Source organism: Carcharodon carcharias, chromosome 8 (assembly GCF_017639515.1).
Source record: "Carcharodon carcharias isolate sCarCar2 chromosome 8, sCarCar2.pri, whole genome shotgun sequence".
Classification (NCBI taxonomy): Eukaryota; Metazoa; Chordata; class Chondrichthyes; order Lamniformes; family Lamnidae; genus Carcharodon; species Carcharodon carcharias.
The window spans coordinates 42,048,725-42,120,813 of record NC_054474.1 but is presented as its reverse complement, the minus strand read 5'-3'; the positions used below and the strand labels follow the sequence as shown (position 1 = coordinate 42,120,813).

Here is a 72,089-nt window from a genome sequence, read left to right as displayed (position 1 = left end):
AGCACCTTCCAAAATCACCTTATCCCATTTGTGACCACTATCGCCATGGCCTAACATGCCATGGCATCACTGCTGCACATCCAAAGATGTTTTGCTTCTTAGGAGGGTTTGTACCTCCACCATCCTTTGAGCCAGTGTGTCCCACATTACTCTGTCCAAAAGGTCCTCAGCACCTCACCTGTCAACCTCATGGCACTCAACTTAAATAAATGACACCACGTTAGTCATCCCTGCGCCAATGAGAAATGTTGCCTTGTGTCCAACCGTTCTATGCCCCTCATAACAGTATGAAGGTCAATAATGTGACCTGTCAATCTTCGACCTTGTTAAACGCCTTATGTTCTGCTACCTTAACGGGTCTGCCCAGCAAGGTCCCTGTAATCATCATGACTTCCCACAGTCCTATCATTACTCATGTATTCCCATACCTTGCTTGTCCTGCCCAAGTGCTTATCTACATAACATGCCATGTGACATTCCTTAGGCCATCTAACCAGCCTGTCTATATGCGTGTGTAATGTTTGGGCCTCCACTTGACTATTTATCACCCCACCAATGTTCGTCTCCTTAGGTTCTTGAAAGGTGAGCGACTTATGAGGCTGGGGAGGAAAGGGATGAAAGGTGTTACTGACTGAATGCTAACTGATGCACTGTCCTTGTTGTTAATTTCAGCATCACCACCGCATGACCGTGCCCATAGACACAGCAGCACCCCCTCCACACCTGAGGGCCAAGACTTCCAATTTGCAGCACATCAGTTCAGCCAGCCAGGCACCAGCGCAGCAAAAACACCTCAATAGGGAATATAACGTCGGCTAGTGTACCAGGGCACAGTGGAGAGGGCACTTCACAATCACTGGAGGAGATGGCACGGACAGAGAGTGCCGATAGCACCAGCAGCTGGAGGACTGCAGGAGACCAGGCACATGCTGAGTCCAGCAGTGATGATGTGCCTCTGGAGATGTCACCAATGCAGCAGCTGCAAGACAAGCAGCAGGATGCATGGGAGCATCTGGCAGGGTTGCATGAGGGTGTGCTTCAGTTGGTCTCTGTGGTGAAGGAGTCCAGGCAGGGTGTCAGTGAAGGCATGAACCTCAGGACAGAGCTTCAGGCTTCCTCCATTGAGAGATTGGCGACTCTCATGGAGAGGGGCTTCAGTCGGACTGAGACTTCATTAGATGAGGAATAGAATGTAGGAAAAGGGAGGTCATGTTGCAAGTGCAGAAAACACTGTTGAGCCCACATCTGCACTTTTGCATCCAGTTGTGACCTGTGCTTCATGGGAGGGATGGCATTGGAGTGGGGAGAGTGCAGAGGTTCCTGACCTGGATGCATGCTAGCCTGGAGAGTTGGAGTGATGAGGAAACATTGCATACACTTGCGACATTTGCCGTGGAGATTAACAAAGACTCTTCTGATTGGGTTACGCTCTGACCTGCAAGTACTCACAGTGCTAATGGTCACAAGTGGTCATTCCCAATGTGGGAGATGTTCTGGGCAGCAGGTGTCACCGCTCAGTGCCCATGCATCTGTGGTGAGAAGGGAGGTCTAATGTGACCTCACGTCGGCACTGCAGCTGCCTGCCATCACTGCAAGCTCCACTCAGGGTGCTCCGGATGAGGGCAGCAGTTCCTCCTCTGCCTCTGCCAGTGACCATTGCATCCGTTGAGGTTATGACAACTGGGGAGGTGCCAGTTCTGGAACTGGCCACTCCCTCCCTTCCTCCTCAGAGGACCTGCCTCCAGTGGAGATGTCAGAACCCATACCCAGGCTAAATGGAGGCCTCCAGAAAGCTGCAGGCCTGATAAAGATTATTGTCTGCAGACTGGTGAGCTGAAGCTTCAAAGTACAAAGAAAGCTATTGGAAATCGATCTGAACTGGTAACAATAACACAGGCAAGTTTAAAACACTTTCTGCATTAAATACTTCAGAAAAAACATGAACAACCCCTCTGAGCCCATATATCCCGCCAGTGGATGAGGTTTGTTAAAAAATCACTTACCTGCTTGCCCGTTGCGCCCGTGCACCAAGCCGAAGTTCACACGGGCTCCACAAAATCGGTGTCAATTGCCGAGTTAAGGGCCTTAACAAGGCCTTTAATTAAGGACGCTCATGCGACGTCAGCGGGCGACATTTTAAGTGTTGACGTGTAGGCTCCGCCACCTGCGCGTCAGCCAGAAAATTCTGCCCTACGTGTTTGTGAAAGTTTTAAGTTTTATTGATTGATGTTATTTAGTGAATATGAAATTTAAGCCCGTCAACATATTTTATGTGGCATACGAATCTCAGATACCTTATCACACATATGATTATTAGGGCATGTGCCAGTGACAAAACTTTTAATTATGCAAATAGGGTAGAGAATGTAATCTTATTCTATGCAATAAAAAGAGTTACATAATTTGTTTTACGGATACTAAATGTTAATTTATTGTTAATTATACTGTTACATTAATATTCTATTTTGTCAAGAAAATGTCATGGGCATCATTTTAATGACATTATTTTGATATGATAATAAATAGATTCATAATTCTGATCAGTTTTATTATATCCTTAATTTGTTTTAAAAGATTTATTGTATACGTTTATATTTTTTCAAGATATTGTGTTACAGTAAGATATGTTTGATAATATTAACTTAATAATAAAATATGTAAAATATGAATGTATCTATAGTGGTTTTATTTATTTTAAAATTGTATTCAGCACAAGGACGTCAATTATGTAAAAAGTAAACTGCTTTCATCTTTTGTCTAGTGACAATGACAAGTTCTTCCAGGTCAAGTATAGCATGGGTTAGATTCAGCCAGGCACACAACAGATTGGATGCAAAGTAAAGTTCGCCCGTACCATTTTATTAAAGATTCCTTGTTCAAGCATAATATTGGTTAGATATGCAATAAAATTTTCTTGACACTACTCCATTATTTTAGTTACAGGGCATATGTTCAGTGCAAGGAAAAGCTCTTGCTATTCCATCCCAACATTATGCTTTAAACTAACTTTAGAAAAGCACCTTCTACTGCACCAATGCTAACTTTTAATTTACTGTGTAATTTGTTGTTAATGAGAATTCATACTGAAAAATGAATACGTTTATGCCGTGCATCCATTGGGCAGAATTTCCCCAGACTTTTGGAGATGGATTCTGGGGCTGTGCTGAGTGGGAAAGTCTTGGAAAATGTTGTTGGGCCTAGATCCTGTTTTCTTGTGGCTTTCCTGGGAGTCCAGCAAGGAAGCCACTTAGGCCTATATAAGCATGGAATTCCTCTTTGCCAACAGCACATGGGTTATATGTTGTGTCTGCAACCTGTCAGATTATACAAGGTGAGTGCACAGCTGGAACAGCACAAATGCCTGAGGCATCATGGCACTCAGGTGAGAGATGGACTCTTCCATTTCCTGTGCAAGGGTCTGTACTGCCTTTAGAAATACTGACAGATGCACACTCATTTTCATTACCACTCCGCAATTATCCATTTACTGAGACTCAGCATCTGTGTCCATCTGAGCAAAGCCTGGAGTGTTCCACAACCCCTGACAGGGAGTCTCCACTGCTCTCCCTGTCTCCAGCAACCATTCCTGTTCACATGTGATGTGGGCCTCAGTATGTACTACTGTATCTAACCGAGAGGCTGGGCACACTGAAGTGTACCTGCGCTGGTGGAGCGTGTGCAAGAGTCATGTGATGGTGCATCCTCAGAGGACTGGTCCTTTTCTGAGGAATCTATGGGCTTCTCCCAAATCTCCTGCCCCTGCTCCAGCAAAACACCTGTGGAAGATGAAAGATATGAGTTAGTGCTGAACATGAGTGATGTAGGTAAAAGCAAAATACTGCGGATGCTAGAAATCTGAAACAAAAACAAAAATAGCTGGAAAAACTCAGCAGGTCTGACAGCATCTGTGGAGAGGAATACAGTTAACGTTTCAAGTCCGTATGACTCTTTATCAGAACTGGGTGATATAGGATTGGAAATTGACATTGTGCAGATCATAACAGTTAATATATTGGTGACATCAGTTAAATATGAGTGACTCTGAAGTGCCAAGTAGTGTTGCGATATCTAATGCAGTCACCAGGTCTCTGTGCCAGTATCATCTCTCCATTAACAACCACCTGTAGAGGTGCCACCCTGCCAATCTCCAGAGCTTCCTCCTCCATCAATGTCATGGCGGCGACGGCTGAAGCTCTAACCTGGTTCCCTGCCTTTCCCTGGAGCTGTGGGCTCTCTTCTCATGTAGAATTGTTGGGAATGTGGAGGTTCATTGATTGTTGAGAATGGAGGGTAGACACTTGAGGACAATTCCTGTGAGGACTGGGAACAAGAAGACAAAAGGTTGAGGTGAGTGTGAGCGTTGTCTGTTGTGGTAGAGATTTGAGAAGGAAGTTGAAGAGATAGAAGCATATATGACAGCAAAGTCTGCCAGTCAGAGGAGTGCTGTGGAGAAGATTGCCAGGGGGGATGCGAGAGTGATGGCTCCCAGCTGACAGCTGTAGGACATTCATCTTGCTGGACATCAGGGTGTCATTGAGACTTTGCCAGCACTGTATTTAGGTTCTCGTCACCACATTCCTGCTGCTCATACCTTGGCATTACGAAGCCTTGCCTGGTTGGTGCAGCTGACTGGTCTCCCTCTGCCATCTCCCCGTTCTTTCACTGCTTGAATCATAACCTCCAGGGATGAGTCCCTGAACCGGGGGTCAACCTTTCCATGTCTGGCATCCGTTCTGCAGCCTTTTCCTCACTCACAGTGGATTTATCCCTCCAACTACTGCTATCATTGTAAGCCCTGCAGGGATGCCTTTAAATAGAGATTCCTTATTGTTGCTTTTGGCACCTTATTCCACCCGCCTTTCAGGTTGAACAGGGAACCCAGAGGTGCACTGTTAATTGTTTTGCTCTGGGAAAGAAGAGCTACAGGATATGAAAATTGGATATTCACCTCCCTGGCCTGAAAATGGTCCCATCCTCCCGGCCGAACTAAGGAAGTAAGATTTTAACCATCAATTTGATACTATCTCACATTCATTTTATAGAGTACAGGCACCTTAAAACCAGCAGAGAAAGGATACTTCTTTCCATTAACCTTAATTTAAACCCAAGTCCCAGGGATGAATGAATAACATGTTAACATCAGGCCCCTCTCTGTGTTATATTTTTAATGGTGTATGCTTAATTTGTGAATAATTGCATGCGCATGTCATAACTATTGTGAAACAACTTTGAATATTGTGGAATGTATCAATTATTCCCCCTATTGTTTTAATGTTTCACTAACATCCTTTAGGGAAGGAAATCTGTCGCCTTTATCTAGTCTGACCAACATATGACCCCAGATCTGCAGCAATGTAGCTGACTCTAAAATGCCCTCTAAAATGGCTTAGCAACCCACTCAGTTGTATGAAACCACTAAGAAGTCAATAATAAGGAATGACACCAGACAGACCACCTGGCATCGACCTAGGCACCGGGAATGACAACAGCAAACTCAGTACCGTCGACCTGCAAAGTCCTCCTTACTCACATTGGGGCTAGTGCCAAAATTCGAAGAGCTATCTCACAGACTAGTCAAGCAACAGCCTGACATAGTCATACTCATGGAATCATACCTTACAGATAATATCCCAGAAACCACCATCATCATCCCTGGGTATGTCCTGTCACAGCGACAGGACAGGCCTAGCAGAGGGGACGGAACAGTGGTATGCATTTGGGAGGGAGTTGCCCTAAGAGTCCTCAACATCTCCTCCAGACCGCAAGAAGTCTCATGGCTTCAGGTCAAAGATTGGAAGGAAACCTCCTGCTGATTACCTACCACACATCCTCAGCTGATGAATCAGTACTCCTCCATGTTGGACACTACTTGGAAGAACTAAGGGTGGCAAGGGTGCTGAATGAGCTCTGACTGGGGGATTTCAATGTGCATCACCAGGAGTGATTTGGTAGCACCACCACAGACCGAGCTGGCCAAGTCCTAAAGGACATAGCTGCTAGACTGGGTCTGCGGCAGGCTGCGAGGGAACCAACAAGAGGGAAAAACATACTTGATCTCATCCTCACCAAACTATCTGCCGCAGGTGCATCTGTCTTCGATAGCATCAGTAGGAGTGACCACCGCATAGTCTTTGTGGAGACATAGTCTTGTCTTCACATTGAGGATGCCTCCACAGTGTTGTGTGGCACTACCATCGGGCTAAATGAGATAGATTTAGAACAGATCTAGCAACAGAAGACTGGGCAACCATGAGGTGCTGTGGGCCATCAGCAACAGCAGAATTGTATTCAACCACAATCTGTAATCTCCCCCAGCATATCCCACACTCGACCATTACCATCCAATCGAGGGATCAACCCTAGTTCAATGGAGAGTGCAGGAGGGCATGCCAGGAGCAGCACCAGGAAAATGTAAAAATGGGGTGTCAACCTGGAGAAGCTACAACACAGGACTACTTGCATGCCAAACAGCATAAGCAGCAAGTGATAGGCAGAGCTCAGCAATTTCACAAACAACGGATCTGATCTAAGCTCTGCAGTCATGTCACATCCAGTCGTGAATGGTGGTGGACAATTAAATAACTCACTGGAGGAGGAGGCTCCACAAATATCCCCATCCTCAATGATGGGGGAGCCCAACACATCAGTGGAAAAGATAAGGCTGAAGTATTTGCAACAGTCTTTAGCCAGTAGTGCCATGTGGATGATCTATATCGGCCTCCTCCGGGGGTCCCCAGCATCACAGACACCAATCTTCAGCCAATTTGATTCGTTCCACGTGATATCAAGAAACGGGTGGAGGCTCTGGATACTGCAAGGGCTATGGGCCCTGACAATATTCTGTAAATAGTACTGAAGATTTGTGCTACAGGACTTGCCGCGCCCCTAGCAAAGCTATTTCAGTACAGCTGCAGCAAAGGCAACTACCAGGCAATGTGGAAAATTGCCCAGGTATGCCCTGTAAACAAAAAGCAGGACAAATCCAACCCGGCCAATTACTGCCCCATCAGTCTACTCTCCATCATCAGTAAAGAGATGGAAGGGATCATCAACAGTGCAATCAAGCGGGACTTGCTTAGCAATAACCTGCTCACTGACACCCAGTTTGGGTTCTGCCAGGATCACTCAGCTTCTGACCTCATTACAGTCTTGATTCAAACATGGACAAAAGAGCTGAACTCCAGAAGTGAGGTGAGAGTGGCTGCCCTTGACATCAAGGCAGCATTTGACCAAGTATGGCATCAAGGAGCCCTAGCAAAACTGAAGCCATTGGGAATCGGGGAAAACTCTCACTGATTCGAGTCACGCCTAGCGCAAAGAAAGATGGGCCAGAATTTTGAGGGCTGCGGGTGGGTGCAGTCGGTGGGCCCAGGAGCAGCTGGGAAATGTCCGCCACCTGCGATCAGTCCCCGATCGTGATTTCATGTGGTGGGCCAGTTAAGGCCCACTGAGCGTGAATGGCAGCTCCCCATTAGTCGGGAAGGGGTGGGCAGGGGTCTGTTGGCCGGCGGGTCCAATGGCACCCCAGCAGCCGTTTAAAACCGACACAGTCAAGCCCTGAAAGGCTGCCGGCGACAAAGACATCTTCGATGTTGTCACCAGGAGATTAAAAATTAGGGATACAAATGCGGCTGCAGACGCCCGGCAGGAGGGCAGGTCAGGTGGGCACTTGGCCCCCCATTTTTCTGATGAGTGCCTTGCGGTCCTCCAGGAAGAGGTGGCTGCCAGGAGGGACACCCTTGTCCCCAGGGATGGAAGGAGGCGGCCACTGCAAAAAGAGCTTGAGAGAAGGTGGCAGTGCTGTTCAGCAGCCGTGATGTGGTGCGACACACTTGGGTCCATTGCTGCAAGAGGCTTAACGACCTTCTGCACTCAAGAAGGACGAGTACCATGTTGGCATGGGTCAGTGTCGTGAAGTGTTAAGGTGTGGCTGTCCCTCCATGGAGCTCAGGGCTGTTAGAGTCTGAGTGCCAATTGTCGATGATGCTGGAGCTGGCCAAGGGTGTGAGCCCTGGTTGCTTGGATTGAGTGCTGCGACTCAGATATGCCCTGCAAGGTGCCCCTCAGGTGGGGTTGGCCAGGCTGCAATGGCACAGCAGGTAGAGAGTGGACAAATCAATGCTCCTCTGTTCTTTCAGGAGAAGGCGGCCCAAACAGCATTGAAAGTTCACGGACAGGCCCCCAAACCTCCTAATCCTAACTAGATACGAGCAGGACGCCCTTGAGCTGGAGCTCAACCAGCCGTGGGGAGGCTGGGGTGTCAGGCAAAAGTAAGAGCGCAGTGCACAGAGGTGGGAGTTTCTGATGGTGCAAACATTCTTGTGTAATCTCGTTATTGATGGGAGCCTCAAAACTGCATTCCCCATTGATCATTGAACCATGATGATGCAGATCAGTGAAGGTGATCCAGATCCATTGTCTCACCAAGGTGCCTGGCATGCACAGTGACAGTGTGATGACCTAGACTAATGACATGTCGTTGTTCTCCCTTAGGTTTGCCACTACGCACCAAATCAAAGGATCCTGAAGAGCCGCCCTGCTGCCAGAGGACCGCCAGGCTCCAGGTGCACCTCACATGCCCTCTCTGAACCAGGCACCAGCGCAGATACCACCATCTCGGAGGGTGTTAGATCTTCAGCTGGAATGTCAGTGCACAGCAGTGAGAGCACTTCACGCTTACTTGAGGTGCAGGTGGAAACAGAGAGTGCCCAGGGCACCGGCAATGGGAGGACTGCTGGAGACCAGGACGATGCTTAGTCGAAGGCAGATGCTGAGCCTCTGGAGTCGTCCATTAGACGGCAGATGTTGAATGCCCAATGGGGTGTGTGGGAGGATCTGGTTGAGATCCTTGAGGGTATGCGTGCCATGGTCTCTGTTGTGGAGGAGCGCGTGCAGAACATGAGCACAGTGGTGACATGCATGGTTGAGCGAACTGCCTCCTCCATGGAGAGAGTGGCAACTCTCTTGGAGAGGCAGCTCCAGGGACAGAATCAGGAGATCCTGGGGTTGTACTTGGACCTGCAAGCCCTCACATAGGTACTGAGCTCAGGTGGCCAGTGCCAGTGTGGGGTATAGATGAGACACATAGTATCCCAGTTAGGTGCCCGTCCATCATTGGTGTGCAGGGAGGTCCAGAGCGACCTCATGTTGGCGCATAAGCTGCCTGTTGTCTCTGTGGGCTCCTCTCAGGGGACTTTGAATGATGGCAACAGCTCCTCTGCCCCTCTACCAGTGACCATGGCATCTAATGAAGCTGCGATTTGGGAGATGCCAGCCATGGCACTGGCCGCTCCCTCCCAAGCAGGGCCAGCACAGTCTCCACTGGCCAGAGGACAATCTCCAAGGCCATCAAGGCCAACTAGCAGAGTCTGCAGTCTGTCTCCAATGCCTGTGCCAGCAAGGGGGGAGCACCAAGGCCTAGCACTCGCAAACATAAGTTTAAGACACCATGAGCATGAGGGGAACTGGTCATGGGTGATCTTCTGCTGTGCAATGTTTTGTTTAGTTTAACTAGTCTGGAATTGAAGACCAGAGAAGGTTCTGTTAAGTTATTTTGAATGTCAACATGAGATAAATTTTCTTTTGTCATAATGGCCTGAGTATGCTTCACCTTTTTTATTTAATGTGGTGCAGGGTATGCCAGTATGTAATGCTGGACGTGGGTGGCTCAAAACTTTATTGCACAGGAACTGAGTAGGCTTTGGGGTAAAAGGAAAGATCACATCAGACATCCAGGATGGAGGCTGCAGCCCTGGCATGAGGTGGTAACGTTTATTTGGTAGCCTAGCTGAAGGAGAGTTGGATCAAGTCACCCTGGTATCCCTACCTCCTTGGTGGTTATAGAAGTCTGCCTCCACGCCCTCAGCATCCTCCTCACCATACTCCTCTTCTGACTCACTACTGGATCCATCATCTGTGGCCTGTGCAGCTGCATCAAGATCCTCTCCCTCCAGTGGGTCCCCCCATACCAGTGCCAGATTGTGCAGCATGCAACCACCATCAGTGATGCCCGCTCTGGGAGGTATCGTAGTGCTCCCTCTTAACAGTCCAAGTATCCGAAGCAAGTCTTCAGAATACCTATGCTTCTCTCTAACACCGCCCTCGTGGAGGCATGACTCCTGTTATACCGCTGCAAAGCCTCTATCCTTGGGTGGCAGAGAGGCGTCGTGAGCCACCTTTTGAGGGGATAGCCCTTGTCACCCAGCAGCCATCCATTCAGTTGGGCTGGAGCATAGAAGAGCCTTGGCACCTGGGAGTGTCTCAGGATGTACGCGTCATGGGAGCTGCCTGGTTACCTTGCATACACTTGCAGAATCTGCATCCTATGGTCACACACTATCTGCACGTTCATGGAGTAGAATCCCTTCCTGTTGACAAAGGCACCCGGCTGACCCGTTGGCACCTAGATAACCACATCTGTGCAGTCTATTGCACCCTGGATGCAGGGGAACCCAGCAATCACGAAAAGCCTCTGGTTCACTCAGCCTAGCTGACCTCGTCCATACCTGAACAGAGCTTCTGTCACCAGCTTGACAACTGTGGGCAGCTGATTAGGAGACTCCACACAGACCCACCACTGACCACTGGAAAGAGCCGGAGGCATAGAAGTTGAGGGCCACTGTGACCTTACATAGAAACATAGAAATTAGGACCAGGAGTAGGCCATTCAGCCCTTTGAGCCTGCTCCGCCATTCATTATGATCATGGCTGAACATCCAACTCAATTGCCTGCTCCCGCTTTCTCCCCATACCCTTTGACCTCTTTTGCCCCAAGAGCTATATCTAACTCCTTCTTGAAAACATACAATGTTTTGGCCTCAACTAATTTCTGTGGTAGCGAATTCTGCAGGCTCACCACTCTCTGGGTGAAGAAATTTCTCCTCATCTCAGTCCTTCAGAGCCACTGGTATGGGGTGTCCACCCACACAGTTGGAGCTGATCTCAGGGCTGATCATCTGACAGATGGAGGTCACTATCTCCCTTGAGAGATGGAGCCTCCTTCACCATTGCACCTCGGACATATTGAGGTAGCTGCTTTGCCGCTTGTAAACCCTGGCAGCAGGATAGTGACGTCTTCAGCAACCCCTTCCACCTTGGACTTCCTGTTGACCTCATGGGGCTTGTGCTTGTGCCTCTCCTCCCACAGGTCACTCACCTGGAAGCTGCATAGGTATACTTAGCCCCCTCTCCCTTCTGCCCCTCTCTTCCTCGGAGGAGGAGAGCACAAGACCACAGGGGATCACAATCCCCATTATCAGGGTAACAGAAGGCTGTCTGGTGCTTGGAAGGGTCCACACAGTCTGAATTCTCCGGGGTCCTTGGAGACACCAAGGAGTCCTGAAATGAAGCCTGGAAATGCTAACAACTAAGCCCCGAACAGGGATGAAACTGCCATATACCAATAAGCCACCAGCAACAAACTATCTACAAAACTCCTCACTACTCATACTGGCAATGATGCTGTCCCTTTTTATCCCTGTCCATAGATGAGGCTTTTGAAATTGTCAGCTGGCCGCCTGCTCGTTTTGCCTGAGCAATGAGCGCAAAATCACATGGGAAAAGAAAAATCGATGCCAATTGACTTTTTAAAGGCCTTAACTGGACTCTTAATTAATGGTGGGCATGGCTCCAGTGCCCGTGTGTGCCCTTTGAGCGAAATATCTCACGAGTGCACGATGGCATTGGGTCACTCGGCCGACATCATCACACACTATTTTATGCTCGAGCATGTCGGGCGTGAACCTGCATGCCGAGCGAAAAATTCTGCCCATGGTTGTGGCTGTTGGAGGTAAATCATCTCAGTTCCAAGACATCACTGCAGGAGTTCCTCAGGTTAGTGTCCCAGGCCCAAGTATCTTCATGGTTCATCAATGACCTTCCTTCCAAGATAAGGTCATAAAAAGGGGTGTTCGTTGATGATTACATGATGTTCAGCACCATTTGCGACTTATCAGACACTGGAGCAGTCCATGTCCAAATGCAGCAAGACCTGGACAATATCCAGGCTTGGACTGACAAGTAGCAAGTTACTTTCACACCACACAAGTACCAGGCAATGACCATCTCCAACAAGAGAGAATCCAATCATCACCTCTTGAATCTCCTACTATCAACACCATGGGGATTAACATTGACCAGAAACTAAACTGGGCTAGCCTATAAATATTATGGTTACATGAGCAGGTCAGAGGCTGGGAATCCTGCAATGAGTATCTCACCTCCTGACTCCCCAAAGCCTATCCACAATCTACATGGCACAAGTCAGGAGTGTGATGGAATACTCTACATTTGCCTGGATGGGTGCAGCTCCAACAACACTTAAGAAGCTTGACACCAGCCAGGACAAAGCTGCCCGCTTAATTGGCATCCCATCCCCAAACATTCATTTCTCCACCACCGACTCCCAGTGGCAGCAGTGTGTACCATCGACAAGATGCACTGCAGGAGCTCACCAAGGCTCCTTAGACAGCACCTTCCAAACACACGGCCAGGACAAGGGTAGCAGGCACAAGGGAACACCACCACATGCAAGTTCCCCTCCAAGCCACTCACCATCTTGATTTGGAAATATATCACTGTTCCTTCAGATTTACTGGGTCAAAATCTTGGAACTCCCTCCCTAACAGCACTATGGGTGTACCTACACCACATGGACAGCAGCAGTTCAAGAATGCAGCTCACCACCACCTTCTCAAGGGCAATTAGGGATGGGCAATAAATGTTGCCTTAGCCAGCAATGCCCAAATCCTGTGAATTATTTTTTTAAAAATTCAGTTCCTTATAAGTTAATGTGAACAAGTCACTGCCACCCTGTCTGTGATCCTGCTGTACAGGACATTTTATGTGACTATACCATGGTGCACCATCCTTCCTCATTTTTCTCGACTGTTCTGTATAACCACACCTTCCTCCTCCAACACCTCTCCTCCTTCATCCATCTGGGTATGACTGCCCTCACCAGGTTCCATTCTCATCTACCTGGTTGTAGCCACAGAATCATTGCAATGTCTTCTCTTCTCTCTCTTACACCATTACTTCTGGAACCCCCTAAAGATCCATCCTTTGCTCACTCCTCTTTCTAATCTACATGCTGCCTCTCAGCAACATCATCAGGAAACAGGTCAAGATTCATGTGTAGTCTGACAACATCTGGGTCTACCTCTCTACCACCGCCTTTACTTTGTCACACTGCTAGTCTGACATTCAGTGTTGGATGAGTAGAAATTTCCTCTAATTAATATTGAGAAGACCAAATTCATTGCCTTGGGTTCCACCAACAATCCTCACTCCACTGTATTCATTCCTCTACCTGAGTCTGAACTTGAGCATTCACAAACTTTGTCTTGTTTTTGACCCAAGATGAGCTTCCGACCACAGATTTGCTCCATCACCCACCTGCCTACTTTCACCTCCATAATATCACCCAACTCCTCCCCGTCTAAACTCCAGAAACCCTCAACCATGCCTTTATTACTCTAGTGTTAGCTATTTCAATGGTCTGCTAGCTGGCCATGCATCTTCCACTTTATGTTAGCTTAAGCTCATCCAAAACTCTCTTGCCAATATCCTAACATGCACCAAGTCCTATTTAGCCATCACTACTTTGCTCACTAACCTACATTGACTTCCAGTCCAACAATGCTTTGATTTTAAGATTTTCATCCTTGTTTTCAATGGCTTCACTCCTCCCTATTTCTGTAACCTCCTCCACCCCTACAATCCTCCAAGATCTCTGTATTCCTCCAATTCTGGTCTCTTGTGCATCCCTGATTTTAATTGTTCCATCAATGACAACCATATTTTCAGCTTCCTGGGCCCTTTGTAGCTCCCTCCCTAAACCTCCCCTCCTTTAAAGTACTCCCTATACCTATTTGAGCAAGCTTTTGGTCATCTGTCCTAATATCTAACTATGTATTGATTGTTCTCATGTAGGGTAATGCAGGCAGCCAATTTACATTGCAAGTTCAGCTTGAGCAGAAAATCTTTTTGGGAGGTGATGTTTCTTCAAAGATATATGTGGATCAGGACACCATGAAATGTCCTCTACTCTTCTTCATATAGTGGCATGAGCAAGACCTCAGTTAAAACGTCTCACTGAAAGGTGGCACTCAAACCAGTGCAGCACTCCCTCAATACTCTACTGAAGTATCGGCCTGGATCATGTGTTCAAGCCTCTGGAGCGGAGCTTGAGCCCAGGACCTTCTAGCTCAGAGGCAAACTGCTATCACTGAGCCAAGGCTGACACCTAACTAGTGCTCTGCACCACACAGTGTATTTAGATATACATTTCATATAATTACATTTATACTCAAAGTAAAATGCTGTAATTAATTTTAATGTTTGTATGGTATGAATATAGCCATATGGTTATACAGTAACAGAGAAAACTGTTTAGTGTGCAGCTCAGTCAACAACATAACTTCTGCAACAGACTGAAAAATTGCACTCTGACCACTTTGGAGAGTGAGGTTCTGTGTATGTTTTCACATGTGCACAGAGCTCCATTCTCTCCACTAGTACAATCTTAAATTTTTACGAACTCAAGCAGAAATGTTCACTTCATAAAAACGAAATGCAGTGAACTTAGAAAATGTACTGGAGACCCAGTGGAATACTTGGGGCATATTGAAACCCACTTGCGTGACGGTGAAATTATATTTCGCTCAGGATCAAACCCAAGCCCTGCTGTTGAGCGTCTTATACTACTTGGTCTCCACATTTTTGCAGTCAAGTTAGGATCTGACCCTAGAAGTAAACTGTCACTTTTACCGAGTTAAAACTGTTGCATCAGTTGCAGCAAAACTACACGTTGAACTTGTTCAGTAGCTAATGGGATTTATTGTAAAATATTAAATTCATTAAGTACATATATTTATATAGCTGGCCAAAACAATAACAATGACGTAGTTAATGTTTATAAATAAAACTCAATTCACTGCTTTAAATATTATAACAGTGTACCTCACACACGCCCACGGGGCAAACAGCAATAAACAGTGCCAGGACTTGTGGGATGAATTTTACATCCAATGATGCGTCTCTTTCGCTGAGTTCCTTATTCCAGCGCGGCTGTTGTCTCAGTTGGAAGAGAAAGCGCCACCCCATTCGCCACCCCGTACCTCCAGATAGCGTCTCAATAACAGAGCCCGAGCAACAAGCTTACCGCAGTCTTCCCAAGGCGCTGTGTGGGGCAAGGTGAGACTATTAGGAAAGGGATGAAAGTATAATTACTTGAAAGGTGCAAAGGATGCACTTTACTCTTGGGAATTTTTACATAAATAAATAAAGTTAAGCCAAACAGCTGCCAGGACTGAGATTGCACCCAAGCGCATCTTCTGCCCCCCAATAAATAAAAGTAGTAATGTATCTAATCCGCTTGTTTACAATATCATCTCCTGGAAGATTATAAAAGCAACACTTCAGTTTATATTTCAACACAAACAGACGAAAGGTACTTATTCACATAGGATCAAAGTGGCGAAGGTCCTAACTGCTGTAATTCCTATTTTAGGGACTGGGAGGGAGTGCTGCCAAAACTCAGACTTTACCCAGCGATAGAGGGTGGCCGGCCCTTAAAGAAGCAGCTCCTTCGGTGTTTGCCAAACGTGTGAATTCTCTCTCGGTTCTAACCATTGCCGAGCACAGAAATCCAACATACTCGCTCCCCCAATTACAAAAAAAGACATCCAGCCCTCTTGCCTGAACTGTGCTGACTGCACACAGCCTGGTCCCAAGGGTGGGGAGGCCTGACGTCATATGTCAGGCACGGAGACAGCTGCCGACCCAGAGCCTGCCGAACCAAACTCCGATTCCCGAGTCAACACGAACTTCATGCTGCTGCGATACCGAGGGGCATGCGTTCGGCTGCTACTTTAATTAATGTGGAATAGCTCGTATCCAGGATATCAGAACTTCAACCAGTGCAGATAAATGGTGAGTCCAAAGCTTAGTCCTAAGCATGTGAGAGACAGAATGGAGAAATGAAACACGTGCTTTTGTAAAAAAAAATGTTGCAATGTCTACCAAATTCAGATGAATCACTGTGTGATCCTGGAACGGTTGCCAACATTTCAAAGCCGATTCTTGCAAAGACTAGCTGGCACTCGGTGGGAATGTGAATAAAGGTCACGGTAAAAGCAGCGAGTCCGAGGTTTGATCCTTCACTATTTGATTTTAATTCTCTTCCGCCCCTTTATAACTTGATGTGCCACTCTTTTCGAAAGTATTGTGTTCGCTGCCTTTAAGAATAGGCATTAGGAAAGATTAATTTCTTGATTGTAACTCTGAAGTTAGGTTAGGGCTGCTCGCCTGTGGGGTTTGGTCGGATTTCACACCGTGTATAAATTACGTCGAAATTCTGTAGTTTGTCAGGTCTGCGACGGGCACTCCAGAAAGTTCGAAAATGTACTTTCAGGGGGTTTACCTCATGGAGAAGAAGCAAACACGGAATGTAAATCACTCTTTGCCTTGTTTTATTAATTATTTTAAAAGGCTTATATTTGTGTTCGGTTGTTCCCTACTTTACGGTACTTGTTTCAGACCAAAAGCATAACGTCCTGAAGCAATCGGGAGGGGGGTGGGGGGGGATCGAAGTGTTGATGTCAGTCTGTAGGAGAGAGAAAGGTTTCTCCCTAACAGCAATATCTCTCTCACACACACACACACACCAATTACAGCAGCTCAGAATGTACTTCGACTCAACCTGCGAAGCAATCGTCTTAGCGTGGTTCAACATGTTGCATGCCTATAATTTTTTTTGAAACATGCAAAATGTAAGATGTCAGTATAGGGTTAGAGCAGATTACAGACAGTTATAGATTCGCACTTGGAAACAAAACAAAACGCGCGATCCTAATTATAACTGGGGACAGACCCAGCTCGAGAATAGGTTCTGTTTAAATGACTGGAATGAGAGGCAGCCCAGTCCCAAGAATATACTCCGAGAGAGAAATGATATCTCCGTCAAAATCAAGAGGCGGTTCCCGCTTGTTCTTTAACCTAACCAAATGCTTTCTTGGTGTTGAGGTAGCTAAACTTTGCTTATAGATTTTACCAATAATGTAGGCCGGGCGTGTGTGCGTGGAGCAGCCGTTATCATGGAGTATTTGTGACTGACTTCACTTAGGTGGAAAGACATTTGGTTTGCAAGATTTGCGTCAAAATAGATGTTGAGTGATTTTCTTGTCGGCAAACCGAGTGCTCCAGGACTGACATTGAGATCTTAAAACGTTTTAAGTAATGTTTTTGACAATACTCTGTCATTCATTTTAGTTAAAGAATTCAGCGTTTTGCTGTGTTGTATAGCAACGCTCTCGAGATAGAGAGAATACCAAATAAAATCCAAAGCCCCGGTTAAAAGGTTGGCGATGAGGAGAGAATATTCCCTTTAATGTATTTTAAATTTGGCCCTATGAAATATATATCTATGAATAATCGATTGTTGTATTATTTTAAATGCGTTACCTGCTGGATTCGCTGTGAGCGTAATTACTTTTCATTTTAATGTATTATTATTGAATTCATTTAAATATTTCAGTTTAAGGTAGCAAATATCCGACCTCCATCACATAGCGAAAATGGTAAAATCTCCCTCACAGACTTTTAAAAATACCCCTTTAGTCAGGTTTTTTTTTAGTGAGCCGTCCAAAGGATTTCCATGAACGAGGGACAACTTTCAAGAAACATTGATCCTACCTCCATAAGTGTCTTAAAATAACCGTCAATAAATATATTGAGCAAAATGCAACGCGGGTAAACTAGCAATGGACAGCAATGATCAAACATTCCTGTAAAATGCTCCACGGCCAGTTCCCAAACACCAACTCTGTGACACCGATGGAAAACGCCTGAGAGAAGGCCTCACCGACATAAGTACGGCTGTAAATAAAGGAGATCAGTTTTTCACCGTGAAAACCTAAGATCATTTCCAACGCGAGATACTGTTCTTTTTAAATAATTTATAACAAACGGTTATTAAAAAAGATGTATATATTGAAGTCTGATCAATAATGGTTATAGACTGAAATATTTGGATGGAAATAGGCGTGGGTTCATTTCCAAAACCTAGAAACTGATATTTACAAATTAGCAAATGTCATCTCTCAACCTCTAATATTTTCTAAATGTTGAGTTGCATAATTTTTGTAATGTTGGTCAATTATTTAACACATTTTTAAACGACGTTACACATTCAATAACCGAAGTATCGGGCACAAACAATCACGTGCGAGCCTTGACGGAATATCTTCTAAAAAAAGGTTTATCCACTCTGCCCAAATAAACAGTCAAGTTCTGGCTGAGAATAAGCTGGCCTCTGCCAGCAGTCAGGTACTGTCTTGGTACCTACTCAGGGATGAAAAGATTGGGGGGCGGTTGGGTGGAGGAATCGGTTATAAGGAAAATGCTGAAATCTGGCAGTCAGTTCTTTGCAGAGAGTTCTGTTTTGATCGTAGCATTCAGTTGGAACGATTTGAATCTGGAGTCACAAGAGGGCCAGTGGATTTGTAATATTTCTGCTGTGGGGATAGATAAATACATTGGCGCTATCGCTGCTGTTTCTTGTCGACATTGCGGGCTGGGGGAATGGGGAAACAAGCGGATCTGTACAAATGAGTCAGCACAATCAAACAAGTAACGATATCGGTTGAAGGAAAGGATTTGCAACGCAAATTACCGATAACATTCGTTTGGTTCCTTGCGCGCGGGTCCGGTGTCTCGCCTGTCAATGGGAACTCGGGGGGGGGGGTGGGGGGGCAAATGTATAAGGGTCAAATGGCTTGACTGCTCGATTTGCTAATTAACCATCACATTTCATCTTAAGGAGCAAACTGTTTCGAATTTTTTTTAAGTTTATGCCACCTAAGTTCAGTAGGGAAAAGACTTTGTCACTTTTGGAACAGAGTATAGGAGGGGAAGGACATCTTTGCAAAATCGTGTCGAGAACCAGCAAGTGATGGAGTGTGCATTCGGTTTTAGATTTGTACGCGGAATGTGCCTTTCAAATATTGTCACAGCTTCTTTTAGCCGCCTGGAAAATAATAAACAGCAGCATGCAGTCATTTTGCTTCTCGAAACGAAAAGCTGATCATATCCACCTAAAAAAAAGTTTACTTGGAGCTTGTTTTTATTACGGCCGCCAAGTGCCCGCTTCCAAATCAAAAGTTATGTGTACTAATTAAAATAAATACCAGCAATGACATACACGAGGCTACTGCAATAATTGGAGGAATTTACTGAAACAACGCCAAAAGCGAACTCTTATAATTACAGCAAATAATCAGTGTGTTTGTCCCCTTAATTTACCATTTCTAAATAGTGAGTTGAACCGACTGAGGAAAGTGCTGATCCTACACAAGAGGCAATAATTACCCAGCATGTTAATAATTCTATACCTTTCTGTAAGGCGCCAAATGCTGACACTATTTCCAACAAATTTCTCCCGCCCATGTCTAATTATTTTGTTTGATTGCTTTAACAGAGGTCTAAATTCGGCACGAAACGGAAACATCACTAGAAGAGACTGCCTTTCTGCGCAGATTCAGGTAAGGGACGCTTCTTTTATTCGCCTGTCTGTATTTCTGCAGCGCGCGTGTTTCCGGAGTGGACATTCCTGATCGAGCTGCTTCGGAGCAAATGGAAAATCGGATCTGGATTGAGCTCTGTTTTTAAAAAAATGGGATTCTATGGAATTTAGTCAAGTCAATTGATCCCTTATAACCAGAGGCCAGAAAAAGGGGTTTCTGTTCAAACCATCCTCCTGAGTCGCTGTTATAGTTAATTAACTGCAGGTTAAATGAATTCTGCTTATTGGGATTTTTTTGGTCTAATTTTGTTCAAGATCCCGATGACATGGTTAGTCTGTGAGTTACCTTCACCGTTTGCATAACGTGTATTTTAAAGCATGTTTTAGACATGTACGAGCAGCTTCATTTGAGACTGGGCAGTTCATACTTGAAATTCAAAAGAATCGACCATTGGTTTCTCATCGGTGTGTGTGTTTTGAAACCTGATGTTGAAGAGTAAACATAATTCTTTTTGAGTTTTTTTTAAATGCTTTTGCTATGAAAAGATCATGTACAGTAATCGCAGATAAAACAGTCAGCGATTAACTCATGGTGTGCCATCCCCGTATAATAAAAGTTAACATTAACTTTGTCCAATTATCATTTTACAAAATAAAAATAAAAATAGTGACCAAATTAAATTATCAGAAATCACTGCCATATCTATAATTCGAGTTGGTATTTATCAATAATCTTACTGGTATTCGGAATAAACACTGAGGTTAGAGACTGATAACACTGTTAAAGTGCTGAACGGGCTCTGTCCGTAAGATTCATTATTTTTCTTTTTAAGAAGCTAAATTACTTAATTTTGCATTTGAACAATACAAAAAAGTGCTTTCTCAAACATCAAAACCTACAGAATAGAGGAATACATTTATAGTTGCACCCACTTGCCAATCCATACAGCCGGGGGAATCTAGATAACTAAGCAAAGCAGGTTGGAAATTGAAGTAGAAGAAAGATTAACACAGGAATTAACAGTAAAAGGGGAGTTTTTCATTCATTGCAGTTACGAACAAGTAATACAGTCCACACAAAATAGCTATAGCCTCTTGTGTTATACACGCTAAAGCTTTCAAATAATGAAATGCATTCTTATGTTCAATGATAACCATCTTTACCATGCACATGTCACTATAGTTGCAGCTATAAAAATGCTTGAGGATCAAAGAAAACAAACCGAATATCTGGAGGAATATACTCTTCCAACTCACAAACAGAGAAATCTAATGAAGCTTCAATAAGCAAAAGTAAATTGCCTAATAGTCATTTTTAAAGACCACATTTTGACTAAAAAGCCTATCATTTATAATTGGCTAGAATTGTGTGACCAAGTTTATTAAATCAGTGCAATTTAGAATTATTTTTTAAAAATATATAAAATTGAAAAACTCTCCCCAACAGTTGTGAAACATTCAAAATGCTGGCAGATGCCTATATCTTATTGGTGTACATATCTATTTTTTGGATTATCCTTAAGTCATGGATGTGTTTCCTAGTTTATGTTAAATTCCAGTTTCATCTTTCATTTTACATTTTCGAATTACATTTTATTTCAATGTCTCACATTGTAAATCTGGAATGTTAAAAAGGTGGCAAAGATCAGAATGTTATTTTCATGGATATTTCTTCCTTTTAGTCTTTTTTCTTGACATTCTGCCTTCTCAATTTAACAAAGGACTTCAAATGAACAAATATAGTACCAAAGGTGTGGTTGCTCTGTAACAAGATTGCTTCCCACCAGCTCTTGCTAGTACTAAATATAATAATCCCCTGGTCTTGTTCATTGACAACAAAATGTACTAGATACAATTAAGTGGTTTCAGCAACCTAGCTATATGTCCTGCGCTCCCTTTCATTCCTTTCCCCCCATTGTTTATGTTTTTTGAACTGCAGCTTTTTTTTCATATTTAACATGCAATAACTCACTTCAAATCACATGCTGCAGAGTTTATGTGAAGCTGGTATGTCATTAATGCATTTTGATGAAATGAGATAGGAAATTCAGTTTCCTGAGCATGCTTGTCACCCTGGGGAGGGAACCTTGCCATCAGTGCATCTTCTAAAGAAATCAAGAATTATGGTTAGCTTCAACATCCATTTTGTTTTTTTTCAGTTTGCCTACTTCTGTTTTAATAGCTTTGCTTAAGATGGAAGGGTGAGCTAAGTAGGAGGGGTTATTGAGCTGAACAGTGTGCGATAACAGATTATCATCAGGAGACACTGTTGTCAAAGCAGGGACATTCAGTTATGATATAATTTCAAATCCATATTACCTTGGCACCTTGTTGGATGCAATATTTCCTCCAAGCCAATTGACACATGTAATCTCTTTCACTTTATTCTGTCAAAAAGAGATATATCAATGTGCTTATTGATATCTTTCAATCGCCTTTGTTACTATGGCTTAATGCTTTGAAACTATTGGTTTTAGGCAGTCAAGAAGCTGACATTTGGCGTAGAACTCCCCTGATGTGACACCAGGATGTTTTTCCCTGATAACATGATGGGTGAGAACTCTGGACAGTACTTCACTATTTGAAAAGTTACAGATTGAAAACCTATAGTGACACATTTAAGGGATCTCTATACAAAATGTTTGCCCCCAAGCCATAATCTTAAAGCATGAAACACAGTAATAAGGGGCAACTGAGGTTGCATATATACTGACTTTTTGATGCCAAGTGGTTTTGGGTGGGTATCATTGCAAAAGTGTGGTTTAAAAGCAACCTCAGTTTCTGCTAATTCAGTAAAGCCCCGAATTACGAAGTCCCTATTAGGCTGCCTCACTCCATTTTGAGTTCACAAACAGTACAGTATAAATTCAGTCTGCAAGGTATCAATAAGTGTACCTTCCCTTTTGGGCATTTTGTATTATTTGACATGGGAGTGGAATGCACATCCTCTCTAAATGCATTAAGTAGATTTGCCACCACCAAAAAATATAGTTGTTGTTTAGTTAACATATTGATTGGCGCTGTCTCTAAGTGCACAAGATTGGAAAATGCCCTGGTTTAACAAACTGTAATATTTGTCATCCCACTTGGTAATTTAATGGTCACATTATTACTAACATAATGCAAGATGCAAACGAGATAAAAGAGAGAAGCTGGACCTTAGAAGCGTAGAGTTAGTATGCAATCCTTTCATCTATTGGCCTGGGTTCTATCCAGCTTAATCAATGGTATCCTTTTCTTTCTATAGCTCTCTTTCTGCTGTAAACATTTTGTTTGTGAACAAAATGAGTTTGGATATGATTCAATCCAGTTCCTAGTGAATATGAGTTCACTACAGATACTACCCACAATTTTACCGAAATTGTGATTAAATTGGCAAGTTCAATCACAGAGCTGCTTAATGTAAGAAATAGAAATGCTACACTGTATCAGTAGAAGGGAAGCCTTCTGAGGTTGAGTTTAAAGCACAATAAAGGGACAGTAGCTCTGGTTTCTATGTATACCAACCTTGTAAAGACATTCATGTTCAATGCATTTCTAATGTCACCATACGTAGCAACTATCTCTGTAGACATTGTTGGGACTTTATATATAACTGTCCTATAGGTGGCCTGGATGTGCTTGATGTTGACATTTGCTTGAGAAGTTTTTCATTCCCTTAAGCTAACATTCCATGCTTCAGTGAGTATAGAAAACCAATAAAACTACAAAGTTACAATAAAAAATAAGATGTGTGGTTCAAGGACTAAGGCACAGTCTTATCATGCAACAGAAATAGCATGAAAAATTAGGTTATAAAGTTAAAAAATCACTTGACTAGAAAGTAGATATGTATTTTTATGTTGGTATCCCATTGTACTAACCCAATGCAAGATGCAAACAAGATAAAAGAGAGAAGCTGGACCTTAGAAGCGTAGAGTTAGCATGCAATCCTTTCACCTGGGTTCTATCCAGCTTAATCAATTTTATCCTTTTCTTTCTATAGCTCTCTTTCTGCTGTAAACATTTTGTTTGTGAACCATCCTTGCTGTTCCAATTCATGCCCTTTAGATTTATTTTTATCTGTCGCTATTTTTATAGAATATTTTATTTCTCTCACTCTTTCTGCCATCTCCTGGTCAAAAGTATAGACATGCCTCTGATGATGCTACTGTCAAGCCACTTTCTAGGTGATATGTAAGTTTATTACCCCTTGCAGTAAATGTATATCGGAGAAAGGGCTTTGTCTTTTCTCAATTTACCTGTTACAAGAACAACTTGCATTAGTACCTTTAACATAGTAAAGTATCCCAAGATGCTTCACAGGAGCATTATCAAACAAAATTTGACTCAATATATAAGGAGATATTCAGACAGATGGCCAAAAGCTTGATTTTCAGGAGCTGCTTATAGGAAAGCTATAGAGGTGGAGAGGTTTAGGGAGGAAATTACAGAGATTAGGGTCTAGGCAACTGATGGCACAGCTGCCAATATTCTACTGATGAAAATTGGGTATGTGTAAGAAGGCAGAATTGGAGGAACACAAGAGATCTTGGATGATTGTAGGGGTAAAAGAGGTTACAGAGACAAGGATAAGAATTTTACAATCAAGTCATTAACAAAACAAGAGCTAATGTAAGTAATCAAATATAGGGGTGATGGCAAACAGTATTTGGTGCATATTAGAATATGGACAGCAGGGATTTGGGTGGCCTTAAGTTGACAGAGTGTGCAGGTAGAGAGGTCAGTCAGGAGTGCATTGGAATAGTCAAATCTAAAGGTAACGAAGGGAGGGATGAGATCCATAAGTTGCCATTGTAGAGGATCATGTGCATGAATTCAGATTCTGGCATCTGTAGCACAGTATATTAACATTCCAAATTGCTGCACTACTTCATCATACAGTTGTTGTTTCATCCTATTAATTTTAATAGCTTCCATGTGACTAATTCTAAAACTTCAAGAAATATGCTGTAATCAATAAAAGTTAATTGCATTAAGATAATTGATGCTTTACACAGAAACCTGTATGATTCTGCTTGTTAACAAGTAATACCTGAAATTATGTAGCTATTCATTTTGAAAAAGTTAGCCTTTTTAACAAGTTTATAACTAAAATGTTATTACTATTTATATAGCATGTCTGAGAACAGCATAAGTATTTTAACGCTATCTCCAAGTTTACTTCATTAAAAAGTAATTTCTAAAATATATGTCATTGCTAGATTGTGGCAAATATTTCACTCAGAGATAGATCCTAATATATTCCCACTTCCATTACTCACAAATCATCCAATCAGCCTCACTTGTACAGATTATTTATTGTATCCTCTGCACATATTTCAGGAATAAAAATTTAGCTAGAGAAGGTAATTGATAATAATTCAGCTGGGTTTGATCCAACATCTCTGTTTTATATTTAATACAGCCTAAAATAAACGTAGCATTGTCACAGACTATTCCAACCACCTATGACATAGTGCAGAAGATACCATGGTTACATTTGCATATGGTGAGTGCCCATTTGCAACCCTCCTGTCAAAAAGGTGTGACGGGAAAGGCAATAAAAAAAAAAGAATTTAATAACCCCCAAATTGCTTTCGCTCACCTTCTTGTACATAATGTAAGGACCACTAGCAGAAACTTGGAAGCACATAGCTTGCCAGTCTATCCTCTGGGAGAATCCAAAATTTAGGATCATAAACAGAGGATAATTTCTAATTATTCCAAAAGGCATTTTTTTTTAATTCAGAGACTAATAGAATGCTACAGGAATTAAATAAGATAAGAAGTTAAGATGCTTTCAAAAGGAAACTAGGTGAGTTAATAAGAAGAAAGAAAATAGAAATATAAGTTGAAACTGAGATGAGGCAGATGAAATGGGAGGATACTCATGGGGTATAAGCACCAGCACAAACTTGTTGGGCCCAATAGCCTGTTTCTTTACTGACTGCGTATTTTATGTAATTATGTGTCTAGCTTGCTAATATTTAAAGTGGAATGGGAAAATATATTTTAAAATTAAATATATATTAAACATTTCCAGCATTATTTGTAATCTATAATTTTCCATAATAAAGTGGTTGAGGTCTCATGAGCAATTAGATATTTTACTTTTCTAACAAATGGCACAGTAGAGTCAATGTAATAATAAAAGTTAAACAGTGAGATCTAAGATCTTTTCAATGCATTCTGTTTACATTCATTCTGTTCCACATTGATTGCTATTGCACTTTTAAGACATCTGGGATATATTCATTTGACCAAACAGCTTATCATGCAAATTAAATGATTACTGACATTGACCGTAATAACAGCTGACATGCTGAGAACCCAAGGACCACTAACATGAAAGTGAACTTTCTATCTCCTTACAGTATAATATTGCACAAGAACTCTGCAACCCACAACTGCTGCTGCAGGTTGTTATTTTAACCTCCAGTTCATTATCTGAATATACAGAAAACTTTTAAAGGTCAACCATCTTTCCAGTCTATTACCTTTACTACAGTTCTCTAAAAATTGATTAACAATCTAAGTTTCCCCAATATATTATTTTATAAAACACAAACTATGGTGTATAATTCATTTTCTATTTTCTGATTGCTGTCTCAATGCTCAAGTATTTTGTTGTTGACTATTTGTAGAATCTAAAACCATGAACAAAAGTGAAACTTATGTGCCAGATTTTATACAGCAGCCATTGAACACCTATTATTGTTTTGCTCTTTTAAAAATACTAGTAATTAAAAAGCGCACATTTCAAAAAAAAATCTAAGTATTTTTCATCATGTTGGAAATATTGGTTTATTAGAGCAAGGGAGGCTAATGGATAACGATGTCCCTTTCACTGAAACGCATAAATCTGATCTTGATTTATTAAGGCTCAAATTATCACTTTTCCATTTTTAAATCTATTTACCGTTAAAATACATTTAAAAAATATATGCATGCACTACACACATACATAAGGTATTCCACCACTCTAGCTGGTGGAGTTTGTTTTTGGGTCAGATTTGTTTTCAGGGTCCAGCTAGCTTAAATTAGTCAGCATTCAGTGTAACAACTTGTACCAACTTCAGGCAGGTTGTTCAGGCAGGTGCCTACTGAGTAAAATTAAGCCCCATGATCAGGCCAACTGGCTAGCAAATGTTTATTGGCTGAACACCCATTTGGCTGAAGCCATGGATTTAGTGGTTTCTCATCTCTTAGCATTCAGAAGGAGATTCATCCAGTTCTTGTAGTTAACAGAGTGGGCTAAAGTTTCTGCTTTGGCCATAATCATTGATCTGGACATAAATTACACCCAAAATTGCACAAGGTTTGCAAAGTGTTTTCTTTCTTCTAGCTTCTGCTCAAATTTGTTTTCATATCACCAAATATAAATTCTTCCGTAAACCAGTGCAATTGTGCAGTAGTTTGGAGCATTTTATTTTGCGTTTAAAAAATTATTCCTTGTTTTATTCATGATTAGTAACTTGGTGTAATTTGATGAATACAGCTGAAAATGGGCCTATCACAAAAAAGAAGCATTTTAGTCCACCACCTGTGAGTAACCTAATTTTAATTAAATGAAAATGACTTTAAGAAACTACAATACCATTTGCTGGGTATTTTGAAAGACAGTAGTCGGTCTCTTATATTTAAAATATAGATATTCAAAAGCTTTTAAAACATGCCTATTAGTGTCCGTGCACCCAAAAGAACCAGCTGAATTTTTAAAGTCTTCCCAAAGATGACCAAATTAACAAAATTAGTGGAAACTCATCTTGGTGATTAATTCACTCCGGCAACATGACCAGCTTTGTGCTCGAGGCCTGCTTCTAGCCTTATGTTTTTTAAACTAGTTCTATTTATCACAGAAACTCAATTTGCACCTATTATGTTCAACTACTTCTCCAGTCTTTTATGCTGGCTTTGCCAAACTTTGGGTGAATTGCAGAAACTCCAGAGCAGCGTTTCCTCTCAAAAGGAATTCAACCTTTCCACAAACCAAAGCAACTCCACAAATTGCTGTTTTCAAATGTTTTCACCCCTATCGATATAATTTTAAGGGAGGGAGGGCAAGTGTGGGTGATTCGGGGGGCAAGGTACGACAGGGGACCTCCCCATTAGGATTGCATTTAACAAGGCAATCCTACCATCAAGACTTCTTTGACATTGGCAATGTATTGATTATAAGTCTTTCTGTGAGGCTGGTTAATTTAGGCAGCTCGCATGTGGATCAGATTAATGCCAACAGCACAAGGTTCAACCCCCATTCCAGCTGGGGTGAACACCTCCTCACCGTACCCATGGTAAATTAATCTTGCTACTTTGCCATGGTCCAGCAAATAATAAAGGACCTGCCTTCAGACAGAGAACTCAAGAAAAAGATGTCTCTTTTAAAGAAAGAATATCTGCCATAACTGCCATTTGCAAGAAGATGCAGACGAGTGGATAAGGCTTATCTTGTTGAGGGGATGGTGAGTAATGGAATTCCACAAGGGTTTGTTCTGGCCGTTTGCTTTTTACACTACTCATAAACATATGGAGGTTGGTAGAGGAAACATAATATGTTATTGCACAGTTGATGGGTGTTCATTTCTAAGGTCAAAAAGGGGAGAAGAAAGAATATCACCATCCATTGAAAATATCTAGCTAATGTTAAGACTGTTATTAACCAAGTTAATGCTCAATTACATTTGCTTGTTGTATTCTTATGTAACTTATTGTTGAGGTTACATTTGAAATACCAAGTGCAATTCAAATTCCCTACATTTAAAAGGAATAAATTGATGCAATGGAATAGGTTTAGAGAATTGGATTTTGAATTCAACAAGAATTATTTGGGGGACTAAAACCTCTAAATTTTGAAAGGGAGCTGATCAAATAAACGTCCTTTTATTGAAGAAAAGAAGATTAAAAGAGGACATTGTCTAGATTTTATCATGCTGAAATACATAAATAAGATAATTGCATTTAGATTATCCAACTTAAAATAAGACCACAAATTTGGAAATCATGGATACATAATTAAGACTAAAGTGAAATGGAAAACAGGATTTTTTCCACAGTAGTAGTAGATTTATGGACTCCTGTTGGGATCAGTTATACAGTGCTTGTTACTTTCTTTGAATAACAGCTGGTTAACTGTTTGGTTAAGTTGAGATTAGAATGATAAATGCAAGGAGTAGTTATCAATTACTCTTTGGGACACTATGGTTCCAGTCCTACCAGAACTGTGGGAATGTTACTTGTGGAATGTAACTGGTCACAGTTGAATAATGTGGATTATAATGTATGAGTAATATCCCAGATATTTTCTTTATAATCTTCATAAACCTGGAAGAGTTTTATTTTCTTGATGATTTGGGAGATTATAATTGGAACAATCAGTAATATTACAAATTATAGATTTTGATTAATAATGTAGCATTTTGCTTGATTTTCTTTGAGCACCTTCCACAGACCCTCTATCATTCTAAAGGTTGCTCATGATTAGTTGGTTGCCTCAGGTAATTGGATAGTGACCACAACAGTGTAGTTCTACATCCATGGAGGGAACAAATGTCTCTACTTGTTCTATGCTTCATTAAAAGTTGTTGGAAGAATAGATCAAATGACATTTCTCATGTCACACTTTTTCATGTTATGAATGACATACTAATAGCAAGAAACTATCTTTTGACATCATACCAATGGAACTTCTTCTCTAAATGTGATAATGCAAGAACAAGCTTATATTCTTGGGTTCTGTTACCTCTTTTACATAAAACTGCATTGATCAGAAAAGACAAGATGCAGCATAATTTGTAAATAAATGTTTTAATCAAAATTAACCCCATTAAAACACAGATGTATAATCAAAAGGCTTTTTTGGCTCATTTAATATATTTAGCTTTGTTCAGCATTCCTACTCCTGAGTAGTGTTATGTCATTTTAACACTTGTGTGGTCTGACAGTCCTGCTGACTAGGAAAGATTTATTTAACACAATGGGATTATTATGTCTACACTTCCATTTAATGTGATTTTATGGATCTTATTAAAGAACAAAGTTATTAAATTTCTTCCTAAAAGCAGTCTTGTACATTTCTAATTACTGCAGACACATTTAAATTTCTGGGGATTTACATGTTCATGTTTTAAAAAATTGCTGCTGTAGTCATTAGATTTCAAAAATACAGTCACGCCATAAGGGGACCAGTTTTGACAGTATTAACCTTCCATTCCCTCCCTTCTATGTGCTCCCTATACAGGGTTCATCAGTTCATACTTACAGGGTCAAAATGACAAACAGGTTTTCTTACTGTTGTCTTCTGAAAAGCTTTATCCCTACTTTTGTACAAGAAATGTGCACTTAAAGCCTGTTTTCAAAAAGAGTGCATGCTAGAGTACACAAGTGGGAGCATGGTAGCATAGTGCTGACTTTACCAATGGCAGCCACATCCCATGAATAAAAAGCACACAACTCACACTTGCAGGCAAATGCAATGAAAATTATACAGTCATAAAGTGCTATACGTTAAGGTGAACAGCGCTAAGTGATAGATCTGGGGTCCTTCAGGGAAAAGTTGAAAGAACAGGTTCATTCAGTGTTGTGCAGGATCTTGTGAAGTGCCTCTTCAGCTTATTCCTGTGCTTGGTTGGTTGTGGCTGGGAATAAGCTTCCTATCCCTCAGTGTTTCTGCAGCTTTATGCTGTGGCTGGCAAGATTTCCACATATAACTTACAGTGTATTTGTTTTATGGTGTGTTTGAGGGTGTCACAATGGACTAATGTATCTTCGTACTGTCAGGAATGATATCTATGTGAGCTTAAGAATGGAAAACAGTGTTCCATGATTTCATAATGAATGCAAAAGTCTGACCCTTAAAAATAAGGCCAATTTGACAACACTGTGTTAGCAATGCAAACGAGATAATTCTTCAAAGAAACCTCCAGTTTAAGAAAGAAATGTATGAATGGCACTAAAAAAAAAGTGAAAACAAAATCAAAGAATGGGGGAAACTTGAATTCCATATTCCATCTGAATATTCCATGTCACCGTATATTAGTGTGTTACCATCTTGCATGAACACCCATAGCTTTTAAAAAGTTTGGTAACTACAAAGAACTTAGTAACAGCCTTTGGTTTGTTCTGTCCTTTGTTTTTTTTTTAAATATATTTGTTTCAATATAAGTGCTGATGATATCATTAAGATAATAACTTACTGAACCCAACGGTGTGAGGGAATTAAATAAACAAGTAGTCATGCATTCATAGACCCAGTGATGATCCAACAAGTGTTGATGATTCAGCTCAGTATGTGTAAACTGAGCTCCATTATTTTGAGCTCGGAACCCTTGAGCTCAGTAATTATTCCCTCAAAAATGTCATCAGCACCAATTTTTAAACAAATAGATCCAAAGACATTTGTTTCTGCATTAAAAAAAATTATTCATGTTAGTTATTTTTTTTTAATTATTCCACTGTGGTGAAATTCTTTAATCTTATCTAATACTACAAAGTGCATTTAAATTTGCTGGAATTTAATATTTGCTCACTTTATTTCATAATCTAATCAAATCAGAAAATTCATAAATCTCATGATTGGTTTGTAATGTTATATGTATCTGCATGCCACCAAGTTTATATTATAAAAAATATAACTTGACTTATAAACTACAAGTCAAATGCATGATACTACTAGAATGCATAATAGACAACAAGTGAGGGAAGGTAACAACTAATTACGCATGGAATAAGAAAAGTCATCAGACCCCATCATTTTGCAGACTGCAGCAAACTGCTGTAAATTAATTACCACTTAATGAATCTGATGAAATGTTATCAAATGTTCCTCTCTGATACCCCAAAATGGTGGGGCAAAATTCTACAAAATTGGTTGCTATTTAGTCCCTATTTGTACAGGTGACTTTCCCACAGAGCTAGCATTTATAGCACTTCTGTAGACACTTTGATTTAACTCTATATGTTTATCCATATCCACATCAATCACATCCATAACAATACACTCACCAAGTGGGAATGCATTGTGGAAGCTGCCTTAATCTCAGCAGAAGTGTACACATAAGTATTTACAGAGTTTTACCTAGCTTCCTTTCAGGAAAAGAGAACGTTACATAGATTTCTCTCAGCTGAATAAGGTAGGCAGAATTCTTGACAGGGAAAATTCTACACTGTCTATGGAAAGGGAAAGTTTGAAGGCTGAAATTGTTTGTGGTTTCATCATTTATCATATTCTTAATTGTTACTTCCCTTTTGCTATTTCTTGCCTTGCCTACTTTCTTCATTCCATCCCCTCTTTAAATTTCAAGCAGAAACAATCTATAGAACTGGAAGAATAAAAGCAAAATACTGCGGATGTTGGAAACTTGAAATAAAAACAAAAATTCTGTAAGAACTCAGCAGGTCTGGCGGCATCTGTGGAGAGAGAAACAGGTGAAGTTTCAAGTCCGTATGACTCTTCTTTAGAGCTGCTGTGGACCTGGAAGGCTGCCTTTCCCACCAACTGAAAGCTTTCAGATAAAGCGTTTTTTTTTCTGGTTGCTGTAACATATTCAGAACCTTTAGTATCTCTACCACAACCTCACGCTATCTGTTCAAGCATGGGGCTAGAATTTCTCTGCCGTCTTGTTTGAATTCAGGAGTACGTAAAATCCAGGGGGTGGCTGTCCTGCTGCCCACCGTCCACCCCAAACTTGTCTGAATTTTTACAAAAGTGAAGAAGGTGTTAGGCCGACTGCCTTCCCTTGGGCCTATTGAGGCCTAACTGATGGCTAATTAAGGGCCTCACTGAACCCCCAGCGCTATTTTACCCACTGTAGGAAACCCATGCAGGAAACCCAGCAGCTTTACTGCATGGGCCAGTGTCAGGCAAGGTGTGCTGAGCCCATCGGAGGCAACCCCCCCAAGATTATCCCCCTTTAACACTCTCCTGTCTCTTGAACCTGGATCCCACCCCCCTCACCAACCCTCATGGAGACCCCCATGCTCAGGCTTGCCTGGGCTCCTCTGCGTGGCGGGACCATTTGCAGTCCCACAGCAGTGACCCCACCCCCACCTGACACCTGCTGGGACAACAGCCTAAGCTGGGACTTCCTCCCAAGACAGGCAGGGAGGTCTCGCCTTAAAGCAATTGACAGGGTTCCCAGCGTTAAATTGCTGTGGGGCAGTTGTCAGGGTCACGTGGGTGGCACCCCCAACTTTTTAGCTGGGCTGAGGGACCACAGTATCCTGTAAAATTACTGCAGACAACAATTAAATTCAGTGAATCAGTTCACGTCAAAAGGTGGGAAGCTAGGGGATTGTTTGACACATTATCTTCATCTCTGGGATTAGATTCAAATCCAACTCACTTTATTAAATGAGGTCTTTCCATTCCCTTTAATGCCTCTATATGAATTACATTTGGACAGTTACAGCCTAGCTCTCATGGGATAGATGGGGTCAAATTTGACACATTGGTACAGAAGGAGGTGATCTCCTACAACTGGGCAAATTGTAGCTTGGCTACACTATGTTATAGGTGACCTGGGAATACCTAATGCTGTATCTGAAATAAGGAGTTCTCCATTACTCTCTCCTGATAGCCTTTGGTTTCATGAGCTTAGAAATTCACCACAAAAAATTAAATTTAGAAAAAAAGGATAGAAGGCTACTTTTGGAAGTAAAATATAAGGTGGAAAGTGGAGATTTTGAACGCTTGGTATGTAAGACATTCTCATTCTATCCATACCAAAGGAGGTAATGTTTTGTATTAGTCACATGGGCGCTGGCACTAAGTACCTTACCCAAGTGGCCATTCTTTATGTATGAATCTGAGTTCTAGACTGTAAGCTAACAATTCAATGATGGAGGTATTCAGAACTGGACCTAATGCTGTCCCCTCACCTGATAGTTACATCTATACATTATCTAGATAATGATCAGGAACCATTGCTTATGCTTGTCTCTAGTTCAGGAATATCAAGAGTAATTACAGACTGAGAACTGCTAAAACAAAGGTTAAAAATACAGACTTGAATTTACATAATGCCCTATTATCTTTTTTTCAAATTCATCCCAAAGCATATGCATGCAATTAATATCTTTGAAGAACAGTGACTTCTGCTATGTAGGCAATGCAGCAACCATTCTGCAGGTAGCAAGATGCCAAGCACCTGGAGCATTGTGTACAGTTTTGGTCTCCTTACCTAAGGAAGGATATACTTGTCATAGAGGGAGTGCCAGAGGTTCACCAGATTGATCCCTGGGATGGTGGAATTGTCCTGAGAGGAGAGATTGAGGAGGCTGGGTCTGTATTCTCTAGAGTTTAGAAGAATGAGAGGTGATCTCCTTGAAGCATACAAAATTCTTACAGGGCTCAACAAGGTAGATGCAGGATAGATGTCTCCCCTGGATGGGGGTGGGGGGTGGGGGGGGTCACGTCTGGAACCAGGGAACACAGTCTCAGAATAAGAGGTTGGTTATTTAGGGCTGAGATGAGGAGGAATTTCTTTACTCAGAGGGTAGTGAATCTTGCAATTTTCTACCCCTGAGCACTGTGGAAGCCCAATCATTGAGTATATTCAAGACAGAGATTGATAGATTTCTAGATAATAAAGATTTCAAGGGATATGGCGATAGTGCAGGAAAATTGGGTTGAGGTAAAAGATCAGCCAAGATCAAGTTGAATAATGGTGGAGCAGGCATGATGGGCCAAATGACCTACTCCTCCTATTTCCTATGTTCCAAGCAACAATGAGGTGAATGGGCAGTTAATTTGCTTTTGCTAGGGAAGTATTGGTTATGACATGACTAACTTCCTGTTTTTCTTTCGATAGTGAATAGCTTTTTAGTGGTACCTGAATGGAAAGAAAGGACTTTGTATTAACAAGCATTTAGAATGAACTTAAAACTGACCAAGAATCAAACTTGAGATCTTAATGGTTCATATACCATAATATTGCAGAACATAACCCTCTCATTGAGCTACCAGGAAGAAAGAATATGGAGTTTTCAGAGGATAGTCTGTTATTTGAAGAGTTAAAAGTGTATAGTGTTAAACTACAGCTTGATTTTTAAACACACAGTCGTTTGTTTTAGATGTGATTGTTAATGTAGTGGGCTGTGTTAATAACTACTGTAATACAATAAGCAAACGAGCAAAGCAACAATCTGTGTATAATATGGATTGAGCATTTCTTAGGCCTATTGTTTTGAAAAGTCAACAAGATAAGCAAAAGTAAAAATGCAGATACACACTGATCCATGCTGTGCAATCTGAAAATGTCTGCCTTTGCAACTGAACCTATGGAGACATAGGTCTATGCATTAAAGATATTCATAGGCACTATCGTTTATTACAAGCAGATTAAAAGAACATAAATTATGTCAGAATTAATCATACCATCACTTACAAGTGACAAAAATGCATGGCTATTTCCTACTAAACTATAAACAGGCTAGCCAGATTTGACCAATTCCAGTTAATGGATACATTAACACATAAGACCTTAGCCTAACTTCCTTTGATTTAACTGCTGTCCATTTCCAGCATTTTATGTTTTTACTTAAAATTCACTAAATACTTTTTCATGAGGATAATGCCACTGCAATTTATCCAACATAGCTGGATTATTCAAGAGCAGAAAGAAGCTCCATCGTAAAAGATCCTTTCTAACCCAGAGACAAACATTGGAATAATCTGTGTACAACATTATCAAAACATTAAAAACAGAACAAACAAGATATTACAAATTTACCAAAATTGCTTATTGAAAAAAAACCCTAGCCTTTATGGATGCCAATATTGCAACAGTACAGGGAAACAGGTGGGGTGATGCAGTGTAAATAGTTCTCAAGCCAGAGTCATTTATTACATTTGTTTTTTAATAACAATTCTTCGGTTCTTCATTCAATCAAGAGTGTAATTACTGTTATGGCACCTGCTGGAATCAAACAGCAACTTCATGTGTTCTCAGGTACTCTGTGATGAAACATTGTAATGGAAGCAATGTTTTTTTTCTTAATTTATGGGACCACATTTTCATGGAAATTGCTAAGATCTACACTGATGTTAACAGTGCACATTTAGAGACTCATTTCCTCAGGTTGTTAATGCTCTATGTTGAGAAAGAACGTATCATGTCCAATTAAGAAATCACTTGTTATTTATATTGACTGCTACTTAATTGTTAAAAATTAAAAAGCTAGATTAGTGCCAGGCTGCAATTAGGCTTGATTCTCCAGGTCCCATCTCTCTGTCTCTCTCTCTCTCTCTCTCTCTCTGTTATTATACCAATTTATTATTAAACTTACATCAGTATTCACATAAATTTGGCACTCAATTGATGGTGTATTAGCCCAGCAAACCATTTTCTTTTCATGCAAATGTCCATACAGCATCTCCAGTTAGAATGTCAAAAAGCAAAGTTCTCCTGTGCAATGATGTATTTGTTCTAGTGGAACAGTTAAAGCCAGCACCTTGCTCAGAAATCTGATCACAATGATAGTGGATTTGACTGAACATTGATGTTTTGCTTCCAATGGAACCATTCTACCCAATAGCATGCCATAAAATTTGGGGGGTTTAATTCAATAACCATGAAAATGAGTGCAGGGTTGCGATGCATGATTAATCCCACCATTGACTGCAATGCCGACAACATTCAACTTCGCACTACCTGCTGTTTAAATGATTTCAGTGCCAAGCTGTTAATTATGCTCTTGTTTGGCTGGACAACGGAGCAGGAGGCCAAAATCATAAGTGTCTAGCACCAGTTAAAACTAAAATAAAACTAAAAATTAAAAGAAAAACTGAAAATGCTGAAAAAGCACAGCTCTGTGGAGAGAGAAACAGGGTTAACAGTCAAATATGACCCTTCTTTGGAACCAGTTAAAACTACTCTGCAACTCCGAGAAGCAGAGTGCATTATGTCTAGAGCAGATGCTGGAAGTGAATCTGATCTGAGAAACATTGAATAGGCACAAAATGGGGAAGAACAGGCTCCAAGATTTTCAAATCCTACACTGAAGGCTTTACTGTAGGAGATGCAAAGGAAGAGAGACGCCCTGTAACTGCAGATGGCCAGGAGGCCCTCCTAGCAATTTCAAAAGGTAATGGGAGCAGTTAGCCGTGGAGGTCAATGCTGGGATGAAGCTGTTAGAACCTGGAGACAGTGCCGCAAGAAGTTCAATGACCTTACATCAGTGCCCAAGGTCAATGAATGCATCTTCAAATGCCATTCCCTTCTACCTGTAGTATAAGGGTCTGGTATACACAGGCTTAATGTCGGACTGAGTACTGTACTACCCACACAGTGATGTAAGAAGGCACATGACCCAGACCCAGGATCAATGTGGTGTTGAGCAGTGACATGTTGAGATGTAGACATGGAAATAGCTCCTTGCCTGTACCGTATACTGTATATATGTATATAGTTACAAGTAGTTAATAAAGACTTGCTGTTAACATATAGAAGACTATGAAGACTTCCTTAACATACGCGTTCTGTAGCCATTACAACAAACTATCTCGGACACTGCTCAATTCGCAACACCCACACCACCCACCTACTGACAATCTCTGTCAATCACAACTCATACTTTACATTCATTTGCTCCCCTGCACCCTCAGACACTGCTGAAAGCCTCATACCCAGATCTCACAATATTCAAACACTGTCAGCTATTTAACCATGACAGCAAAATCATCCAACTAGATTGCAGAACACCTATTGACACACTCCCTTTCTTGCGGTACAAGATAGCGCACAACTGAAAGCTGCAGAAACGAACCAGAGAGGGACAGGCATGCCTGAATATCCTCTTCCCCATGGAGGAGATGGTGCTGGCCATTACTGGAATGCCCATTGCTGTGGCCAGTGGCAGGACTGAAATCATGGAAGATGATGGTATTCTAATGCCTAATCCTTCTTTAAAATCCCACTGCATCCACATCCCACACTCTCTTCTGATTTACAAGCTGCAGATTGTGTAAGCATGCACTTCTTACTTGCCCCCATCCAAGCACAACCATTTTCTCCTTATGCCTTTCTCTTTTTAGATACCCAAGATGTGCATGCTGGGCAGGCAGTGGAGGTAAAACAAGATGACAATGATGATGAAGACACAGTACCCCCATTACTCGATTTCACACTTGCTGCCACCAACTCAGATACTAACACTGCATGTAATTTAGAGGAGAGTAAAGAAGTGGGATATGCATGTCATGAGACACCTGCAGCCAGGGCATGGGGCAAGGATAGTAAAGTGCCAGCTCATTGGGGCAAGGTGGCACACTATTTTGCTGCTAGAGGACTCAGTGATAACTTCAATGTGGCAGCCTGCAGAAGAATCCTGATGGGTTTGCACAATGGTACATTGAGAAGCCTGCCAGGAAACCAATAAATGTAAAGGAATATGAAGGAGTCCAGCCTCAGTTTGGCACAAGAATTTACACAGAGCTTGGAGCCCACCTTTCCAGCATTAAAATGGTGGCCAACTCCTCCAGCACACTTGTAGACCCAACCATGATGGCATCTGATGGCCAACGTCTCAGCTTCTGTTGCAGAATAAGCAACTTCCACTAGAAGTCACAGTGCTGCAGTGGAAACTCAGGCTAAAGTCATGCAAGCTCAGACTGCAGTCATCAAGACTGTAGACTGCAATGTAGTGCAGGGGGAATTATAAGATGTCACACCAGTCCAGCAAACTGTCTTCCAACTGATTCCTGGGTGTGCTGAGTTGTTACCCCAGCAGAGCAGCAATGGCTTCATGGAGCGCAACCCCATTGTGCTCCCTTAAAAAGATAGCATTCTTCCTCCAAACCCTGCCACTCTGCCAGTGGCCTTGCCTGTCAGACAGTCAGCTCAGGTTGCTGCCACCTATGCCAAGTTGGTGCAGCCCACAGTCAGCCTTACTAACTCCAGAGTTGCTCAAGGTTATCCGCCAAGGACATCAGTAGTCTTCCCCACAGAAAAGCATCAGCCTTTCATCAGACGTGCTGTAGCAACTGGGGTAGCACTGTGTAAGAGCACTAGGACAGACAAAGGCACACAGAAAACCAGCACTAAGGGAATATACATGGGAAAATAATTAACTTTTGCATGCAATATAGAAAGATACCCATAAAAATAAGTGAAGCTAATTCTGTGGTGTTTTTTTTGCATTGGGCCCTCATGGATACTGTGATGGTCATTGACAGAGGGAAGATAAGGTTTGGGACTGCTGGTGAATGGGGAATTGGCATTATAGTAATAGACATTGCTTTGGCTTAGTTTTTTGCAAACAACCTAGCCAGAAAGGGATTGCCTAAGTTGCTTCTTCTGTTTCTCTTCCTCCTCCTCTTCCTTATATTCCTTTCCTGTATAGTTTGTGTCATGGGCTGTCCTCTCATGTTGGCAAAGTTGGGCAGAAGGCAGCAGACCATGCCTAATCTTGACACCCACTCTACCTGAGGGGCTCTCCCAGAATGGTTCACATGGCAGAAGCATTATTTCAGCATGTCAATGTTCTGGTCTGTAACATTTTATGCGACAGCATGGATTTCATTGAGAGCATGCTGTGCATCAAAGTCATCAGCCATGTCATCAGCGGATATTGTCACACAGTAACCACCCTTAGGTTTGGCATGAAAACTCAAATAAAGCTGGCACAGTAGATTGTGGAAGAATTGAGTCATCACAGCTGCTAACAGGATACCAGGCATTGATCTATATGATTTTCTGCCATGGTCACACACCAACTGGATGTAGAGGGCATGCTGTGTCCATAAAGTAATAAGCATGCAGTCAATGCACACTGCATCATGGGCAAGCCTGCAATCCAAGCAAAGTTGTGTGCTCATTCCAATGGCTTCTTTCTGGAGAGAGAGAATGAAATGTAGTTGGGATCTTAATGTAATGAAAGTGTCAATGACTTTTCTTACACAACTATGAATGGCAAACTCTTTGCAAATATCTTCAGTTCCAGCTGCAAGGAGTCAGAAGCATAAATGTTCATTACCACAATCACTTTCATAGCAACTTGAAATGAGATCTTTGCCCTGCTCTGTAGTTGCAGTTCTGACTTCAGTATCTGCTAAATTTCAGTGAGAATCAATGTTCCCTATAAGCTGCATGCATGCATGACAATACAGCAACCCACAAATTAGCACACACATCGCTCAATGGTTGTTCTATTTAAGAGACCATGTATGTTATCACAAATTTAAAGGGTAACACACATTCAAATAAACAAGTGGTGCACAATGAAAGGAAAGTAGAGGGATATTTGTGAGGATGCCTTACAGATTATTTCTTACGACGGTTCAAGTAGGAGAATTTCTCCCTGAACACTAAGGCTGAATATGGGCTCCTCTTCCCTCTCCCACCAGATTGTTCTGCTCTGCATGGCCTTATTCTCCAAATGATGTAAGGGGAATGTCTGCTGGTACATCTGTGTCCAGGAGCAGTTAATACAAAAACCTTGGAGTTAGCAATATATCCTTAAGCACCTGCCATACCACTCCCTGCAGGCCTTTGCAAGACTTGTGAATAACAATGGAGAGCACTAAATGCTTGTAGAATCAACAGGCAACCAAAATAAATCAGCTAGAAACTAGCATATTGACAATCCCTTCAAATAATGCTGGGAGTGATGGGTTACCGGGATGGGGAAGAGGGGGGGGTGGTTGAGGTCCTTCCTGCTGCTAACACATGTTCAGCCGTGCATTCAGAGAGCATGAGCTGCAGTGTTTAACATCAAAATGGCACCACTGGCATAAAAGCAGTGGAGCACGCTGATTGGCTTTGTTATCTGCCTGTTCCACATACCACGGGCAGCCATTCACTGCATGCAAGCTATTGACCTTAACAATATGGCATCCAGTATAGTGCATGTCAAAAGTGTGCACACCATCTGTGGATGCCATTTTGCTTCCCAAAAGGCACCTGTAATACCCAAACAACAGGTGCTGCTGGTCCCAATTTTGCACTGTTGGTCTTTTGAAATCTACAACCAGGCAACTGGATAGAGCACACTGCACACCTTAGTTCCTGTCATTTATGTCAAATTCTGGGGAACAACTTGCCAGCTCACCACACTAGAATATTAATGATCTTCAATTAAAATTTGCCAATAAAAAGCATGCAGGAATATGGGGAGGTAGCGGCTTTATGGTATTGTCACTAGACTAATATTCCAGAGACAATACTCTGCGGATCCTAGTTCAAATCACACCACAGTAGATGGAGAAATTTGAATTCAATCAAAATCTGGAATTAAAAGTCTGGTGATGACCACGAAACCATTGATGATTGTCATAAAACCCCATCTGGTTCATTAATGTCTTTTACGGAAGGAAATCTGTTCTTCTCATGACTCCAGATCCACAGCAATGTGGTTGACTCTTAAATGTCCTCTGAACAAGGGCAGTTAGGGATAGGCAATAAATGCTGGCCTAGCCAGCATTGCCCACATCCCATGAACGAATAAAAAATATAAAAATTCATCTATGGGCCATCAGCAGCAGCATTGTACTCAACCACAATCTGTAACCTCATGGCCCAGAATATCCCTCACTCTACTATTACCACCAAGCTATGGGATCAAACCTGGTTCAATGATGAGTGCAGGAGGGCATACCAGGAGCAGCACCAGGCATACCTAAAAATGAGGTGTTGAGATGTACAACACAGGACTACTTGCAAGCTAAACAGCTTAAGCAGCAAGAGATACACAAAGCTAAGCAATTCCACAATCAATGGATCAGATATAAGATCTGCAATCTTGCCAAATCCAGTTGAGAATGGTAATGGACAATTAAACAACTCACTAGAGGAGGAGGCTCCACAAATATCCCCTTCCTCAATGCTGGGGGAGTGCAGCACATCAGTGCAAAAGATAATCTTCAGCCAGAAGTGCTGAGTAAATGATCCTTCTTGGTCTCATCCAGAGGTCCCCAGCTTCACAGATGCCAGTCTTCAGCCACTTTGATTAACTTCACATGAAATCAAGAAACAGCTGAAGGCACTGGATACGCAAAGGCTATGGGCCCTGACAAGTACTGAAGGCTTGTGCTCCAGAACTTGCTACGCCCCTAGCCAAGCTGTTCCAGAACAACGACAACACTGGCATCTACACAGAAATCTGGAAAATTTCCCAGGTATGTCCTGTACACAAAAAGCCGGACAAATGCAACCCAGCCAATCACCACCTCATCAGGCTACTCTTGATCATCAGTAAAGTGATGGACGGGGTTATTAACAGTGCTATCAAGTGGCACTTGCTTAGCAATAATCTGCTCACTGACACTCAGTTTGGGTTCCACCAGAATCACTAAGCTCCTGACCTCATTACAGCCTTGGTTCAAACATGGACAAAAGAGCTGAACACCTGACGTGAGGTGAGAGTGACGGCCCTTGACATCAAGGCTGCATTTGACTGAGTGTGGCATCAAGGAGCCATAGCAAAACTGGAGCCAATGGGAATCAGGTGGAAAACTCTCCTCTGGTTGGAGACATACCTAGCAAAAAAAAAAATGGTTGTGGTTGTTGGAGTTCAATTGTCTGAGCTCCAAGACATCACTGCATGAGTTCCTCAGGTTAGTGTCTTAGGCCCAACCATTTTCAGCTGCTTCCTCAATGCACTTCCTTCCATCATAAAGTCTGAAGTGAGGATGTTTGCTGATGATTGCACAATGTTCAGCACTATTTGTGATTCCTCAGATACTGAAGCAGTCCATGTCCAAATGCAGCAAGACCTGAACAGTATCTAGGCTTGGGCTGCTAAGTGGCAAGTAACAATTATGCCACACAAGTGCCAGGCTATAACCATCTCCAACAAAAGAGAACCTAACCATTGTCTCTTGACTTTCAATGGCATTACCATCACTGAATCCCCCACTATCAACACCCTGGGGGTTACCATTGTCCAGTAACTGAATTGAACTAGCCATATAAATGTTGTGGTTACAAGAGCAGGTCAGAGGCTAGGAATCCTGCATTGAGTAACTCACCTCCGGACTTCCCAAAGTCTGTCCACCATCCACATGTCACAAGTTAGGAGTGTGATGGAATACTCTTCACTTGCCTGGATGAGTGCAGCTCCAACAACACTCAAGAAGCTTGACACTGTCCAGGATAAAGCAGCTGCTTGATTGGCACATCATTCACAAACATTTACTCCCTCCACCACCAATGCACAGTGGCAACAGTGTCTAGCATCTACAAGATGCATTTCAGGAACTCACCAAAACTTCTTACACAGCACCATCCAAACCCATGACCACTATCATCTAGAAGGACAAGGGCAGGAGATACATGGGAACACCACCATCTGGAAGTTCCCCTCCAAGCCACTTACCTTGCTGACTTGGAAACATATCGCCATCGCTGGGTCAAAATCCTGGAACTCCCTTCCTAACAGCACTGTGGGTGTACCTACACCACATGGACTGCAGCAGTTCAAGAAGGCAGCTCACCACCACCTTCTCAAGGGCAATTAGGGATGGGCAATAATTGCTGGCCTAGCCAGCGACGCCCACATCTCATGAATGAATACAAAATAAATAAATAAACATATGATCCTAAAATGCATTCGATCGCTTGGTCCGTACCCAAAAGTAGAATGCAAACTATACTTTGTTAGATTCCACACCTTCGCGACGACATCTTTCTGAAGTTGTCAAATATTGCAGAGACTGATCAGAAAACTAAATAATTAGTTCAAGTTACATTTGTGAAATCCAAGATGGAAAAAAGGGAGAGGTTCATAATTGCCATAAGTGGTTTTGGGGCTGTGCGTGCTGCTCCCCCAATGATACAGCAAGTGGCTACCTAATCTGCTTCATTCAGAAGGAACCTGCGCATGAGCAGTGATGACCCAAGTTTCAAAAGGAACCAAAACATTAATAATTCTGGGCAAGCGCAACTTAGCATATCTTTATACTGCTGTTACATATACAACATTCCCCAGGAGAGTATTGCTCCACCTCCGGAGGTTTTTAGCCGCAATATTGGGTTTACCCGCTTCAGTTAAAGGGCTAACATACTGGTCGCGATTGTTTGAAGCTGGCCCAGTTCATGAGGCAGGAAACGTTATCCTCTTCTAAAGACATTTTATAGGGAAAGCCAAGGGACCTCGTTGTAAACGGATTATTTCCCCCTCAATTCAAAATTCCTAGAAGAACGCGAGGCGGATTGTAAAGTGGCAACTTTAAAAATCATCCAAACGTATACAGGAGCCGGTCAAAATAATGCCTAAAACAATAATCGGACACAACTTCTCTCCACTTCTTTATACGGAGCTCAAAATTCTAGAAACTCAAGAAAAACTACTCAGCGGGGACTTTACTGACATTGACAGCAGAAAAGCCAGAGCTAAGGGCCAAATTTTGCCAACTGGCCATATTTATTTGAAAAGAAACACACATACAAATCAATCGTGCATCACTTGGCTGATTGAACATTGTGTTCCCTAGAATGAGACAGCCAGTATCGAGGACATGTGTGCAAAAATGAAGAATGCTAATCGACCCCCTTTTCGGCAAAAAATTTCCATTACATTTTTTTACCGAGATAATTGCGACATGGAATTACAATATATTCCTGTGAGCACCTACAGTGTGCTTATGCTAAACTGCTTCCCATTGACAGATTTAATGCAAGACAGCATATTTGTTGAAAGCTATGCAGACAATACAATAATATTCAAACCCCGCGATATTATTGTCCAGTTAATCACTAAAGCCTACTTTCTTACCTCTGTTGCCATAAGGAAAACGAGTGGGATTTTTAATATTTGTTTAAGCTTTGAGTGGAGCGCGACATCGCTATTCGTTCAGTAACAGAGAACATTCATTTTGAGTGGCTAGGAATGATCTGAAATTGGAATCAATATTTTAAAGTAAAGCAGAATTTCACAAAAACAAAATGTTTCAAATAGCAGCCATTGCAGCAATTCCTTTGTGAGGAGATGAATATTAATTTATCTCTATAAACCGGGAGCTGATCACATATCCAGGGCAACTGTAAATTTCAGAGTATTTAATATGAAAACAAATTAATACCAGACAAAACAGAAAGTACTGGAAAAGGTCAGCAGGTCTGGTAGCATCTGTGGAGAGAGAAACAGTTAACATTTCGAATTCAAAATGACTCTTCTGCGAAACTGTTCCGAAACGTTATCTCAGTTTCTCTCTCCACACATACTGCCAGACCTGCTGAATTTTTCACGCACTTTATGTTTTTATTTCAGAGTTCCAGCATCCGCAGTATTTTGATTTTATTAACACGAGAAAAAAAGGTTTGAACTTTAAGCAGCTGTCAAATAAGACGGTAACTTCCATTTTACCGTCGTCTCTACTGTAAGTGCTAAAATATCTGTTAAAACTGAAAACTTGCCTTAAGGGTCGGATGGAGTGGCCCTGGAGAGGAGATAATTAATTATAGCTGAGGAGATGATTAATTATAGCTGCTGCTCCATCTCCTCCCGCACCCACCAGAAAGGAGCATCCAAGTTTTTTATAATTTTACAACCCTGAGCCCAAGAAAACAAACGGGGTAGCCATCGGATTGGGATTCCCCCAGATGAAGGGTAAAACAGTGTTGTTAATGCACCAACACTATAGTATTTAAAATGAATGCTATACAACGACAACTTGCATTTATAACAATAACAAAACGTGCCAAGATATTTCACAGGAGCGTCGTCAGGCAACATTTGACACCAAACCACATTATATATTATCTATAGCGGTGGTACGACCGATGGCCAATAGCTTGGTCAGAAAGCTAGCTTTAATGGAAAGTCTTAAAGGAAGAGAGAAAGACAGAGGAAGCCAAGCAGAGAAGTTCAAGGAGGTAATTCCAGAGTTGAGGGCCTCTTCAGCTGCAGGTATCAGAGAGATCTCGAAGTGTTATTCACAGATAGATCACCAGTTTAAACGCACCAATCAACGGATCTCAATTGTGTTTACGGTTCATGTTAACCAGCAGACCCATTAATTTTGCTGGAAGCGAAATTATTCTTTGAAATCTGGGCTCACTATTGGATTCCAGTCAATTAAATCTCACCTAAATGTATTATTCCATTTGTCGAACAAGTATGTGGGACAAACAAACACGAGGTATTATCATTAAACATTAATATAGTCCTCGGCATTTCGCACTGATTGAGGCGATATCAAAATTTGACTTAGATGTTCTACTTCCAGCATTTGCGAAAGTTGGTTATTTATATAACATTAAAATATAGCGCTAAGGCATTTTATTATCGTTGCTATCTCTACAATATTATTCGTCGAACGATTCACTGAGACTAAAGAAATGCATAAATCAAAGGTTTATATGTCTGACCAACTGAGGCATTTGCTGTAGAAAAAAAAAATCTCAGTTTATGTCTAGGTTTGATTATTTTAACTTCTTAAAGGTCGCAGCATATAGATAAATAAATTGTTTCTTCACCACAAAACACTGTTGCAACACTACAATTCGTCACAACGGTTCAAAAATCCGAGCTTTATCAGAATTGTTTAAGAAATTCTATTCTGACCATTTTTATATCGCGTCAGTGTATCATGTTTTCTAATAGTCGGGAGCGTATGACCTCTCTACCGCAGCCTGATACCCCTGTAACGACAACTAAACAGATGAGTTGTAATTAAAGTACATTAAATGAGAGCCAGAAGCGTGCTCTCCTATTTACCGAATAGCAGGAAAACAATCCCTCCACGAACCTAACAAGAAAATTACCACATAATTTACTCATTTACTTAGTTCGCCGTTTGAGCCCTAATTTAAGGATTTAGGCCAATTTGCCTCCCTGCTTTTCCAGGCCGAAGGGTCAAATATCGTCGTAAACCTGCAGGTTTGCAAACCGCGTTCTTTCTTGCGCATGGAATGCTACAACACACCTCTCACCATTATTGAAACAACCATGGGAGTGGGGGGTGTAGGGAAAAAACAGAGCGTCGCTTCCCTATGAACAATCCATATAATCTATCTAGTTCACTGTTTTTGTTTAAAAGAGCTACCATTCTTCAGTCTGGCCTTTCCCAGTTATCTGTCCACCATGTCCCCTTGCCCAGCCCCACAAACACACTCGCAACCACTTCACTTTTCATGTAGATGTACGTTGGCTCCTTTAGAAGTTGATCGTCTGCAATTAAAAAAGAGCAAGAAAGCTTTCCTTGAAGTGAAATGTGTAGAGATTTCAGCAGGACATTTAAAGGTTTCTTGGCAATATCATGTGTAAATCTTTGATGGCACTTCGGAAGGAAGAAAGCGTGGGGAATAAGATAAGGCAAAGAAAAAGGTGGGAAGATATCCTGTACCAGCAGGGAGTCAGAGTTTCTGAATGTTTTTGATCAGATATACCATCTCAGCAACCACTTTAGATCAGTTATGGTGCATTGAATTCCAAATAATATAAGATTTGAACTATGCTCATTTTAAACCAGACAATATTCTCCTTTACTGTTTAACGACCATCTCCAGTAATCAACGCGTTGTCGGTGTATATGAGGACACCGACTCCTTCCTTAGGTAAAATTTACGTTTAGTTATGACTTTTCTATCTGATCCGAAGAGCTGATTAAACCGATTATGGTATGAAGATAGTTCTAGCTCGAGTTTGTAACTATGTTGATCCCAGCATAATCCATATTCATGCAGAACGTCCTCAGCTAAGTAAATGTCTGCGGCATTCTGAAATATAATTCTTTGCAAGAAATATTGCCTGATTCATTACAATTTACTGCTAGGCTTGCACCGCATTGAAATCTGAAGCACTGATGTATTATTCCCTGAAGATATTTAATTCCTTTGACATCAAGGAATGTTCTATATCGGAAAATAACTAACGCAAGGCTTTATCGATTTTTTGCTGTCTAAAATTGGTTCTATAATATTGTCCTTTGTATTTCTAAATAATTATTCCACATCTGTTAGTACAGTACTCCTCAGTTAATGAAGGAAGACATGTTCTGTCATACCTTTTACGATTTGGACTATAAACGAAATACTGTGTGCAACTGTCAAAGTTACAACCCAGCTATTTTCAATAATGCAGGTATCAAATGCTGATTTACATCGTTTTTGTTTCACGTGTTTGATTTTTTAAAAAAAACACTGCTGTTTCCTTGGAGCATTGTGAGGCTTTGAGAACGGTCACGTGACCACAGGCATGCACCTGGGATCAACAGCCACAGATTAAAACCCATCTGTGTCTGAAGCTCTTTTATGAGAAATACCAAAATATACCTAAAAGTAAGAACTACGAACTAAATTAAACCCAGTTTAAAGGCGAGGCTGCAACCGTTATTTTTCAGCTTGTTTTTCATTCGTTGTAATTACGCTTCTGAACGTGTTCCTTAATTTAGTGGAAGCACTTGTGCATAAAATGGATTTTACTTTGAAATAGCGGCACCAGTGTTTTATATACTAACACAGTAGGGGACAAAATCACTTAAATCGCGTCTATTAATAATTAATACATGGCACCAGAAACCTGATGATTCAGTCAGCATATGTATTAGGTGGAGTGAGGCTGAGCCAAGAACACCAAGAGGATCCCAAGCCTAGCTCTGTGCAAAGTTAACTGATCTCAGCTGGAATAAGGATGAGTCTTAACCTCAGTGTTCTTAGATGAAGAAGGCAGAGAATTACCCACCGTGCTGGATCCTGGTGGAAGTTTTAAAAGTTATTAATGTTTTTGATAGTGTGAATTAAAAAAACTAACTCCTCTTGTTAAGGAGTCAGTGACAATGGGTGGTCTTTATTTTTGTTCTATTTGTTCTCAGGATGTAGGCAATACTGGCAAGGCTGCATTTATTACTCATATGTAATATCCCGAGAAGATAATGGTGGACCTTCTACTATTCTTACTGAGAGTGAACAGAGATGTTAAGACACCTTTCTATATACAGAGGATAGTTAAAACGTGGGTCCCTGGCACAAAGCTGTCTATAATTCGGAACTAATCAGACGATTGCTCAGGAAATACATAAGGGTAACCCATTTTGGAAAAATAAAAAAATTGCAATGAATGAATGAGTGGAGAAAATAATGCAAGGATCCAAAGGATACATTTTCAAAACTGTTTAGAGGATAAATAAACTATGCTACTTAACCCATTCTTTCTTTATCATCTCCCACAGTCACCAGGATCAAAGTTCAGGAACATTTGTCCTTATTATAGTTGTAGCTAACCATGTGTTTAATTTAAAACTGTCATACTTAGATATGGATGGCATATGAATTATGAATATGAAAAAAGTCTGTATTCAGTTCCAATGCACTATTAGCTTTACCATGATGAATAAAGCCCTTTTAAAAGGTTTTTAGGAATCTGCTTATTCTTATTTCTGCTACATCTGCTGCAATCCCTGTGTTGAGAACCAAAACTTGTACTTCATTGATGTTTATATTAATTCCATGGAATTCTGACAGTGTAAAATAATAGTTTATCCTAGCACTATCCATCACATCAATAATACTTGCATCAGTCCTTTACATATTTTAGGGATCACGTATTGCAAAATAAAATTTTATAAAACAGTGACATTTTGTCATTGATATATGACTCCAATCAAGTATTTTATTATTTTGCCTTTATTGAGATAAATGGATTCACAGACATTATGTGTATCTCTGTTTAAATTGACATATTGGAAAATGGATAGAAGGGAAAAATTGTGATATTATAATTTAAGCAAGGTGTACAAGTGAGTTCATAAAGTGTTTCAGTGGTTTATGAATGTCAACCTAATCCCATGAGTAATCTGTTATTTATTTTTATAATGTATTCCAGTCAACCTTAAATGCTATTAAGCTTTTCTCAAAAAAGTCAGTTCAATTTCGATATAATTTATCTAGTCTATGTGAGTCATGCAGTATGCTAGTCATAATAAATATACCAACAAATATTTGTCATGTCCTTGGTGCCTATTTACAGAGGAAAGAATTAGTGTAGATTTGTTCTAGACCTTATTCCAGTATGCTTTACTTGAGATATCACAATGACACCAATACAAAGCTATTTGAATATTTCATTATGATTGTGTAAATATTTAACATTTTATGTAGTTCACTTAAGCAGTATGAATCTTATCCAGAATATCCATTATAATGAAATAATGGCTAGCCTGTTTTATTAATCTTGATGATTAGTTGTCTTACCTACATAATAGTTTATTTTGCACTCTGTCTGATACCAATGAACACTGATAGCACGTGTAGATATCACACTGTTATTGATAAAGTTGCAATGATTCAAATTAAATACATATTAGTCTTTTAGTTCATTTCAATATAAAGTAGAAATCTCTATGAAACAATTAAGCATTCTTACAATAAATAGTGTGTGCAATGATTACAGTTTCTTCAACATAATGCAGTCGGCATTATAGATAACAGTGCAGCCTATTTTTAATTATTAAACATAATTTTTGAGAGTTATTATTTATTCTGAAATCAGTGGTAATTCTGGTTTCATATTACGATTCTATCTTCACACTCAGTCAGTCAATCATTCTCTTCCTGTTCAGTAACAAATGAGGATTTGATGTGATTCTCCCGGTTAGTTTCATTTGATTTGTACTTCCATCAGATTTGCTAGTCCAACTGACTTCACTCTGGTACAACAATTCTCCCCGAGCCATGCTAGTCCCCTAACCCACCACCGACCCCCAACCCACTCTCACCACTGACCCCTCCCCGCCACCCCACACACACGCGCGTGCACTCGCAATGCTTCTGCTGTCAATTAAAATCTATTTGATGATTGTATGTGTAATTTGCTGATCAGGAGAAGATATCTGACCCAACTGCACTTGCTTTTGCCGAACTCATCCTCTATTGGGAGCTGGGTCCATTTCCTCATATACTTTTGCAATTGATATTCAGTTTCGCCAAAAAGACCTTGTGCCGTGAAAAAGTCTTAGGCCCTAAAAAGCATTTGCTGACAAACTTCCGTCACTCTCGCCGCATTAAAATATAAAATAATCCGATAATAAGGAAGAAAAGATTTGCCTTTATATAACACTTGTCACAACTTCAGGGCACCTTAGTGTTTCACAGTTGATGAAGTCACTATTGTGATAAAAACAGAAAATGCTGGAAAAACTCAGCAGGCCTGACAGCATCTGCGGAGACAGAAACAGAGTTAACGTTAACGTTTCTCTCTGCACAGATGCTGTCGAACCTGCTGAGTTTTTCCAGCATTTTTTTTGTTTTTATTTCAGATTTCCAGCATCCAGCTTTTATCACTGTTGTAATAGCTGGAGATACGGCAGCTAATTTACTCACAAAAGGGCCGCAAACAGCAATAAGATAAATGCCAGCTTAAAATTTTTAGTGATGTTGTAAAACATCGTGGAAAACCCCCTACTTTTCTTTAAAAGGGAATTTGGATCTTCTACATCCACCTGAGAGGGCATACAGAGCGAGATTTAACATCTCAGGCGAAAGACGGCATCTCCAATCTCCAAAACCCTTCAGTATTCCAATGGAGCGTCAGCCTAGATTATGTTTTCAAATCCTGGCGTGTGATTTAAATCAACCATTCCTGACTCGGAGGGAAGAATGTTACCATTGAGGCAAGGCCGCTACCCTAAGATATACGTTCATTTCCAAAATTGATATTTGTTCTCATTTTAATTCTGTAGCCAATATTAAAACATTTTAGCCTTGATATCATTTAAAACGTTTTGATCATTGCGCTTTATTTAGACAGCAGTGTTTCTAACTAATAATAGAATCTGAATGTATTAGGCTATAATCATATATTCTATTTTAGATGCACATTATCTTGATGAAAAAGCATTTTACATACCTTTCCATTATTGCACGCGAACAACATTACATAAATTGTGTTAAAACACATATCCAGTCACTCATTTGTGATATGACCATGAAGAAAATGAGGCATTTTTCACCTACTGCAACAGAACTCAACAGATATTTCTCACTAAGCGAAGGCCTGTAGTATTAGTTTAATATTAAGGTCACTGATTAGTAATGTTCATAAAATGGGATTTTTGCGACCTCCAAAAAATCAGTTACGTTCCAGAACATCGTGTAATCCCGTCTAATAAAAAGGAATTACGTCTTATTCAATAATGCATTTTAAAAGGTCAAATTATGGAACTGATCCCCGAATTTCATGTAATGAAAATAGGATTTGAAATACTCAGTCAGGGTTAGCAGTGCACCACAACTATTTAAAATCTTACCAAATTAAATATTTTACAGTGACATGATTAGTCTCACAAGGATTAATGTCCGGGGTCATGGTTATGATACAGCTCGACTGACCCGCGTTTCAAAGAAATTATGTGCAGCCAAAGAAACACCCAGAAAACCCAGGCTATGATTCTAAATATCCAATGCCATGCCAGCTCCTGTTCAGCTTTTCTCAGTTCCACACTGTAATGCTCTAAGTAATGGCGACGATATTGGGCATGTCCGACGTGATTTTTTAACCATTTGCAAATCTGTACTATTTACAAAACAAATATAGTAAAGTTGAACATTTTGACTACAACACAATGATAAGTTCAAATGACCCTGCAATCGGCTATCAAGGCTCTGGTTTCGCCGTTTACGATGACAAATGAACCCTTCGTGAAATGTTTCCGTATCATTCATTCATTATATGATTCTCTCGAATTTGTGACACCGTCATTCCTTTTCCTCTCTTGTGCATACATATATACGAATGAAAACTTAAGGAAAGAAAACAGAGTAGTCCTACAGGATTTCAGCTGCACAAGATAAGTTCATTGCGTTTAAAGCTGTGACAAACTACTCCCTCCTCGTTGAAAAACCAATACCAATGTGACTGTTTTAATTATAACTACCTATGTCTATCATACAGGCCTGCTGGTACACATCGTTGCTACCCTATTCCTTCGTCCTAAAGCAGGCAGCAATTTAGCCACTTCTAAGAAAAAATGAAAATGGGCAGTGGCATCATTTTGAATATGTTCATTTATATGCGCAGAGGAAAATGATAAATATTTTCTGCTGTGTCTGCTTTCCCAATTTGCCAGTATCACATGTGGGCCCAAACTGTAGCAATATAACTCGTCTTTTTATACGTGTGAAGTCAGTAGCATATTCAACGGCAGAGCTAGAACTGCTTTCCGGCTAATTCAGCTGTCCCTCCTGGTAACCAGCATGTGATCCAACCCCGAACTACACCAACCCCTATCGTCACCACCTTCCTCACCCCTGCTGCCCTCCCAACCCATGTCTGCGACAGATGTTAAGGTGTCACTTCAGCCTCAAACTCTGCCCAGCAGAGATTTAATGTATTCCCTCGTCATCCTGTTCGTTATTTTTTTAAAAAAAAACTATTGTTTTAATGTATCACTGTTCTTGCAGGGGAAACCAAATAAACATCAAAAAGTAACGTTCATGTTATTTCCATGTAATAATATTGAGCCTCAAATATAAGAACTTATCACACTGACACTATAACTAGGTATTGATGTGAAACGCTACCAATTCAAAATGCCATCCACACAAACGGGTTTTGAAGAGTGTAGCTATTGGGTTCTGAAGGTAATCGAGAAGATCACATAATGGAAAGGGATAAAATACACTAAACGCTAACATTAATCTTCATTCAATCCAAATATTAATCTATTTTTGATTTTCTTTTTAATGCAAAATAATTTTACAACCAGAATAAGGTTGGCTGTCAGAATGCGGACTTATTATATGATTCTAATTCACTACATTATCATTCATAACACATTAATTATTAATGGGTACATGTTTTAGGATTTCTGAAATCTCGATTCTCGGCCCTTTACTGTACAGTCTCTAACATCAAATTGTAATTATTGTCGACCTGCTGCTCGAAGGGCCGAGTGGCCTACTCCTGCCCCTAAGTCTAATATCCTATGGTTATTGAATTTGGAAAGAAAATTCTTAACAGACACTTTACAATTGGACTTGTTTAACGGATCCTGTTGAAGTATTTGCCTTGTGATTTGGCGGACGCTGGGAGCCTGTTTCCCCAGATTAGCTCTGTCGATTCTGATGTTTTGTGGGTGGTGACTTATCAGCGAAAACTAGGAGGAATCTTCTGCCAGTGGGAGGAGTTCTATATCAGTTCCGCCACTTTATCCAGGCGGGTCATTCCTGCCCTCGGCACAGTATACAAATCCAGCTCCTGCCTCCTTAACACAATCCACACAGGCTTCAAATGTTCGGCTGAAGCACTCAGTCTGCCTGTTAGTAAAGGCATCATGTTTCATTGAACGAAGCATATATATATATATATGTATTTACCTGAACATTCGGATCTAATCCTATGGATTTAAAGGTCGATGCAACAGTAAAAGGACAGTAAACTATTTTAAAGGTGCGATGAATGTGGAGCGGTTAGCTGAAAGCGGAAGACCCCAGGCTCCGTGTGACATGGCTGCTTCGAGTTTCCCTTTGCTGAGGTCGGGCGAAAGCAGAGAGCGTTTAGAAAACACGGCGAGCGACTCCTCGGACACGGAGGCAGCAGGTAATGGATGCACCGAGTTCCTAATGTTGGTACAAGGGGCTGCTCCCGAGAGAGCAAATGACCTTCCGACCTTCTCTAATATCAGGTCTCCGGAATAAAGGCAGCCACCGAGATTTATTCGACTTTAGCCCTTGCGTAGAAATGAAAGGAATGATACCCAGTCCGAGTTTAAATCTAAAAGTGAAAGACAGACTTCCGCGTTTACCTCCCCCCCCCCCCCCCCACCCCCGCTCGTTGCCTGATAAAGCGAGAGAAATACACGATCAAGGGATAAAAGCTGTCACCAGTAAAAACGCATCTTGTTCTGTTCAGTATTAGACGTTAATGTTTAACCCAGTTTGTTGACAAAGTGACAGAACGAAACAGGTTTACGCGTTGCCTTGTTGATCTGCCTGTTTGTCAGAGGACACTCTGTGATAAGGTGAAATTGAGCCGCGTTTTATGCTCTGAACTGTCAATTGACAACATGAACCGTTTATAAACTCGCACTAACCGGGTAGCTTTTATGACGTGTTTTCTCCCTGACACCAATCCGCGTGCAATGAAACAATCGCAAATGCAAGAGGGTCACTAAACCGGGCAACCTTGGTGATAATAATATGGACACCTAGTCGCTGCATAGAATTATCTTTTACTGATCCCTGATTGTTGTTGCCGGTTTGTGCACAGGAGTCAGCCTTGCATTTTGGTGCAATCTGATCACGGATAAACGCACTTTATCCAGAAAACAATTCTTCAGCAGTTGTGCCGGCGGTAATTTTATTTTTAAGGTCCTGGTCGAATCGTTGTAATGTGCATGTGCTGCATATCTGTGTTTGTATTTTGTAGATAAAGAAAAATCGATACAGAACAAATCAGAAGATTGCAGTATGGATGATCCATCCAAGAAGAAAAGGCAGAGACGTCAGAGAACGCATTTCACCAGTCAGCAACTTCAGGAGCTGGAAGCGACCTTCCAGAGGAACCGGTATCCAGACATGTCAATGAGGGAAGAGATCGCCGTTTGGACGAACCTTACAGAGGCCAGGGTTAGAGTGAGTATCCTTAACCTTTTGGTCAGCTCTACTTATTTAAATAAAATACTGACCAAAAAAACTGGATAATATTACGATTAAATCGCACAACTAGGGATTTGGACCTCACTATCATCATGCCAAATATTAATTCGTTGTCCACCCTGTTACTAAAATGTCGTTAAAATGTTCGATATACGGTTAACTGTCTATACCAAATATCAATATTTCTTGAGATTGGCATAATATAAACCATGTTGAATGAAAGTACCTTATATAGTCAAATAACATTTGGTGCAATATTACTAATAAGATTAACAAAAAAGGCAGGCCAGTGGTTGGAGTAATAGTAGAATGGGAATCAATCATACACCATGTTATAGCCCCAGGTAAAATATAAGAGAAACCTGAGCAAATCGCTTCAGCTAGGCGTCATTTATAATAAAAAGGTGAAAGGGTTTTCTCAACATGTCTTCTCTTTGGACCTCTATTCGAACTCCAATAATGCCCCGGAGTTATTAAGAATATTTAATCAGAGTAAGCTGTCTGATCTCTCAAAGAGCAAGTTCGTGAAAGTTCAAGCGATGATGTTCAATGAGCAGCAATATTACATTATAAACCGCATAAAATCATTACATCATGCATTTTGCCTTTACACAAACTCGGGTGTTTGCCCCTGAGAACACCGTTGACTGGTAACCAGACAAGTTTTAATGTGTTCTAAACATTTGCAGTGTCAGCTCTATAGATGGAAGAAAGCACTGCTAGGGAATATATTTGTATTCCTACAAGCCAAACTGAGCTCACGGCTGTTACAATCATTAGCAGGGAAACAAAACATGTGTGTTAGTAAGCGGGTAATGAGCACCTATATATTGCTCAGTGTGTTTTCACATAGAAGACTGACAATAACCCCATTGTCTAGTATTTTTCAGACCGTAAAATTAGACACAAATGTTTCAAAATTTCACAACCCTACTATTACGAAATCTTATAACTTGTTCTTAAACTAATAATTATCCAGTTAAGTTGAATGTCATATTCTATTAATTTTTCGGCAATAAGAATAGCAGAACCCCCCAATAGATTAAAACGAGCTGTAACCATTCATGTAATTTCTACATTAACGCAACTTACAAGAACATCCATGGGAAAACGCTATCGTTCAATTATTCCAGAATAATTGGTCATGTACCTTCCCCCTGTATTTAGATGAATAAAAGATCATTTTAACGGAAGTAATCGGGTGGCTTTCGCCAGTTGGTGGTCTTTTATATTGTATTGTCCCACCAGGCGATCATCAATACGAGTTTATTATGCGTTTACAGAGTTCATTTTGGGGAAAATTAATTTTATTCAACGCTGCGGTTTTTTCCCGGGAGCATTGTGAGTTTTATGAGTGGAACAACGACTTTCGAAGTAGTCGCAGGTGGAAAGTTAACAACGATAAACTTTACTGTGCTTCACTTTCAAAGGAATCGAAATTTTTAGTAGCATTAGAACAGGCAGAAGATTTCAGGTCAGAATAATGGGCCTTATTTTCATAACGCCTGTAATTCTGTTGAATGAAATTAAGAACGAATCATTTTGTTTCTTATCAGATTTAACCCTCTATATAAACAGATCAGATCACGGGCAGTAATCCATTTGCCTTTCTAAAGAAAACCAAAATAAGAAATGGGAAGAAAACCAAGCGAGTGGCAGTTCTTTTTCAGATTTTAGCAGTAGTTTGAATGAAATATCGAATTGCACATAAATAAACTACAATCGGTTAGTTTCTGTTTACATCGCTTAACGATTTCAAGTTGACAGGTTTCTTCTGAACATTTCCATCATTTGATAGTCACACACCCTATGCAATTTCTTAATCCGGAGTCTCCATGCTCACGTTACGCTTTTAACACGTGTTCATAACAGGATCATATAAAGGGATGCAGTGAAGGCGTTTAAGCCTTCAGTTCAAATTATTAAACTGTGCACTGCTAAACTCCTTGTGGTTTCTTTCTGCAATTTCGGTAATTCTAGGCAGTAGGACCGATTGCCTATTTCTTTGCTCTGCATCAGCGACAAGCTCGTAGAACACAAATTAATACCTCATAGTTATCATTTTTAACCTGGTCGTTGTTTTCCCTCATAGGTTTGGTTTAAAAACCGCAGAGCAAAATGGAGGAAGAGGGAACGCAATCAACAGGTGGATCTGTGTAAAAATGGATTTATGCCGCAGTTTAACAGCCTGATGCAGCCTTACGATGACATGTACGCCGGTTACAGCTACAACAACTGGGCGGCCAAGAGCCTGGCCCCAGGTCCGCTGTCCTCCAAAAGCTTCCCATTTCTCAGCTCCATGAACCCACTGTCTTCTCAATCCATGTTCTCTGCTCCAAGCACCATCTCCTCCATGACAATGCAGTCCACTATGGTGCATTCGGCTGTACCAGGAATGCCAGGTTCGAGCCTCAGTAACATTAATAATCTCAACAGCTCCTCTCTCAATTCAGCCATGTCCTCGGCTGCCTGTCCATATGCGCCACCGACACCTCCTTATGTTTACCGGGACACTTGTAACCCTGGTCTTGCTAGTCTCAGACTGAAACCCAAACAGCACAGCAGTTTTGGATACAGCAGTTTGCAAAATCCAGGGTCTAGTCTTAATGCATGTCAATATGCAGTCGACAGACCTGTGTAATATGCAAAAAAAATAACTGGACGTTTGATACAGACTCACAGAGAGGGAACTAAAACTCAGTAAAACAGGATTTCATTGCAAAATTTTAATGGCGTGTGCGGGTTGCCACTCTCCTGGATTTCAACTACCATTCTGTCCAATTCTCAAACAAAAAAATATTTAATTGCAAGAACTTGAGTGCGATTTTTTTAAAAAAAACGAAAGAATATTCGGTTGGGTACAGTAGTTCGGTATCCTTTAAAGTTTTTTAAGCTTAAGTTTACTATTAATGCTGAACAATTGAAAGTGGATTTGTGTATATATAGAAATCAATTCTATTATTGTTACACGTTGCAATACATTGATAAATATAAAGTTTTAAAAATGCTTAAACAAAAAAAAAGATGCATGTCTATTGCTGTACTCCAGATGAAGGAATGTTATAAAATACCACCATTCCTAACTCTGCAGCAAAGAAACCTACCTCTACTCTGGGATTAATTTGCCCCAAAATGAAAAAAAGCTCGATTTTTTAAAAATTAGCATGCTATTAAAAAAGTTGACTTTTTACATTGGATTGCTTTTGAATGGATAGATTTAAAAAAAAACAACGGAGAGTATAAATATTATCTATATATGTTTTAAAAGCTGAATTATCTTTACTGTGTCTCCACTTTGGGCCAATGTCAAAAAAACAGCGGCCGATTTCTCTTCCCGGTGGCATTTCGGAAGCAGGGTTGTACAGTGTAGATTGCTGTAATAAAGTCTGAAAACATTGAAAAGAAATTTACCTGAATGAATTGATTTCTCTCCATTCCCCCATCGCTCAGAACAAAATTTCTCAGAGCAAAACTCATTACAATGGCAGGTCCAGCCCGAAAGTTAGCTGCAGTCCATGGTCATAGTGACCACCTCCTCTTTGGCCTTCCTTAAATAGGACTCGCGCTTTTTATCCCCCCTAACAGTAAGATATCAAGCTGTTTTCGATTCTAACCGTGGTGAATAACGTGCACAGATTGCATTCTTATACATGTGTTCCGTTTATACATTTCACGCCCAGTTGTAACATTGTACCACATTTTATCAGGGGGGAAAAAAAGCTTTAAAATATTTCTTCGCTTTGGAAAACGATATGAAATTGCAAATGTGTAAAAACAGAGCCGTGACCGACTAACAGCGAATCCAATCACAAACAAATGTAACGCTTTCAAAACTCTACTCGTTATTCCTTCCACTAACATCAAACGCCCTCAGAAAACTTCACAGGGAGAAAAAAGAAAAAGAGAATGACAACGGGCATTTTCTTCTCATCCTGGGAGTTGAGATTTTACTTACGAGACCAACAGAAATTGGAGTCCTGGCGAGACGATGGTAGGAAAATAATGCACTCGGCTGCAGTGGGGGGTTCTTCATTTTGACGATGACATTGAAATACTAATTAAAGCCCAGATTACAGTATAGGAAACGCAGGTTGTTCATAACTTGACATGGTAAATAATAACGAAACGCGGCGTGCAATTTAGCTTTGACTGATTTTTTTTTCAAATGATACGGTTTAGGAGTCTTGTCGGTGTCAAGAAATGATTTGTTCCGCCTCATTCATCGATGTCAAATTTTACCTCGAGTAAAGTCTAACATTGAAACGGTCCAATCGAAGCAATTTATTAGAAAATGCTCTCCCTCCTCCTTAAAACCTGTATCCTTCCTGTTGGGGTTTGTTAATTGGTCCTCAAGCCGAGAAAACTATTAGACCTCCTTTTTATCAATGTATCTATTTAATTCGCAGAGCTTGGGGTTTGGTTGACCTGAGGTTTTCTATAGCATTTGTAAAATACATTACTATAAATTCAATGAAGAAATATTACCACGAGCATTCCTCTTGTGCCTAATCACAAACTCGAATTTGCAAAACTAACCTGACAATTGTTAGGTGCAAAATTGCAGACCACACCTAAAGTAATAATTTCTAAAAAGAATATAGGCACAAAACCTGAAACGTTGATGCATAGGCGGTGTTATTTTTTAATATTATTTAGACGCTGAGAAGAATATGTATTAGATTGTTTGTGGTGCATTGTCTAATGCGATGGCAGGTCTAGAAACAGCCGCCGTGTAATGTTCCTAATCCACAACCCAACTGTAAAGAGAAGGTTCGCCTCGTCATTTGCTTCCACTCTTTACAGAACAGAATCCATTAACAATTAACATGGAGAGCAGGTAAAGTAACATGGGGATTATTACCAATAGGTTCAAAACCTAAAGTGACCAAAGCTTTGAAAAAAAAGGTGGGGGGTTGGTGGGGGGATGGGAGCGGAGTGACATAAATCCCGAGTGCCCCGCGGCCAGACACCTGATTTTTTTTAAAGAGATTGAATTTCAGTTTGCAGGATTAAAAGGAAAACGTTTAAGAAATGAAGTCTGTGGGCGGGGTGGGGGTGGGGGAGTGGTGTGGAAGCTTGGTGGTGGCGGTGGGAGACTCCAAACCAGCTGTGTAGGATTACTAACAGTCGGCGCCAGATCGAATCGTTCTGTTAAAATTGCGTTCGAGCGGTGCTGCTCTTCAGAAGAGGCAACTGAAGGACCTTTATTTCAGCTTGCACGTTGGGGTGAGTGAACCTCCTTACGTTGCACCCCTCTCCCTACCCCTCCTCCCCCAACAAATATGCAATTTATGACGGTAAACTGGCCCTTGCTTTTTAACTCGGTGACTCTTCCGTTTTACTTTGTACTCAATGCATTTGCACGCACTCTTTCTCAATTGTCTCCAATTGTGAGAAAACAGTCCTTCCATTCATTTTCACGTCGTCACATTGCAAAGCGACCTGTCTTGCGTTTACAGTTTCCTGTCGCTCTCGTGGACTTTTTACCCGAATTTGATTTCCTTGTAAAGTCGGGTTGGTGCAGAGACGCATTAAATCTCGACTGCAGAATGAGAATAATGGGCAATGTTTTAAAGGGTTAACTGAGTTGCAGTGAAGACTGCCACCGAGCCGTATCGAGCGATCTCCGTTCAGTCGGGTTGAAGATTGCTTAGAACGGAAGGAAGGTTTTCAAAAACCGAATGTGCAACACGTGTTTCTGGCGGGTTGGAGTAATCCTTCAAACTGTTCACAACGACAGGTTGACCCAAAGATAAAGCAGCCAGTCTTTCAATGCGCGCTCGGGTCACTTTTCTACTGACAAGATCGAGTGGTTTCTCCCCGTGCCCTGTAAATTGTGAATTTACAATAGCATCGAAGTTTGATTCTTTCTGATTGAGGGTGTCACTGTAAAGGTCAGCCGTGATGTTCTCAGGAAGTTACCGCAGCGTAATTCTAAACAAAATCCCCTGCCTTTTATTGATTTTTAAAATATTGCCCCTTTTCGACAGTCATTTGAAAACATAGATTCACTTCACTGCTCTTTTTAAGTATACAAAACATCCAGGTAAGAGATTTCTTTTTTTTAACAGACTAACTCCAATCCCAATCAACTTTTTTTTATCGAGTTCCTGATTGTGAATAAACCCTGCCCATTAAATAATATGTAATATTACGTCGATAAATACGTCGCCCTGCCCTGTTATATTTACAGGCCTTTTGTGAGATTGTATTGACTTTGTGGTCTAGGAGATGGTAAAATGGGTAATAAATTGTATCCTTTCGTTTGGACAATTAGTTTTTCACTTTTTTCTACAGTTCATAATACATTCTACCCTAAAATAATCATGGCTAAAAATTAAACGCTGTATTCTATTGTGTGCATTTTTAACGTCAATTACAGAGAGCAGGGGAGATTTATATGTGTGTTATATAAAATATATTATATGAATGTTAGAAGATATGAATAGGAGTTTGGACAACGTATACAAATCTTTGTCTCTCTCTTGTATTTATAACAATAAAATCTAGCTTGTGCATTTAGACAGGGTTCGAGGCGAAATCTTCAGAGAAGCACTTACTGGGAGACCGTGATTTAGAAAGTTACTGAAAATAATTGCAGACCGTTGTAACGGAGAGATGTGTCTTCCGCCGGGTTCCAGATTTAAATTTGGGCCTGGAGCAGGATGCACCCGACAGATTTTAATTATTTTATTAGTAAGAGGGCGCACTTTCTGCGTTGCACTGGGAGCATCCAGAACTGTGACCAGAAGCACAAAAGACAAAACAAAACCTGCAAAAGTTCGAGGGGGGAGGGTAAGTTAAAGAGCACAAGTGAGTTTAAAACGATCTAAATCAAAGTGGCCTCTGGGGAATATCTGCTTGTTTTCAAATTAAGGATATTTATTTCCTTCTCTTTTGCAAACCTTTAAATATGTTCAATTTCTGACTCACCCGTGCTTAACATCCCAAATAAAATTTTGGAAATAGTCTGCATAATCAGCTGGAGTTTGTCAAAAAAAAGTTTATTTTCAGAAGCTGAGTCCGCATCTGGGACATTTACGGATATTGCCATACTTTAATTATTCCTAGTTGGTTATATTTCTCTTCAAATCCATTAATCCGCAGAAGTGAATTTTTAATTTGTTTTGGCTTAATGGGACAATATTGGCATTGCACAAGAGTTCGTGATTGAATATTTAATCGGATTAATTTCGAAACTAAGGTATTAAGGGGCGGGGAGGGCGGATGAATTAATAATCACCGGGGAGCTCTCACCGGCTATACCACATTGCCTGGGTTGGCATGTATTACATGTCCATCCCAGAGAGGTCCGAGCATTGGGGATTTTTACAGCCACCAATAAATTTATAAAAACTTTGACATCATGAACTTGTCTGAAAACAGGACTCCGAATTTTTATTCAGTGTTGTGCATTCATTTTTATCTTGTTCGCATCGTTATGCACATGCATATGTATATATATATGTATTACACTACGTAGAAAAGGTTTGATGCATTACATGTGGCTTTGCATATCTTATATTTATTTATATTTTCTCGCGTATGCTGTGTGCTGAAATATTTGTTTAAAAGTTTATCTTTTTCTCTCCCAATGCCATCAGTTTAGTTATCGTTACCAATTTATCTGCCGAAGGACTTCCACTGCATCCGCTTGTTAACCAGAGGTTTTTAATCAGATTATTACAGCGCAAAATGTTCCAAAATACGCGATTAATAGAGAAAAAATTACACCTTGATCGTTTTTTTAATGTTGACTATGTATATATCACCCATTGTGCTGTCGAGATTAGTTGCAGCCTCTTACACTTAATGCACCTACAAAAATTTTTTGTATTTACTTTTATTTATTAAATATACTACAAAACCTTCAAGAACACTTGATATTGTGTTTAATCCAAACCGATCCGCTGCAACAATTAAACCTGGAACTGCCTTATATTTAATATGCAGATAATTGAGTGAATACATATTTCTTGTTTCTTTTCGAAATTCAGGGGAACTTCTATATATAAAAGCAAATTGGTTCTGAGCTAACACATGTATTACAGTTGTTTTGATCAACTCGGCGTGGTTCCTATGCCCCAATCCACGGTCCTACTCTCGTTTTGTATTATTGCAGCACCTTGCATTTACTGACAAAGTCAACCATGTTTACAAACATCTCATCGTCTCTGTTCGTTATGCCGATTTTAACTGCTCAATATTTCAAATACATGCAATACTGCTTCGTTTCAGCCGCAAGATTTATGAATCTCAGTTGAAAACACTTCTATTATCAATATAAATACTAGCTAAAGGAGTGACATGTAAAGTTTTTTTTGAGCGCAGGTTTTGCTACGATCACAGTATCATGCATTCCGTCTCCTCCGAAAAGCATTTAACACAGCAAGATGTCCCGAGGCGCTTCATTAGAACGTTATCGGGCGACATAAGGAGGAATAACTGCAACCGAAAGGTAGAGCTGGAGAAATGGAGACCAAGACTGCTTTTGCCAAAAGAATGCCCCCGCTGAGGGCAGATCGTGAAGTCTTTTTCCTTCGCGAGGACGATTGCAGTTACTCATTGTTGACACTTATCTGTGCGATGGCATTTATCATTGTTATTTAATTTGTAAATAAGGAGTTTATCACAGCAACCGCCCCCACACCACCAACCCCCCCCCCCCCCCAACCCGCCAAAAATGTAAAAGGAACCGTGGTTTGCTCGCAGGTTGATATTAACGATGTTATTTCTTGCTTTGAAATATCCTCGATCATCCGCAAGAATTAGCAAACGAGCACCATACAACCAATGGCAAAGTTGCACTTGTGTCTCCATAATTTAGACACGAATGTTATTGGGTTTTAGTTACTAGGACTTCGTATTAATTAATGCATTAATTTCTTAGCATCGCTGCAATAACATTTAAAAAGAATGGAATAATAACTACTGGGTCCTAAAAGAGAAAAAAATAATTATGGCTGATAAAGCTACACAATTAACTGGGACGCAGGAAGAAGGATAATGCAGCAATAAAGATGAAAGCCCACGATGCTGCAGTTGACTGAAGTAAATCAATTACCGGTGTATCTGGAGCACAAGCTGTAAACACATCAGAACGCAACAGTGCTCCATTCTACTTACACATATATTGTTCGATACATGCATTGACAGAAATTGACTTAAGTTTTTTTAATGTTATCGGAAAATCAAACGTATGCGCACGTAACTAAATGCAAAAATACTCTGGCACTTCCAGAATTTCAAACATAATTTTCGATGTACCCTTCCCGTCCCAAAACAGCCAAGCCCCATTCTCGCTAAAACGCCTGTCTAAAATAATTCAGATCCAACCACGTCTCCTTTTTAATTAGAAACTTTCTGTAGTATAATAAAAACAATAGTAAATCGTGTAAATGGCTTTTTTTATGTTGCATCCTAAGTCTACCGTATTATGTCGCACACCCCAGACACGGGCAGGAGAATGGCTGGATAACTTGGGAGTCTGCTCCCAGTCGGATTCCCAAGTGTACTAAAGCCCGCTGGTGTGAGATCATGTTTTGTGGATAGTCTCATGCGATTGGGCTTTGTTCAGGGTATGTAATAACTTTAACCAATGCCGTTACATTCTGTTGGATCTTCTGGGAGCTTCTTATATTTAGAATGGAATCTGTTCTTTCTCTGTAGACTGCAACAGGTTTAAGTTCATTATGTGATCGGTGTAAAATTCCTTCCTCCAGGAAGACCAAGCTGTTTCGCACCCACATTCCGGTCAGTGTACATGCATCTATATCATCATATATCAAAAAATAGTGTGCGCCTCGCATCCTCATGGTGTTAACAGCACAACGGTCCGTGGATTCAAATATGAGATTTCTGCAACTCGCTGTATAACGGTTTGGGGATTGCACATCGCAAGAGATATGAGTTTGTCAGGACTATATGTAATATAATAACAGTATAAGTTATATGAGTTAAATCCTGGGAAGAAAATTCACAGTTACAAATCTGTATCCAATACTACCCTGCATATATGGCAAACAAGAAGAATATATTAAATGTTTACAGACTACAATCGTTGAATACAGCTGATTAAAAAAATCTTTATGAGTCTTCAAAGCTTTTGCGCCGACCCCACAAAGGAGCTGTGAGGATGAAAGACGGACAACTGCTGAAAATGCTCCAAAAATGCACCGCATTAACCATGGCTTCTAAACTCCAAGGTGACAGCACACATTTCAGGGTGCCACTGTTTTCATGCTGAAAATGTTTATGGATAGTTTTCTTTTGGATGCCTAACATCCGCGTTCTTAACTTTTCAACGATAAAAGAAATAGATAGGATGCCACGTGCAAAGGCTGAATGATGTCAGGGCTGCCAGATTTTGTAACGAATGGACTAATTTTCTTGGCTTCTAGGAATGTCAGTTATGGTGAGGTGACAGCTGCTGGGATGGGAAAGGAGAAGGTGAAAGTAGATCCGATCACAAGGTTATTCAATTGCTTGTTGTAGAATATTAAAAATATGTACGGAAGAGGATTAAAGAGTGAACAAGTGCTGGACTGTAATGCGTAAAATAATATGCTCCAGTGAGAATAAAGTCGTGTAATTCAATGAATGGCTCCTGCTGATGTGTGTATACAATGCTCCTGTTATTTATTTTATTAGGATCGTGATGTGAACTTCTCCTTTCTAATTCTCCACAATCATCCCTCTTGCTTCAAACATGTTGCACATGTTTCTATTTTAACCTGTGAAGCATTGAACATATTTGGCTTTTAATTTTCTAAAATCTACATGAATATGGTCACTGCACTGCAAAGTAATGTATTGAAAGGAACACATTGAATGATTTGAGAGATGTCGGCACTAGTTAAATGTGTCTTTTTTCGAATTAAAAGAAACACATTGATTTTCCGTTCGTGTTTTTATGTCCTTCGTCTTTATAATTATGACCATCATCTCCATGGTTACATTGATTTGATGTGTTACATTTCTGATCCATTCTTTTTCATCCATTTCTGTTATGAATTGGTTCCTTGCCTTTGGATGTCTGATGGCCTCATTAATAAATTTGAGCAAGGCAAGAAATAACTTGCTTACAGTCAAGAAATTCAATAAACCATGGCCGGATCCACCAAGCAAGGATTACAAGCAGATCGGTGCTGAGGATATGAAGCTTTACCTGGTACCTATGCTGATTGACAGACCCTGCCGCTCACTATGAGTTCTGTGTGGTCTGCCTGATGTCAATGCCTTGGAGTAAGGCTTACTCAGGGATGTTAGCAAAGTAAATAAAAGGTATAAAAGCTACACGGAACGCAAATTTTCTGATTGAGTAAACTCCCTGGGGGGGCAGCTTCGAAATATCGATTATTGATCTAACTAACCTACAAGGACCGTATGAAATTCAGAGTTGTTTTTATATTAAAAATAGACCCCATTACCCAATGCTAGTCCATAAAAGTCTCAATTACGCTAGGTTTTATTTTATCTTAATGAGGTCAGGTAATCCACCTTTTACTTACAACTTCAGAGTACTGTATTTTAATGCAACTGTGGCAACCGCCTTAACCACAATCTGCTGCGAGCATATTAGATGAATGCAGACATTGCACAACATTGTCTTTTCCTAGAACTTCCTCCTGTCAGTTTCTTTTCCCCGCCTTTCTCTGATGATTCATGCAGATTACTATTCCATACATGCCAGAACTCTTTCAGTCCAATTAACCATTCCTTATGAGTGAATCGGAACAGGAAGGTCACTGAATTCTTCAGCCATTCGGTTGGGATGTGGTTACATCCAATGCCAAAGTTTTTCTCACTCAACGCTCTAATACTGTAAGTCCATTTCCAGCAGCCCTTGCTGGATGTAGTGCAGGATTGGGAGCCCTAAGTAATTTTGATTAGAAATTATTTTAATAACTTATTGTTCTGTTGTGTGAAGAGGTCAGCAAGCAGGGCTGTTTGATTTACTTATGGGATGTGGGCATTGCTGGGAAGGTCAACATTTATTGTCTATTCCTAATTACCCTTGAGAAGGCAGCAGTGAGCTGGCTTCTGGAATAGAACTGAATGGTTTGCTAGGCCGTTTCAGAAGGCAGTTAAGGGCCAACCACATTGCTGTGGGTCTGGAGTTACATATTGGCCAAGCAGGGTAGGAATGGCAAATTTTCTTCCATGAAAGACATTGGTGAACCAGATGGGTTTTTACAAGAATCCAGTAGTTTCATGGCCACCATTACCGAGGCTAACTTTTTATTCCAGATTTATTTAATTATAAAATTTAAGTTCCCCAGCTGCTAGGGTGTGATTTGAATTCATTTTCTCTTGATCATTCGTCAAGATCTCTGGACCACTAGTCTAGTAGCATAGTAACATTACCACTATGAAAATATGTCCCTAGGGCATGCAGATTTAGCTACTTGTTATAAGCTTGTTTCCAATCAGTCGCAATAACAACATGCTGAAATAAATAATGAAGTAAAATTGTTTGAGTAGAATCTGATTTAGTTCACCTATCTCACTGAACCCTTTTTTCTTTAAGATCATTTAAAATCTTACCTTATTTCATTTCCAAATTATTTAATACAGATCCCCTTCACATCTGATTTTCTCTCATCCTCGTCACTCCATTGAAATGTTAGCTGCTTCAGTGTAAAATACAAAAAAAAAAGCCGGCTGCATTTTTACAGGTTTTATGGGAGATCAGGATACAGACCTTAGATGTCTAACTGATCCAGTTTGACATCAAATGAGAGCATACCTTTCCAAAATTGCTATCAAAATATTTATCTGGGGATTTGATGAAGCAGTGTGTTACCTACCCCCTATTCAATTGTCTATTAAGACTTTAGTTCAAATCCAGACCAGACTGTTCAATGAAATTTTTCCTCACTCAGGGAGCTACAGCGGTCCTAAATGCTATAAATTTGGGGTAGCCTGAACCCAGCATCTAGTGGCAGTTGCATTGCTTTGGTGTCAGCTGCAGCTCAGTGGTTGCACTCTTAGTCTGAGTCAGAAGGTTCAAGCCCCATTCCACATAACCCAGGCTGACACTTCACTGCTGCACTGTGGGAGTGCTTCACTTTCAGGGGTACTGTCTTTCAGGTGAGATATTATAGCTAATGCCCTGTCTGCTCTCTTAGATGGACACAGAAAATCCCATAACACTTTTTGAAATTAGTAGGGAGCCCATCATTTACAGACATTTACAAGTGCAGCCTACCTGCCACCTATTCATTTTACTGACCAATGATGGCATTTACCCATTGGTTGCAAGGTCACAGCAATGTCACAGATTTGTTTATGTCAGTACTGCATGTGGATGAATTTAAACACAGTGATAAATCAAAAAGGCATAATTGTCCAAGCTGAAATTAATTTGGTCAAGTTAGCTCCTAGTTTGTGTAGCTTCATATCAATATCCTAAGAGTTACCATTGACTAGAAATTGAACTACACCAGCCATATAAATACAGTGGCTATAAGAGCAGGGCAGAGGCTGGGAATTCTACAGCGAGTAACACACCTCCTGACTTCCCAAAGCCTGTCCACCACCTACAAGGCACAAGTCATGGGTCTGATGGAATACTCTCCACGTGCCTGGGTGAGTGTAGCTCCAATAATACTCAAGAAGCTGAACACCATCCAGGACAAAGCAGCCCGCTTGATTGGCACCCCATCCATCATCTTAAACATTCACTCCCTCCATCACTGACACACAGTGGCAGCAGTGTGTGCCATCTATAAGATGCACTGCAGCAACTCACCACGGCCCTTAGACAGCACTTTCCAAATCCACGACTTCTACCACCTAGAAGAACAAGGGCAGCAGATGTATGGAAATGCCACCACCCGCAAATTCCCCTCCAAGCTATACACCATCCTGACTTGGAACTTTCCTTCACTGTCACAGGGTCAAAACCCTGGAACTTCCCCCTTAACAGCACTGTGGGTGTACCTACACCATATGCCCTGCAGCAGTTCAAGAAGGCAGCTCACCACCACCATCTCAAGGAAGACACTTTGACATAGGCATTAAGGCACATTTTATGGGCAAAGTAGAAGGTTCATTATGTGTCTGATCTTGATACTGACCAGGAGCACCCAAGATGCCAAGCTATTCCAGAACAGTTATAACAACAGGAGTGCTCTTGCCCTCTCCACAATCAATGCATTGCCCCATCCCCCATTTTTCCCATTCTAACCTCTCTCTTGGTACATACCATCAACACCAGCATTGCAAATTGCCTGACTTTGGATTCTGCAATGCATCAGCAGCTTGCAGAGATGTGACAAGCAGCATCAGCTGATGCACAAAAGGTTAATGAAGCCCAAGGCCCAATTTTGAGACGGCTTCTGGCTTCCCAGTTGGGGCACTCGGTGCTTGTGTAGCGCCCAGTCTGAACACAGAAGAAGAACCAAGCTAATTTCTATATTAAATCAACTTTACACCTGATAATATAACACTGAATCCTTTCAGATAAGCCATTCTAAAGCACAGAAGTACTTGGTCAGTACTTTTGGCTAGTGTTTAGGAGTTCACTATTGAACTTAAATATGTTTATATTTTTTAAAAGCTTATCTCAACCTAAGGCAAAAAAATAAATTGCCATGCATCATAACTGAAATTATCCAATGTACTAATTTCACAAAACAAAAAGAACATTCGATAGTGCCAGTAAAATGATTATAGTAAATAGTTTTGTAAAGTTGTTGACTGTGCTTTGTTACAGAAGGTTTCAACTTCACAAAATTGCAAACTTTGCATACTAGCAGCAACCAAACCATCATTGACTTGGCTTTTGGCTACAAGCATGTGCAATAACATCAATATAATTGAAACCAAAGAAGAATCAAAATTAAAACTTCAATATGTCTTAAGTAGTCTACTGAAGTAGCTTCACAATTTTATGCATGCAATCAATAGAGTATTCAACTGTTTATTGATGATGGTGTATAATTGTTTTACAATTTCTGATTTTATCCAGAATAAATTTTAAATGTGCACAAATTAGTCACTTACTTACATCTTTTTTCAATACTTCAAATATATCTTTGTAACTATTATGTGTGTGTGTTTTTCTTTCTTTCAATTTCTGTTCTTCTCATCAAGATTTTCTCTGTCCCTTTCTCTTTGTTTTGCTCTTCATTTCCCTCTTTTGTTTAACCCTTCCTCTTTCTCTTTCTGGCTTGACTCTCTAACTATTGAATGCTTGTTGACTATGAACTTAAGAGTGCTCCATTGGAAGAGCACAGAATGCAACAACACAGAGATCTAGGATTTTGATGAGCACCTTCATTTTGCACTCTCTTATTTGTTTCTTTCACAGTATTACATTTCTCTCTCTTTCAGTCTTTGATTTTTTAACACCCTTAACATGTTGAAATATAGGAGACGCGTCTTGAAGTGAAGAGTGCAGAATGGGCGAGGTTTGGTTTGCAGTGCCTGAAAGGCTCTTGTGATTTGTTTTGTAGACCAATGGGAAAATGAGATTTTGTTTCAAACAAAAATTCAGCAGCAAATAAACCAACCATAGCAGACACCGAAGGACCAGAATGAATGACTTAATCAGCTGCACTTTCACAGTCTGCCAAGCTCCTTAAACAGGTGTTTCTCTATGTTTCAGTGAGTTCTGTGTTTCTAATGTGATTGCAGTAGCAATGAAACCTTCAGTACAATGTGTTCGTTGCTCTGTAATTGATTGGTGCAAAATGATGGGAAGTCACAGGCATGATGAATTTGCTTCTTATTTGGCATAAATTCAATATAAATGTATATTTTCTCTTGCCAATTTTCTCCCCTCCCCTCCTGAAGGCTACTACCTATATTCAGGTACAAGCCCTGACAGTGATTGGTGGCAAGCTATTTAATCACTGCCGAGCCCAACCTTGTTTTTGCTCAAAGCCAGACAAGTGCACTTGAAATGGGTGTTATTGGATAAGCAATTAGACGAGGAAACCAGGGTCAATTTTCTCTTTACCTCTGCAATGCTGGGGCCAATTGTGCTGCAATTATTTCCCCAGCTGAGAGCAAACAACTCAGTACAGACTGTGGATTCAACTGTGTAACTTCCTACTCCTTGTGGCACAGCACCTACTGGATTCAATTATTGAACCATTGGAGAAATTTTAAAATCTAGCATTTTAAATGACCTATGATTTCAGACTTGAAAGGTGTGATGGCTCATTATAATAATGCTTGGGTATTTGTGGTTGAATTGCCTTCATTTTTTTATTTTAAAGAGGATGCAAGGACAGAGGGACCTGTGGGTGCTTGTGCACAAATCTTTAAAGGTGGAAGGACAGGTCACCAAAGCAATTAATAAAGCATATGGTGTCTTGGGTTTTGAGTACAACAGTTAGGCTAAACCTACATAAAGCAATACTTCAGCCAAGCTGGAGTATTGTGCCCAATTAGGAACACTGCACCTTAGGAAAGATGTGATCATTTTGGAGAGGGTACAGAAGAAGTTTATTAAAATGGCTCCAGATATGAGGAATTCCAGTTACAGGGATAGGCTGGAAAAGTTAAAGCTGCTCTCCTTAGAACAAAGAAGGCTGTGGAGATTTGTTCAAGGTGTTTAAAATCATGAAGGAATTCTGTAGAGTAAATAAGGAGAAATGATTTCCAATGGCTGAAAGGTTAATAGAGGAATAAATTTAAGGTGATTGGCATAAAAGCCAGAGGTGAAATGAGGATAAACTTTTTTTATTCAAAGAGTGGTTCAGATTTTGAAATGCACTGCCCGGGAGGGTGGTGGAAACAGATTTAATAGGAGCTTTCAAAATGGAATCAGATAAGTACTTGAAGGGAAAAAAATTGCAGGGACATGGGGCAAGAGCTGGCTTTGGGATTAACTGGATTGTTCTTTGAAAGAGCCAGCAGGCTTGATGAACTGAATTACCTTATTCTTAGATTATATGGTCTAGGAATTAAAACAAAATAGGTTCTATTTTCTGTTGCAGAAAGCATCTGGGAAAATTACTGTTACAGGGAATTCTTCGCTGTTGTTGGTGTGTAATGGCCAGTCTTTGTTTACAAGCTACGGTTGGCTGAAACAGTGACAGAAC

The 72,089-nt window shown here is 40.7% G+C and overlaps 1 protein-coding gene across 3 annotated transcripts; it reads left to right on the top strand.

Moving 5' to 3' along the window:
• The first annotated feature begins 15,519 nt into the window (after positions 1-15,519).
• On the top strand, positions 15,520-58,438 carry pitx1 (paired-like homeodomain 1). Of its 3 annotated transcripts, none has more exons than XM_041192904.1 (5): positions 15,520-15,933; positions 19,478-19,541; positions 53,825-53,974; positions 54,803-55,008; positions 57,125-58,438. In XM_041192904.1, the coding sequence occupies exons 3-5, from the start codon at positions 53,830-53,832 to the stop codon at positions 57,671-57,673; spliced, it is 900 nt and encodes a 299-aa protein (XP_041048838.1). In that variant the 5' UTR covers positions 15,520-15,933; positions 19,478-19,541; positions 53,825-53,829; the 3' UTR covers positions 57,674-58,438. The 3 variants fall into 3 exon arrangements, with proteins under 3 accessions (XP_041048838.1, XP_041048837.1, XP_041048839.1); XM_041192903.1 differs by lacking the exon at positions 15,520-15,933 and adding an exon at positions 16,046-16,150; XM_041192905.1 differs by lacking the exon at positions 15,520-15,933 and adding an exon at positions 16,905-17,025.
• Positions 58,439-72,089: the final 13,651 nt, after the last annotated feature.

Excerpts from the sequence above, each read along its gene's own strand:
- pitx1 (XM_041192904.1), top strand. The coding sequence starts at position 53,830 with ATGAATGTGGAGCGGTTAGCTGAAAGCGGAAGACCCCAGGCTCCGTGT. Across the intron at positions 53,975-54,802 it reads CTCGGACACGGAGGCAGCAG|ATAAAGAAAAATCGATACAG; the intron begins GTAATGGATGCA and ends TGTATTTTGTAG. Across the intron at positions 55,009-57,124 it reads TTACAGAGGCCAGGGTTAGA|GTTTGGTTTAAAAACCGCAG; the intron begins GTGAGTATCCTT and ends TTTCCCTCATAG.